Source organism: Papaver somniferum, chromosome 1, assembly GCF_003573695.1.
Source record: "Papaver somniferum cultivar HN1 chromosome 1, ASM357369v1, whole genome shotgun sequence".
NCBI classification, from domain to species: Eukaryota; Viridiplantae; Streptophyta; class Magnoliopsida; order Ranunculales; family Papaveraceae; genus Papaver; species Papaver somniferum.
This window is the reverse complement of record NC_039358.1, coordinates 239,185,038-239,256,506: the sequence shown is the minus strand read 5'-3', so window position 1 is coordinate 239,256,506 and position 71,469 is coordinate 239,185,038. Positions and strand designations below refer to the sequence as shown.

Genomic DNA, 71,469 nt, shown 5'->3' with positions numbered 1-71,469 from the left:
CCAGTGGAGATAGAAGATGGCCTGAAATTTTTGATACACCCGGTCCAAAGAAACCCCACCTAGGGTGTGATCTCGTGCCTAATAAGCCACATACGCTAAAATCATGAGGTTGCGACAACATTGATCGTTGTATCACTGGATGGGAGGAGCCCAACTGAAATGGTTAGGGGAAGGAGAAGATTCAGGGGAATATAAATGGACGACACCCTCAATTAAGGAGGTGATTCTGTCAAAGACGGCAATTTACTGGGGCTTTCTACTCATGGGAGTACCTAGGCCTGGTACATTGTCGCAGAAAAGCCTGAGGAGGTAAGAATACTAACACAGTTAAGGAGAGATCGATGGCCAATGACTCGCAAGAGTACATGGAACTGATATCTCGTCGCCCAACAGGTGGAAGACCCTACCCAAGGCGACCATAAGTCCTCTAAATCTCTATGTGGGGAAGGCAGTAAGACCTTCCTTAGGAGGCAGTTAAGACCTATCAAAATTCAAGAGAATATGAGGTATCACAGGAGCGCGAAGGGAGACTGAGGCATGAAGAAGAACCTACTTCGCACTCCCTCAAGCTAAGTATACCTCAATAAGAAATACTTAAAATAAAACTACATCAGCATGCTCTGTTAAATACCATATGATACAAAGAATAAGAACCCACTTTGCATAAATACCTATCTCACGACTAACCTTAGGAAGGAATATTACCAATATAGTTGGATTCACACACATAATGTTCGCATGAAAAACGTCCCAAGCATAGGAAAGTATGGGAATCCTAAAATTTACATGCTTCCCACCTCCTCGGTCAAAGCACTTGGAAATATGATAAAGATAGACCGAATTCAAATTACTTTTCCTAACCAAAAAATGCAGGAATAAAAGGAACATTCAAAGTCAAGCTTCGCCCCCCAAGCTTGGGAGCACCCAGAATTAAAATAAGCTAAGTACGATCAGAGAGACGAAATCTATGAAGGAACAACGTCAGAAGCAATCACAGGAGGGCATGCGACCTCAGGCACAAGAACACCTTGAACTGTAACATCGACACCACCAACAACTTGTGAATTCGGAACATCCTCCCTAGACTGAGAAGGATTCTCCCCTGTCCTCACCATCGCCATCATTCGCACCATCTTCATTTTTAATCGAAACCTCTTCTTCTTCGTCATCGCTAGCAGGAACTTGAGCATATATCTCGCGCGGCAGGTTATGCTTCTCGCAAACCCAATTGACTGCAATTTGAGTCTCGTCATTTACGCGACGTTGGGATGACTTAGAATACTTTCTCTCGGCCTCGTCTGCGAAAGATTGGTACTCCTGATCCGGAACCCAATAGGAATCTCGAGCTCTTCCTTAGCTCTCCTCAAGTCATCACGTTCCTGCGAGACTTCAGCTACCAAACGGGAAGATGCAGAAAATTGTCGAGACGCGGAGTCCCGTTCCTTAGAGCCTTAGTTAAGCTCCCTTTAGAAGATCTCAGTTTTTCTTTCAGCGAGACCACTTCTTCTGCGAGAAAGAGATGTTAAAACAAGCAGGACGTAAAGAGAAAGATAGGACCGAGACAATAATTATAGCATCCTTTGCGACTACATTTATCTCGTGAAACAACTACATGAAAATCATGTGAAATAATAGAATGACGATTAACACTTTGAGATGACTGAAGATCTTTTAAAGCTTGGTCTCTGCTCTGTCAGGCTTCATCTTTCTCCTTGAACGATTTTGCTAACTTCGATGCCAGATCATTTGATATCCCCTTTTAATACTGAAGAGAACTCTCTAATAAATTACGATCTCTAGAAAGCCTATAGTATGCATTATCAACAGAAAGCTTGTCATTCTTTAGATCACGATTGTCATCATATAAGGTACGATTCTCATCAACAAAAGCGCGATCCAACATATTAGACACCTCTAGAGCCTTATCAAATTGACCAGACAAAGAGCAATGATGATCCGAACGAGCACGCCAACTTGAATTATCTATATGAAGACTCACTACACGATCGCGTAGACCCAGACGATCACACTCCAATTGGGAAATTTGAGCTACAAGGGCGTCACATTCAGCACGAGCATCCTTCGCGGCGAATTCAAACTCATATCGCTCAGATGTGCGTTTTCGGCTTAGAGCTTAAGTGCGAAAGGCCTAAAATTAAAAGGGATGGTGCGAAAGCAGAACATACAGAGAATAACAACATCATAAAGATTCTCACCTCTAAGCTCCTCATTCCTTACACGAAGTCTGGTGACTTCGTTTGCTCTAGAAGACAGCTCGGATAACTGTTTCTTCAGATCTGCAATGGTCTCCTCGGCCTTGGAAAACTCTTCGATCTCAACCAAACGACGGTGAAATTCCTACAAGGCACCAAGAAAAGGGAAAGTCACTGCACGTAGAAAAAATCACACGGAAAAACTGGAGGAATGTTGGATAAAACCAATACGAGGAATCAACTAAGGAATTCTCGCATCATTCCACTTACAGAAGAATAACGCGAGAAAAGGCAAAATGTAGGGGCGAAATATCGCACAGAGCTAAAACATGACCTCGCCCTGACTAATACAACCATCAACACGAAGAAAAGAGAAATTAGGCGAAGAGTAATTATGCGATAAGGAGAAATAAGTACGAAGAACAACCATGCGACAGACATAGCACGATGTATATCAAGAAGAGCACGAAGCAGTAGCGCGAAAGACAACGACATCTCCCCAAAGCCTGACGGATAAGACAGAATGAACAGAGATCGGCTAGCATAGATTTTGCACGTGAATCCGTTTGTCTTCTACCAAAGTGTTTGTCTATATAAGGGTTCAAAGCGTAAAGAGAGAGGGGAGGTTGGGATAGAATTCAGTGAAGTATCAAAGCTAAAACCACTTTTAGAAGAGAGAAAAGAGACCATTAGAGTTTAATATTTTACTTGTATCTCCATTGTTATAAACTCGAATCTTCGTCATATTTGTAAGAACACCATATCCTTAATAAAAAGCTTGTGTGAAGATCATATTTAGTGTCAAGAGGTGTATAATTTCATTAATGTTTAAGTTTATCTCCATAGCTAAGACTTTGTGTTCTTATCATTGGGTGTAGTTGTGGGATTTTTCGCAACTACAGTAAGACTTGCTCAAGCTTAACGAATAAGAAGGTGCTCAAAGTTTATACAGAACTACTTTTGTGTTTCTAGAAAAAGACTTCTCATTTTCACACTAATGTACACATTTTATTAAGAAGGAAGAGAAAGTGCAGAAACAAAGGATGACCACAAAATATCCAAACACGTAAGACAGGGAATACATAATCCAAACACACACAACACCATCAATGATGCATCCAAATCAAGTCCAAACACACTATTAACAACCTTGATGCATCTGAAGACCCAATTGCTTTGAACTCATACCTTAATAGGTACAAGGTATAGAGGATCTTTCATATGGGCAGCAATAGTACCAGCCACTTCATCCATGTTTGCATCTTCGTTCTTCATCCCATTTGGCAACTCCCAATTAAAACAGTACAACAAATTTGCAAGTGCAAGTTCTATAGTTACGAGCCCCATGTTAACACCCGGACAACCTCGTCGACCTCCTCCAAAAGGTACGAGTTCGAAACTTTGTTGTCCTGTGAAGTCGAATGAGCTGTCTACGAACCTGTCTGGGTAAAATGCATCTGGTTTTTCCCAACATGCTGGGTCTCTCCCTATTCCCCATGCGTTTATAAGGACTCTTGTTTTTGGGTATACGTCGTACCCGCCAACCTTACTGTATGTCATACTTTCTCGGGGAAGCAAAAATGGAGCTGGAGGATGTAGCCGTAAGGTCTCCTTGACTACCATCTTTAGGTATGGGAATTGATCAAGATCTTTCTCTTCTACCTTGTCTTTGCTTTTACCCATATAGCTTCTAACTTCGTCTTGTACTTTTTTCATTGCTTTAGGATTTTTAATAAGTTCTGCCATTGCCCAATTTATGGTTACCGCTGATGTGTCTACTCCGGCAATAAACAAATTCTGGAAGAAATCAAACAAAACAAGAAAAAAATTAACAAATAATTATAAAAGATTCGTCAATATATATATGAGCCGCTTATTCTACCATATAGTTGATTATGAGAGAGTAATACTGGCATAGTTAATCAGAAGGGTCATTTGTTAATAACAGTCATAGTTGATTAAGTGTGGTACATGATTTTTGTCCAATAACAGTCTTTAGTCTAACATTGGTCCAGTTTGGAGTTTATTACCAACAATTAAGCTTTAAGGCGTCCTCGAATATAGTCAAAAATTCATGTATGGATCATGTGCATGCCCAGGACATTTACATCGAAAAAATTAAAGATGAGTTGATAAGAAAAACTTACAGTAAGAATTGCCTTGATATGATCGTGAGAGAAATGAACTGTACTAGATGGATTGTCCTTCTCGAGTTTGAGCAGAACATCAATGATATCATCGTGCTCGGCTTTTTGTCTTGCTGGATCGAGATGTTCGTCGATGACTTGTTGAAAGAATTTATCAAAATCATGGAAACTTTTTTCAGTTTCCCAATATGCACCAGAGAGTCTGTCAAGAATCCAACCTACTTCAGGGAAAAAATTAGACGCGCGCATATAACCCAACGCGGCCATGGCTTCGTATATAATTTCTTTTAGTCTACCATTTTCATATTTCTCTCCCTTTTGAGCCCTCTTACCAAAGGCTATCCTAGAAATAATTTTGTCAGATAAACTTAAGGATTTTTCAAAAAGATCAATAGGAGCAGAAGCAGATGAAGTAGCAGAGATAGATTTAATCATATCTGCGACTTCTTCTTCTCGAACTGCAGAGAAGGATTGCACCCTCGTCATACTCAGCAATTCATGAACACTTACTTTTCGAACCTCTTTCCAGTACTCACCGTAAGGTGCAAAAGCAATATCTAAGTTATTATACGTAAGACGTTTTGGACGAACCAAATCAGGTCTAGTACAAAACTCAAGATCATGTGTTTTCAAGATTTGTTTGGCAGCTTCAGCTGAGTTGATTATGAGCGTGGGTATACGGCCAAGCTGTAGAAGCATAACCGGACCGTATTTTTGAGATAGGTTATGAAGTGAACGATGAGGGTGTGAGCCAAGTTGATGGAAGTTACCAAGGATAGGTATCTTTGGAGGACTAGGAGGAAAGTTGGGTTTTTCTGCATTAACATTTTTCTTGGCTTTAGATGCAATGAAAAAGTATAGAGCAGGAAGGAGAATAAGAGGAAGCAGTAGCAAAAGAGAGTGATAAGGAAGAAACTCCATATTGAAGTAAGGTAGAGACATTCGTTGGTGTTGTGATCAATGGTGTATGGTGTTAGTATCCTTATATAGAGAGGGGTGAGAGATTTAGAGTGAGTGAGGTACTGAGAGCATCCACAGTGGGCGAGTATAACCAAAAATTTGGGATGAGATCGTAACGCAGTGGGACGGAGTAAAGATTAAATCCCAGCCAAAGATCAAATCCCAGATCATATTTGGTCGCGACCAAATACCAAATCCTAATATAGTCGGGCGTAAATTTAAAGTACGCTTGTTGCTGGGCGGACACCCAACCATCCGCCCGTTCACTTACTCATCAGGCGGGCACCAAACCATCCGCCCCATTCAAAATGAAATTCATCAGGCGGACACCCAATCATCCGTCCGTTCACATTTCGTCAGGCGGACACCAAACCATCCGCCCCATTCAAAATGAAATTCATCAGGCGGACACCCAACCATCCGCCCGTTCACTTACTCATCAGACGGACACCAAACCATCCGCCCCATTCAAATTTCGGGCGTAAACCAATTTTACGCCCCATTCAAGCGTACACCAAATTTACGCCCGTTTTCGTGCGGTGATTAATTTTACGCGCGACCAAATTTGGTCTTCTCCCCATAACGTCACAGTGCAGATTAAACTCATATTTGGTCTTTTTTTTTGGTCTTTGATCTTTGAGTTTAGTCGTACCATTGCAGTCGCTCTGAGAGAGTTGAGAATCTTTATATTATTAAATTTTACTTTTGATAATATGTGAATGTGGTCTAATTTCCTTATAATGTAAATGTATATGTATGATGATTATATATGTTGTTTATAAATTAAGAAAAGGTGTGTCGGTTGGATGAGAGTGCATAATTACATTCTTAATAATTGAGTGGTTATCGAGTGTAAAAATGGACATGCTGTTTTTTTTCTCCCAACCCAAATCACTAGTTTAAATCTACCTCATGTGATCAAATTAGGGCAATTCCTATGACAATCAATAAATAAAATTTTTTTGTTGAGCCACGTAGATGAACAAACACGTTTTTGCCCTATGGTAAATAAGAGCAAAATCAATAAATCTGATTTTTAGGGTCCCACTACTATTTCTTTTTAATATAAAATCTTTGATAGGATTTGGGTGAGATAAAATAGGATAAAGTGAGATAAAATATGATAAGGTGATATAAAGATTAGTAAACTAACACTTGGGAAACAAAATTTCAAGTGAGTGGTTCTTCAGTAAACGCTGGCGGGAAACAAATCCTTGTGCGGATTTTCATTGAACGCGCGGATTTTATAGGCCCGCGCGGCTCTTCATCAAGCGCGCGTTTGTTCTACTGCCTCACTCAACAAACCCTCAAATTTATTGGTTTTCCCATCTGTTTTTCACGTTTGTTAAGTCCATAGTGGGAGCAAAATGAACAAACTACAAGTTTGTTGAGTCCATAAAACTGCTATTACATATGAGCAACCACAGTCATGAGCGGGACTAAAGACCAAATATCATACTAAAAGCTAAAAATAATTGGCTTTTTTTGAGGTGAACTGCAGTGGAAAACGACTAAAATTTAGTCTGGCGGACCTTATAACTACGCTTAAAGTTGGACCACGTATTATGGGCGCTTGACGATGAGGCGTATGTATTGTATCTGTGTGAATGGAACGCAGGTATTGTGGGCGCTTAATGTGAGGCGTATTTATTACCCACGCCAGACGCGAAACGGAGATAGAAAAAAAGTCAGTTGATGGGGCGGACTTATTAGCTTCATATAATGGGGTGTAATTTACACCAGGTGAACATTAAAACATCGCCCCACGCCAGGTGAACATTATATCCACGCTTCATAACGTATTATATATGTTTTCCCGGACGGATTTTATAAGTGCGCCTCATTCAGACGCTCATTTCATCCCCGCTCAACTCTCGTACGTTAATTATACTCACGCCCAGAATGAAACAGTTATTATACTCTCGTCTAAACTCACACGCACTTAATACTTACGCCCCACTATATGTTGATTTGGTCTGGGTTGACGACTACATTTAGTCTCAAATTCTAGTTTTCCAGACTAAATATACCTATGATCCGTCCCACTGTTCTACGATTTCGGACCAAATTTGGATATAATCTCCAAATTTGGTCGTGACCTCCAAATTTGGTCGTGACTATGGGTATAGTCCAAATTTGGGGACTATGATTTTTTTCATTTTTGACTCAAAAATTATTATATATATAGTAGTAACATTATAGATTTTTTTTTCGAGCCCAGTCGAATATATACTCAACAAGTCATATAAATTATACTTCTGCATTAGATGCATGGGCCGAATAAAACCTCGAATCTTACACCGAAAAATTAAAAATAAACTATATGTAGGTCAGAGATATTGCTCCAGAGCACGTACAATTCGACAGAGCTTTGAGCTTCGCAATAATGACTAATGAGGTATGGCCGTCTCAAAGTAATATTAGCGCAACTAGCTTAAATTTGAATTTAGTCTAATAAAATTTAACCTTTCCTAAATGAGCTTGAATTAATATTAGCGCAACTGTGCAAGCCTTCACCAAAGGCTTCTCTTAAATGTAGTCCATGTTTTTATTAATTATAGTCCAAAAAATTTAAGTAAAAACGAAAAGCCAAAGTTACCAAACGAGTTTTAATTTTTTAAACTAATAATCCCACTTCTTCCCCAAAATTAAAATACGAACCGTATTTTTTTTGATCCAAACTAAATTATCTTTCAATTTATTTCTAATCGTTCTCTCATTATTCTTACAAATCACCCTATTATAAAGCTTAATTTTTTAATTTTCCTCCAAATAAACTAAACCCAACTTTTCATCTTTTCTATAAAACGACGTTATTTTTCCAAATCATAATTGTCAATTAAGGTTCTATATTCTAACTATTCCTTTAAAAATTCTCCAAAAATCAACTATGGTTTTGATTCTTTTCCTAAAATCAATTTTCTAAAACTCTATAAGCATTATTATTCTATAAAAAAATTCTAAGATGATTTTCTGATTAATGACTTATTTTATGTGGGTTATAGTTAATATAAGTATGGGCTATATTTAAGAGAGACCTTATCAAATTAGCTTACTTAATTATTATTATGGCCAATAGCTAGAATTTGAATTTAATCAATAAAATTATAACTATTTTTTTTGATACCTTAAGTTAGTGGTCCCTAGACTGCATCAAAACTCCTTAAATTGGAGTGGATTATGGCATTTATAGCCTGAATGGGAGGGAGCATGCCAACCACCAGACCACTTGATGATTGGTTATAAAATTATAATCTTAACCTTTACCAAATTAGCTTAATGAATATTTGCACTACTGGATGTCACAAGGGTTAGGTATTTGGCTGACATAAGGGTTAGGTATGTTGAGCACCCCGAGAAACAATTACAGAAATATATAAGGAATAAAACAAAACGAATCGCACTGAAAATCTGTCATATTTAAACTCTTAAAATGGCAACTTGGTGACAATTTCTTTTTAAAACTGCAACTTGATGAGTGGTGACATAATGTCACTGACATTGATTTACTCATTACACAGGGGTTATAAACTTATAATAAGCACCTGAAAATGTGGCATTAATCACTCAAGCTAATATCTCTGTGTAATGTATTGGGGGTGGGTACAGAAAATATAGTCACCACGCATGCATTTGGGGTCGGTTTGGATGGATAATACGGAGATGTTAACTTTTTTTGAAGCAGTTTTTAATTAATTAGGTGAATCCTGATGAGGTATGTTCACAATTAAATATGTTAGAGGTTCTTCTGGATACCACATAAAATAGCTTGGAAAAGCCAAAAGGTAGTTTTAGAGCTAAATTTCAGAATATGACTTACATAAATAATATATGCTTCTGATTTCTGAAGATTATAGTGATCAACAATCTCTTAGTACATCACCCTTGCTCGTAAGAAGAATCTCATCTTATTCTCTAGTTTTGACTTGAATGATATTCTGGGAGAAAGTATAAGAGTAAATACCTTTTTTTTATTTTTCTTTTTCTTGATCTTGTCAATAGGAAAAAATTCATAGAAAAAGAGGTGTTTAAGGGGTATCTCAACCCAATAAATACATGCGACGCAAAAAAAAGAAAAGGAGACCGAGTTTGGAGTCGGTCACCCAAAAAAAAGAACAAAGAACAAATAGCCAAGTGAGAATAATAAAAAAATAAATAAACACCAAATGTCTCATATCCAATTCAAAGTGACAGATATAAATACGAATCCCGTAAAGCTATCAACATGTTAGCCGTCAAACCCAACATTTTAGTGTTTGACTCCGTTAAGACTAAATACTGATACGCAAACGCAATCGACTCGCTGAAAAGGATAAAGGAGAAAGCACAGGATGATTGGTGCAAAATAGAGCAGGCGCAGGGGACTACATGGAATGGGCACTGAGCCCAGTTAACAAAGACCTTCATTTTCTCTTGTTACAATTGTTTTTGGCCCATTCCGAATGAATTTATGTCGCACATTGATATTTTCAGTACTACGGCTGCTGCTCCGAACCGTTGATTCAGCTTCTTCAACGCCAATCTTGGCAACGTATTGTCCTCCAGCCATCTTCAAAATCATGTTACATACAAAACCTGCAAGTGTGTTCAGCGATTAATAAAACCGTATTTCATCCTCAAGTATCTGTGAAGTATGCTAGAAAATGATCTCTTTGATATCTACTAAAACCGCCAATGCCCGTGTTTTGGGTTCTCTGTTGCCGAGGACTTATATTTTTGACCAGAATTGGCTTTGAACTCGAATGCAACAGATGGAAATTGGAGTACCCAAAACCTAATAAAGCTAAAATCATACTAAAACTCGTTGACATCAAAAAATTTATTAATCAAAAATAATAAAATCACACCATCCATATATAATAAATATACACATTACACGATCGCAGGATATTAAATATACACATTACACAATCACAGGTAAGGCCGCAGAAGAACCGAACCGAAATCGATGAACCACACGAGAATCGAAAAAAGAACCGGTAGCGCACCGGAACCGGAACAACAAGTACAGGGAACGGGAATGGAGAAGGGAAACGGTGTATGACCGATACAGGTATTCGGTTCTTAATGATTCCGAGCCTGTAACGGACCATATGTCCCGGTATCAGTCGTTAGATTTTTGATTAACTTTTAATCGTGGTCGTCCACCCTAGGTCTTTGAGTGATACTTATCAATCGATTCCTCATTTTTCTTCTTCATTTTCTTTTTCTTGGTATGCTTGGGGTCAATCTAAAACCCTAACAGCAACAGCGGCAACGACAAACCTAATCTCAACTGAAACTCCTCCCTCTCTCTTTTTCATTTCAGGTGAGTTCTTCTCTTTAGTTCCTGTTTTGAGATCTTCAAAATTTTGATTTTTTTCTAGAATTTTCCATACATAGATTCGAACATTCATACTTGAATTTTTAGAATTTTAGTTTTTGTTTTTGGGGGTTCGTAGATCGATTGTTTTGCACACAAAGCTACGATCTTTATTCTTATTCTAAGTACAATGAAATTTTTTCAAAATATTTGATTTATGATGATGAATCAAAATGTTTTCTGCATGTTTAATTTGATTCATGATATATCAAAAAAAAATATGAAGAGAAACTTTGATGCATGCATTTGATTCTGTGGGGTTTTGATTATTGATTGATTGATAGTGTTTTTTTTGCAGAGGGACTGAATTGCTTGACATATGGAGATTTAGGGTTTGTAAAGGAAGAAAAGCTGGTTGTTTATGTCCATTGATTAATGGGTTGATGACGAATTGAAGATGAAGCTAAGAAATCAGAGAAGAAGAATTCAAGGGTCTGCCGAAGAGATGTATGTTGCTGTCGTAGAAGAATTGAAGCGCCATCACTATTTTTTCCTATTTGTGGGATTGGGGTTCTGAATGTCAATATATAAACCATAGTTGTTTTGTTTGATAGATGGTTGGCTGATTGAAGGGTTTCATTTGTGTTCTGATGCTGAATTTGAAGGTTGTAGTTCTTTGTATGCAATTAGAGGTGGATAATGGATAATGATCCTGTTATTTTTTTTTTTTTTTTTTGAGGGAATACAGTGAAGTTGTTAATCAATTTGTAAAATTGTGGGTAAAAATCCGGTAGCGGACTTGTACTGGACCGGTGTAACAGGGACTTGTACAGCTACCAGTGTGGACTTGTACAGGTACCGGTGTTCAAAATGAGGTATCAGTCAACACCAGCCGGTTCCAATAGAAAACCAGACTGAACCGGTACTCGTGCAGCCTTAATCACACCCATGCTACATCATGCATATAAATTTAGCACACCATCACACATGCAATTTATCACACGATTTTATTTTCTCTTAATAAGATTTAATTCTTAAACACATGCTTGATGGGTTACAAGCTCAAATGGGTCATATCTACTCCCTAATGACTCGTCCATGTTTAGATCTTCCGTCTTCAATCCTTTTGGCAATTCCCAGTCGAAAGTGCACAATAAATTGGCGAGAACGAGCTCTGTTAACACAACTCCCATATTCAATCCAGGACAGATCCTTCGACCTCCTCCAAAAGGTATGTATTCCAAATTATGATTTTCGACAAAATCAATAGAGCTATTCTTAAACCTTTCTGGCAAGAATTCTTCTGGATTTTGCCAATACTTTGGATCTCTCCCCATCGCCCATGTATTTATTAAGACCCATGTCTTGGGGTATATGTCATAACCATAAATGTTGTTGTGCTTCATGGTTTGTCTTGCAATAAATGGATCTGTTGGATGCAACCTTAGAGTTTCTTTAACTACCATTTTTAAGTATTGGAAGTTTTCAAGGTCTGATTCTTCTACCTTTCCCTTCGATCCCACGTGACTTCTAATCTCTCCTTGAACTTTCTTCATTGCTTCTGGATTTTTAGCCAGTTCTGCCATTGCCCAAGTCATTACACCAGTTGTTGTGTCTACTCCACCAAGATATATATTCTGATAGTTTTGAAACAGAAAATCATAAATATGTACTCAGAAGCTTATGCTCAAAAATGTAGGAACCAAGAAAGAAAAAAGAAAGAACTGTGCAATGCTCAAGATGTTTATATGAATCATAACAAGACTACTAGTAACTAAACTAGCATAACTGGGTTGCTTAATTAATGGAGTTGGCCAATTCATACTTGATGTCATATGGTCAAATCCACAAGTTCGAGTTACCTATTATATACATATATGAATGTGAAATCTTACAGCTTAGAAGTGGATACTCGCTCATTGTGTTATTATGCACAAATGTATTCGAGTGTGTCACATCAGGAATGTTGATTTTCATTAAAAAAGCTTTTTTTTCTTCGTGCTCATTTGAGTAACAAAAAAAAAGAACGAATAAGAATTACCAGAATAATTGCTTTAATTAATATGGTCGTTAGTAAGACGAACTGTACTCATTTGAGCCTTCCTTAGTTTAGTTTAAGCAAAACGTCTATAATATCTTCGTGCTCCAGTTCCAGTCGTTCCGGGATGTCATGTTCATCTATGATTTGTTGCAAGAAATTGTCCAATTCATGAAAGCATTTTTCTGTTTTACCATGGATTCCAATGATCCTATCAATAATCCAACTTACCTCTGGAAAATAGTCGGATGGAGATAAACTAGTCAAAATGGCGACTTCCGAAGGATTTCTACAAGTCTTCCATCAAACTGTTTCCTAGTTTGACCAAAAGCAACTCTACAGATTGTTTCATGCGTGAAACTTACTAACTTTCCAAAAACGTTAACAGGAGTATTATTTGAAGAAGAAGATGATATGGAAATGGAATCAATTAAAGCATCAACCTCTTCTGACCTGATTACCTTAAAAGATTGCACTCTTTTCTTAGTAAAGAGGTTCAAGGGCACTTATTTTGGAATCCACATGTCCCACCAAAAATATGTTTCTTCTTTTGGACAGCAGCTCATAATAAGATCGCCATCCAAGACTCTCTTCAGCATCGGAACTTCAAGCTTGCAAGCAGATGTCCTCTTTGCCTTGTTGAATGTGAATCAACTGAACACCTTCTTCTGACCTATCCTTTCTCTCGCAGAGTATGGTCCTTAATCCTCCCAGGTACGCGGTGGTGGATTCCTCCTCTAACAGTTCTTCAACTAGCTCAAAATTGGTCATCTAAAGGTATTTTAGGTCCAGCGAAAGGAATATGGGACCTAGTACTAGCTGCCGTGATATGGGCTTTATGGAATGAACTCAATCGGAGAATTTTCGACGAGAAATCTCTTTCTCACTTCCAAGTCAACGTGGAGGTGAAAGCATCAATTCTAGCTTGGAGTTCCGCCTTCAATAGAAACTTCAACTTCAGGCTTGATTGGTGTGTTTTCTCTTGGGAGAGCATGTTCCACTAACATAATAACTACAGTTCTTCAACTAAATTCCCCCCCCCCCCCCCCCCCCCCCCCCCCCCCCTTTCTCGATCAAAAAAAAAAGTACTCTCCATAAGGTGCAAAAGCTATGTCTATGTAATTATACGACATACGTTTTCGACTAGCAAGTTGAAGTCTATTGCAAAAATCAATATCATGTGTTTTTAAGACTTGTTCGGCAGCTTCAGCAGAGGAGATTATGGCTGTTGGTATACGACCGTGTTGTATAAACATGAATGGACCATAAATTGATGTAAATTACCAATGATTGGAAACTTAGGAGGACCAGGTGGAAAGTTGGATTTGGTTCGACCGCTATAGTTTCTGTTTTTGATTGTAATGAGAAAATATAGAGGAATGAGAAGTAAGGAGAAAAGTAGAAGGAAGTTATAAGGAAGAATAATATGTGGAGAAAATGTAACAACAATAGTAATAATAGAGAAAAAAATACTTAGCTCAAAACCAACGCTTGACTGATGTTCATGGAGATGCACAGATAATTGTAGCAGGAACTAGTAGAGTCACGTATGAGATACGCTGACCTAAAGGCAATATCGTCTGCTACTCCTCTGAGATTCTATAGCAGTTGGCGAGTCACCTCCAGGATACAACTACTGATAGTACCCCTTGATATAGCATACAAAGAAGGTACTCTAAGAGCTTGGTAGAGATTTAAGAAGAAAATGAAATAGTTACAGAGAAACTAAAACAGTAGCAGAGAATAATAAGAGAGGAAGAAGCTACTTCTTCTCTGTTGTATGTTTTAAAACTGAGCTTAACAACTCCTTTTATAGTCAGTCAAAAATTCACCCATTACTAATAAAGAAAGATTCCCATGCGTATAAAAACATTTTCTGACTTCTGACTAAAGCTGAAAAGAAAAGCAACAGTCAAAAACATTTTCTGACTTCTGACAAAAGCTGAAAAGCAACAGACAAAACAGTATCTGACTTCTGACAAAAGCTGAAATGAAAAGCAGTGATAAGACTTATGTTTTTGCCAGCCAAAGCACGCGTGTCAGACAAAAAACAGAGTGAGATTCTTCATGTGTGGGACAAAACATGTACAAGCAAAAGGCTAAGATATTCTTCTACATGTGCAGAAAGCACGAATGCAAATTTCAGTAAAAAGATAGGATCTTATTGAACCCCCACCCCCACCCACACCCCCACCCGACCCGACCCGACCGACCAAGCGGACGGACGGCGGCGTGCGTGCTTCGGTGCGAAGCACCACGCTACGGGAAAGGCAACCTTTCCCTAGTCTAGGTATTCTCCCTCACAAAAAAGTGTGTTGACCCAAAGGGCCATGCTCTTTAGCCAATTCTATGGTATTTAAGTCTAAAACTCTTTAGATTTTAGTCTATGTGAGACTATTGTTTTATCTAATCACATGAAAAAACAAATATTGGGCAATAGGTCTAGGGATCAAATCATAGTCCATGCACATTTGGTTTTACAAAACAAAAACCCGTTTTTTCCAACAATCCCCCACATGAATGATAAAACATGTCGACAAAAATACGAGAAAGCAGAATACATCAAAAATAGGCTAAGGTGTCCCAGAAATTGAACCTTAACTTAGTGAGAGGTTACCGGAACTGCTTGTTGAAAAGGTGAACACAATGTCTTGAACCTCCAACAGTGAATGCAATTCAGAAATAACAACCACACCTGATGTCTCAAAGAAAATTTGCCAAGCTCTTGTCGTTGTGCCCTTTTTGGCCGTGGGCTAAATCCCGGACTTAATGAATGTCTCTAGAGAATCATCTCAAATTCTCATAGGAAGCGGCCCCACTTCCAACATCCACATAGGTGAGTCCATTATGAGTGTCCTGCTACACCCCGCTTTAAGCAAATCCATGGTACTCATTAAGATCTCAACGGATCATCCTAAATCATGCAGGTAGCACTATCACACAGTTACACCATAGGGAGGGACTAAGATAGTGTTGTCCCGACATCACCAAAAATTAGTTGTCTCATTGAACCTTGATATTGGATCTCCATTCACAAGGTTGAGTATCCTTCATGGAGATTTATTCTATGAGCTTAAGTCCCATCCCCCTCGATGTGGATCTAACTACCTCTCTAGATAATCCTTTCGTCAAAGGATCTGCAATATTCTCTTTAGACCTCACAAAGTCTATAGAGATGATACCAATAGAGATTAGTTGTTTCACTGTCTTGTGTATTATTTGTAGATGTATAGACTTTCCGTTGTATACACTATTCTTTCCGCAACCAATAACAGCTTGACTGTCACAGTGGATTGCGATCGAAGACACAGGCTTGGGCCAGAGTGGAATTCCTCCCAGGAAACATCGTATCCATTCAGCTTCCTCTCCATATTTCTCCAATGCTATAAACTCAGACTCCATGTTGGATCGAGCTATACATGTCTGTTTGGAAGACTTCCATGACACAGACGCACCTCCAAATGTGAAGATGTACCCACTAGTGGATTTGCACTCATCTGAGTATGATATCCAGTTAGCATCACAATACCCTTCTAGCACAACAGGATACTTCCCAAAACTTAAGCAATAGTTTGAAGTTCCTCTCAGGTACCGTAGAACTCTGTAGAGAGAATTTCAGTGATCCTTCCGAGGGTTGCAAGTGTACCTTCTCAATCTACTCACAATGTATGCAATGTCAGGTCTTGTGCAGTTCATCAAATAATAAGACTGCCAATAATGCGAGAATGCTCAAGTTGAGAAATTCCCTCACCCTTGTTATTTTTCAAGTTACAATTGGGATCATAAGGAGTAGATACAGGTTTAACATTTTCATGATTAAATCTAATAAGTACAGTTTCAGCATAATGAGATTGACTAAGACTATATCCATGAGACGTCTTTCTGATTTTCATCCCTAAGATTACATATGCGGGGCCTAAGTCTTTCATGTCAAAATTTTCGTTAAGCATGATTTTAGTGGTATTAATAATATCAAGCTTACTGCCTAATATGAGCATATCATCAACATACAGGCACACAATAACATGAGAATCATCCACAGAGTTAATGTAAACACATTTATCCGATTCATTAACCTTGAAGCCATTAAATATCATTACATGATCAAATTTTTCATGCCACTGTTTAGGTGCTTGTTTTAAACCATACAAATATTTGTTCAATTTGCATACTTTGTCTTCAAACCCTTTCACAACAAAACCTTCAGGTTGGTCCATATAAATTTCTTCATTCAATTCACCATATAAAAATGCAGTTTTAACATCCATCTGATGTATATGCAAGTCATAAATAGAAGCAATAGAAATCAGCATCCTAATAGAAGTGATTCTTGTGACCGGTGAATAGGAATCAAAGAAATCTAATCCTTCCTGTTGTCTATAGCCCTTAGCTACCAACCTAGCTTTGTGTTTTTCTATAGTTCCATCTGTTCTAAGCTTCCTTTTGAAGACCCACTTGCAACCTATGGTTTTACTACCAGGAGGTAAGTCTACAAGCTCCCAAGTTTCGTTTTGTTGAATGGAATCCCACTCATTAATCGAAGCTTCTTCCCAGAAGGGAGCTTCCGTAGAAGTCATAGCTTCCTTATAGGTTTGGGGTTCAGACTCTACAGTAAGAGTCACAAAATCTGGACCGGAACTTTTCTCGGTTCTAACCCTCTTACTTCTTCTAGGTTCGGTCTCATCATCTAGATACGAGGGCTGATTAGTTGAAGGAACATCTGAGAGGTCATCGTGGACCCTTTTGAGAGGTCCAGACCCTAAAGGAAAAATGTGTTCAAAAAACACTGCATCTCTAGATTCCATTATGGTGTTCTGACCAATGACCATGAACCTATAAGCACTAGTGTGCTCAGGATAACCTAGGAAAACACAATCCACAGTTTTAGGTCCTATTTTGGTTTTCTTGGAGCGAGGAATGGCCACCTTTGACAAACACCCCCACACTTTAAAGAATGCATAGGAAGGTTGTTTACCTCACCATAACTCATATGGAGTTTTGTCATATTTCGTAAATGGAACTCGGTTCAAGATATAGCAAGCAGAGAGAATTGCTTCCCCCCACAAGTTCGTAGGTATCCCTGAACTAGACAACATAGCGTTCACCATATCTATGAGTGTTCGGTTTTTCCTTTCAGCTACTCCATTCGACTCAGGTGAAGAAGGTGCAGTAGTTTCATGAATGATTCCATTAAGTTTGCAAAATTCTCCTATAGGTATCACATACTCACCGCCTCGGTCTGACCTAAGAGTTTTAATTGTGACACCTATTTGGTTTTCTACTTCAAGTTTATATAATTTGAAAGCGTCTAAGGCTTCATATTTACTTCTAAGAAGATAAACCTGACAATATCGTGAGTAATCATCGATAAAAGTGATATACCATTTTTTACCACCTCTAGTTGGTGTTGATTTCAAATCTCCTAAATCCGAGTGGATTAGTTCTAAGGGAGTTGTACTACGTTCAACCTTTTTGTTAAATGGTTTTCTTGCATATTTAGATTCAACACAAATTTCACATTTATGACCTCTGTCAATGTTTATTTTAGGAATGCAACTTAAATTAGCAAGTCTTTCAATGGATTTGAAATTAACATGTCCTAGTATATCATGCCATACATGTGAGGAGTCACAAACATAAGAAGAAGAAGATGCATTAACATTCAAGTTCAAAGAAAGTACACTAAGCATAATCATGTTTTCAGTGACATAACCTTTTCCTATGAAGTCGCCACCCTTAGAGATTACAACTTTGTTAGACTCAGCTACAAATTTAAAACCTTTACCAAGTAAGATGGTTTCTGAGATAAGATTCTTGCATATGTCCGGGACGTGATACACATCATTCAATGCGAGAGTTTCTCCTGAAGTGAGCTTCAATTCAACCTTTCCTTTTCCCACCACTTTCGCGGTGGAAGAGTTACCAATAAACAATTTCTCATCGTCTCCTACTTTGTCATAGGAGGAGAAAGCATTTCTGAACTTGCAGACATGTCTGGTGGCTCCAGAATCTAAACAGCAGTCTCTCACATTGGTCACATTTGAGACAAGGTTGACTTCAGACACCATGCCAGTAAAATTTCCAGAATCGTCTACTATGTTTGCCTTATTTTTTTGTTTAGGATCATTTTTGATTTTTTTAGGCGCCCTACAGTCTTTGGCCATATGACCGGTCTTACCACAGTTATAGCAGTCACCTTTGATGGTGTTTTTGGAGACGCCACCCTTTGGTTTAAGATGGTTACCTTTGGAGTTACGACGTTTGTTACCATTTTTGCTGGATGCGGATTTTCCATCATGCTCTTTCTTTGTTGCAGCATTATCATTTAGGACATGAGTTTTGTTGGACATTTCTTTGCTCAGCATTAGGCTCTTGTCCTTGCAGCATAATAGTTCTTCAACTTGGATCTTTTTCCCCAGCTCTATCATGGTGATTTCACGATTCTTCTGTCGCATCCTCCTCTTGTACTCGTTCCATGAGGGTGGAAGCTTTTCAATCACTGCAGATACTTGTAGAGCTTCATCAATATGCATGCCTTCAGCAAGAATTTCGTTGATGATTAGCTGAAGTTCGATGAATTATTCTACTATAGGCTTTTCATCAGTCATCTTATATTCCAGGAAGTTAGCAACCAAGAACTTCTTGCTTCCAGCAGCCTCAGCAAGATATTTTTCTTCCAGGGCTTCCCATAAATCAAAAGTAGTAAAATTTCTTTTGCATTATAAAAGTCGTACAAGGAGTCATCCTGACAGTTAAGAATATGGTTTTTGCACATGTAATTCTTCCTAGTCCACCTATCCAGTCTATCTTCATAACTACGGTCATGAAGCCTTCTCGAGGGTCTTTCTAAAGCAACTTCATCTAACCTTTGGTCTTTTAAGAAGAATAACATTTTGGACTGCCATCGTTTAAAGTATTTTCCACTAAACTTTGGGGGTTTGTCTACATTACTCTTTCCCATGTTGTTACAGCAAAAATATAGTAATGAAGGATATTTCCTTTAGATTGTTGGGGAAAATGTAACAACAATCGTAATAATAGAGAAAAAAATGCTTAGCTCAAAACCAACGCTTGACTCATGTTCATGGAGATGCACAGATAAATGTAGCAGGAACTAGTAGAGGCACGTATGAGATACGCTGGGCTAAAGGAAATATCGCCTGCTACTCCTGTTAGATGCTATAGCAGTTGGCGAGTCACCTCCAGGATACAACCACTGATAGTATCCCTCAATGTAGCATACAAAGAAGGTACTCTAAGAGCTTGGCAGAGATTTAAGAAGAAAATGAAATAGTTGCAGAGAAACTAAAACAGTAGCAGAGAATAATAAGAGAGGAATAATCTACTTCTTCTTTGCTGTATGTTTTAAAACTGAGCTTAACAACTCCTTTTATAGTCAGTCAAAAATTCACCCGTTACTAACAAAGAAAGATTCCCATACGTATAAAAACATTTTCTTACTTCTGACTAAAGCTGAAAAGAAAAGCAACAGTCAAAAACATTTTCTGACTTCTGACAAAAACTGAAAAGCAACAGACAAAACAGTATCTGACTTCTGACAAAAGATGAAATGAAAAACAGTGATAAGACTTATGCTTTTGTCAGTCAAAGCACGTGTGTCAGACAAAAAAAAGAGTGAGATTCTTCATGTGTGTGACAAAACACGTACAAACAAAAGGATATGAGATTCTTCTACATGTGCGGAAAGCACGAATGAAAATTTCAGTAAAAAGATAGGATCCTATTGAACCAACACCCGAACCGAACGGACGGTGGCGTGCGTTCGGTGCAAAGCACCGCGCGTACGCGAAAGACAACTTGCCCTAGTCTAGGTCTTCTCCCTCACACAAAAGTGTGTTGACCGAAAGGGCCATGCTCTTTAGCCAATTCTATGATATTTAAGTCTAAAACTCTTTAGATTTTAGTATATGTGGGACTATTGTGTTATCCATACACATGAATAAACAATTAGTGGGCAATAGGTCTAGGAATCAAATCATAGTCCATGCACATTTGGTTTTACAAAACACGAACGCGTTTTTTCCAACATAATCTCCATGCTAGCAGCCTAAAATCAGATGAGTAGGGATTATCTCCTTCGTCGCAAATGGTGGTGTTCTAGGAAGATACTAAAATGAGGTTCTTCTTATGGATGATCAAGAATGATGGTAAAGGTATTCATTTATAGTGATATACATCCTGAAGCCAATCCCAATCCTACCACTATTAAAATTTTATTCATCATCAAATGGGCACATTTTTTCGATTCTCATAAAAAAAAAAAATGTCACCAAGCTGCCATGTTTAAGAATCTGAATTTGTATGTTTCAGTGGGATGCACTTGGTTTTGTTGGTTTCTCGCATATTTGTATAATAGATTATTTTGGCTATGCTCAGCAGGTTTTTCAGCCCTTGCTTTTGATATTCTTTCAAGGGATTTCTACACCACGAGTGTTGGGTATTATGCGGAGAGCACTAAACAAAAAGGATTGTCCGCTATAATGTGAAACGCACGCGAGACCCATCTAATTTATAGATTAAAATGTTCTGCAAATGAGCCTTGATTATTAGGTCTTGCTGTTTCCGTCCACTGTGATGTAGAACGCATTTGAATATATTATGGGAGTTCATGCTGCACATATGCTTGTCCTTCGTGACAGAAAATTTGAGTTATTTCGAAATTACGCGGAGCGAATCTGGATATGATTTACTCTGACATGACTAAGACACAACTCAAGTTTTATTCCACAAAATTTCTGCATTAGCCCCCAAAATTGATTTTTCTAACTTTTCAAGAAAAATGCACATGTAACCTTAGTAATAGCAAATTTAAGGAATGGAATCCGATCCTCCTCATCCAACCATTTGTATGACCTGTAGAGGAAATTAAATGCGAAAATGAAGAAACTGGAGCTCAGTATACACAGGGGTATGGCAAGCCCAGGTACACAACTAATAACTGTGTATGTGCCTGTCACAAATGCAACTGCCATTGCTAAAATCGCAAAGAATGTACAAGCAAGTGTTGGCACAGCTACTGATATTAATTCATACTTGTTTACCATGGCGGTTTGGAACCTAGTCCAAAAATGAATGAAGAGGGCATATAGGGAAAGTAGCATCGCCAAACTGTTTGATACCATGAATGCAATAAAAGCAGATTTCTTAGCTAACGTTGCCATACCCTCTTCTGGTCCATCATTTCTGTAGCCTCCTGGTAACGTAAAACCAGCTGCAAATGCAACAGTTGCAATGAGTGTAACCACCACCATATGGTTTTGGCTCATATTCTCTAACTTTTCTCTTGTTCTTTCTTTTTTCCTTTGTAGTTTATCATCGTTGCTTTGTTTCTTGTTGTTTTCTATCTGTCAAAGAAGGAAAAAACAAATAAATAGGTAGCACTACTTAAAAAAACAGGTATCACGACATAAGAACAAAACAGAAGGGCTAATTGAATAAAAATTGGTTTATGAGCCATCCCAAGTCACATGAAAATTAGTTGTTCTATCACAGTATCTCTGCTAATTGAATAAAATCTGGAATTGAATATTAACCGTCGATGGGGTTAGACTCAAAATAAAGAGATTTGGAACTAAATTCAGAACGAAATAAGGTTAGACTCAAAATAAATATGAACCACAACAACAAGATGCTTTTATCATAAATTTTTTTAGCAAGGTATGAGAAAGTAAAACATACCGAAGTATTTTGGGACTGACTACAGTCATGAGTTGCAACCCGATCAACCATGAATCTATATTTGTAACCGACAACCTTGATCACTCTAGGGTCCTGTACGAAAATATTATAACACGCATCCTTGCGCCCAAGACTGACACCTCCTCTGGATTTGACAAACAGATCCCATGGTGTGTTTCCATGCTTATCCCTGCCACTTATAAGATTATTTGCCATGTAATTTGATTTCAGATCGAAAACATACTTGATAGCGCTGAATCGCCTATTCTTAGCAGCAACATGAAGAAAATTACCGCCTTCACTATCTAGCAGTTCCCAACAATCAGGACATCGTTGAATTACATTCTCAATAAATTTATCACTTCTGCGGTATAAAGTAGCATTATCATTCCCTCCTGCAGCATGATGAAGAACAGTCATGCCATCTTTGTCCTTTATATATCCAGCTGAAGGATCCACATCTAGCAGCTTTATAGCTAGTTCTGCATTTGAATCATATGCAGCATAGTGAAGTGCACTACGCCCATCCCTGTCAACTTCTCTTACTAGATGTCGCTTATTTTTCAATAACACGTTTACCATGTCCATTAAACCTGTCATATATTTTTAAGTATTAGAAAAATTTAAACCCATAAACGAAAGGATATGGTTACACTTGGTAACCACAGATCTGTTTCCTTTGTGCTTGCTATTTAATCAAATGTTTATTAACTGGGCAAACAAGATAAATAGATGTAGCAACTCATATGAGTACAATTTGGAATTTTCAAAAAATTAACAACATCAAAATTACCTGAATCAACGTGGTAAAGTATTGCGTTGTGCAATACAGTCCTTCCTCCAGGGGAACTACAAGTTGGGGTCGGCAAGTTGTTCAAGATAAAATTGACTTGAAAATACTCTCCATATTGGACAGCCAAGTGAAGTGGGGTTTCACCAGCATCATTAGCGCAATATTCAAAGCTTGGGTCTGCTTCTGCTAACATCTTCACCACTTCACCATAGGATGAGTTTCGCAGTGCCTCGTGAAGCGCCGTGTCTTTCTTACTATTTGTCAACCTCACTAGTTGCTGCAATTTTGTCATTGATATAGATGACGAATACCCTTCATTTACTTCAGCAACACTACTAATAAAATGTGTAGTGTCTTCTCCTAATAATTCCAGTCCTACTCCTTTTTCAACATCGTCTTCTTCATTCATTTGACGAGCGCAATTAAACAGAACTCTGAGCACATCAGATAACCCCAACCTTGCAGCAATATGAAGAGGAGTATCCCCCTCTAAGTTTTGTTGCAATAACAACGATGGACATCTTCTGCAAATCTCTTCCACACACACTTCTTTGTTAAATTGCACTGCAACATGAAGCAAGTTACTCTCTACATGGGTCTTCATTTGTAAAAGTAGAAGATAACTATCATGATCATCACCAGAATCAGCAACCAGATTTTTAACAAGATCAATATCCCCTGACCGTACAGCTTCATACAAACTATACTTCATCAACATTGGTCACTTGCAGAGGCTTGAAGACTCAATTTCAACACTTGACTTAACAAAAAAAACCGTCAAATGTCAATCCTATTCTTCCAAGTTACACAACTTCCAACCTACAATTCCTCACTGAACATCACTAGCAAAGGCTTAAATAAAAAGTCACCAAGTCTCTCAATTTCAACATTTTAGTTCTCAAAAAAGAATCACTTTTACAAAAGACATGAAGAGAAGTCGGCAAGTATTCCAAAGAAATTCTCCATATGGTCAAGTTGTTTGAAAACACCGGTAGACTCTTAATATAAAACCCCGTTTTTTATGGGAGCAGGTAGAAAAATGGACATAATGTGCATTATCCTATTGTTTTACTAACCTTACAATTATTATAGTCTCTCCATCATTTCACACTAGGTGTGAATGCATCTTGCACCAAAGACACAGTTGGAATTCCACTCCAGAGTCCAGATAAAAGATAATGAAGTAAATTCAGTAAACGCAATACAACAATTACTAAAAAAATATGGCAACCGAGCGAGCGAGCAATATGTAGGAAACTACTACGACACCAATATGGCAAACCTCTCCGATTAATTCCTTAGATTTAGACATTTAATTATAATCAAAATTCAACAATTACTAAAAAAAAAACACTTATTTCTGAGTTTCTCTAGGGGGAACACCTAAACCTCCCCTGATATTTGCACCCAATCTCTTGAAATCTTCAACCTGGGGTTCAATAACAACATAGATACAGTGAGGATAATGCCCTAATTCAATGGAGGCAGGATTTCAGGGGTAATTTCGTCATATGAAAAATAAGATCAAGCACAAAAGTAAGAGTAATGGTGTGTATTTACAGTACCTTGTGCATACCAGAGAGATTGAGTAATCCAGTAATAGCAGCAGCACCAGAACCAAGAAAGATTGAAGCAACACCAAAAGCTTTGAAAGGCATTAATGTTCCATCTCCGTTGTATCCTCTTCTGTATGATCTTATTCCTATTGCTAATTGAGCTGCACTTGCTAATCCCCACCACCAATATCCGCCAATTTCACCAATACCACCGCCGCCGCTACCGCCGTGATCGAGTTTTTTCTCCTCTTCCATGTCTTCTTTCTCCTCTTTTACTTCTTCTCACTCATTTCTCTCCCTGCGAGGAATATTTTTCTCTTTGTTATCATTTCTGGGCTTCGGTTGGGGTGTACTTTATTGGGCCTTTTTTACTGGTTAGTGTTTAGGTTGTGAAAACTACAGTCACACCCATTTTTCAGATTTCTCCCATTATCAAACCCACCGACAAAAAATTTCACGAGCGCATCCAATTTTTCCCCAAAAATTACTCGCTCGCCCATATTTTCTAAAATTATACTTTCGTTCATATTTCGTCTTCGTTTCCTTTGGAGGAGCTTTACGAACTAGGTTTTGTGGATTGTATGGAAGATTCGAGGTATGTTGGATGGCAGAGAAGATGAAGATCGAGAGATTGATGAGGTTCTCGATGATTATTGAAGTTGTTATCAGGTTGACAGAGAAGAACAAAGGTTGCTGCTGGTGATTTGAGAAACTACGAAGGAATAGAGGATGGGTCTGAGACGTATATTGGGGGTTTCTAGTTGTAAACTGCTGATGGAATTAAGGAATTGACGGAATTGAAATTAAAATGAAGATGGCTGAGTTATATGAAGAACAAGGCAGTAAGGGTTGTTCATAAAAATTTGAATCTGTTGCTGCTATCAACAGTGAGAACGAGAAAATTAAACAGTTATGGGTTTGAATCTGAGAGATGGGTTCGCCAGTCTAGGGTTCATTCAATACCAGATGTAATTGAAGTTGAGTGTTGCTTGAATTAGGTTAGGGTTCGTCTACAAATCAGAGAAGCATGAAATTGAAGAATTACGTTATGCAACCATGTTGAAATTGAATTTGAGATCGACAAAGAGGAGAAGAAGTAATGAAAGAAGCATGGTGTTGTTGAGATAGATTTATGGTTACAGTGACTTCGATATGGAACGGGTTTCTGAACTTAAATAGGAGAAATCATTGGATTTGAGAGATGTGATTGAAGTTGGTTTTGAGGTGCTGGTTGTTGTTAATGGAAGAAAATGAATGTCAACATATGGACTCGAGATTGTGTTGTTGATTTCAGGAAGAGTAGGAGATGGCTTGAATAATGGATGATCCAGTGGGTATTTTGGAATGGAAGAGACTTGTGTTGGTGATGGAATTGTGGGTGCAGCTACAGATGAGAGAAGATGATGATGTTGAAGTAATTAGAGCAGAAGGTGAGAGATTTGGTTGTGCAGGTTGAGATTGACTGGGGTTTTTGGTTATGCTGTTGAGGATATGAATATGAAATTGAAGGAATGGTGGCCGTAGTTCAACAGCAAGAGCGAAGCCACATATAATGATGCAAGCTGGTGATGTTGGTGGTTGAATCAAGAGTCTGAGAAGGATTACAGGGAAATAACAGTTAGAGAATGGTTCTGGTGGAGCTGTAAAGTGTGCAACTCTGGTGGTGAATGCATAACTTTGTTATGCAGGCGAGAAAATGGTTGCATAATTCGTTATGCGCCTGCAGAATGTGTTATGCATCTTTTTTGGTGGCTGCATACCATGTTATGCATTCGTGAAAATGGATGCATAACCTGTTATGCATCTACAAAATTTGTTGCATAACTTGTTATGCAGTCCAGAAAACCTGCATAACCTGTTATACGTCCGAAAATATGGCTACATAATGCATTATGCATCGGGAAAATAGATGCATAACCTGATATGCATCCGTAAATATGGATGCATACTGCATTATGCATCAATTTTTTATATGTACGGCTAAAATCAACCAAAAAAATGGTAATATAACTTATTATAGATGCATAATTTTGTTATCCAAATGCATAATTTGTTATGAAGTGGAGAAAATGGTTGCATAATTCGTTATGCGTCTGCAGAATGTGTTATGCATCGTTTTTGGTGACTGCATAATGGTTAAGTATCAAGTTTTCAAAAAATTTCCCTAAAATGGGGATCACCTCCGATTTTTTCGTTAAAAACAAAAATTTGATATTCTTGTTTGTACTCGTGGCGTAGCTCTTTTAAAAAGATTTTCAACGATATAGAATTTGTAAAATTCTAAGACGTGGATTTTTAGATATGTTATGTCCAAGTTGCGCTGCCAATTATACCCCTGAAAAATTAGGCTGCATAACGAGTTATGCCTTAAAAGATAGTATGCATAACGAGTTATGTATTGATTCATATAATAATTTCATATAATTATGGATGTCACGGTATACAAAATTAATTGTGGGCCTGGGAATGAGAATATTATTTTTTTTAGGTCTCCCCTTAATTTCCCCGTTTAGGTTTGCCAACTACTCGCAATTTTACTGGTTGGGGGCATATATTGAATAATGGGATCTACTACCACACTGTTTAAGGGAAGGGAAATTAGGTCGTGCTGTGACGGGTCATCCTCGTGACATATCGTAAGGGTGCACATTCTGACCCTTGGATATTATCTCATAGATGTGCACACATTCCGGGTAACATTTAGAAAATAAAAAATATTATTTAATTTTATTTTTAAATATATAATAGTACCACTACGGGCATTTTATCTCATAGATGTTCGCAATTTATTATTATTATTTTTTAAGTCCTTCAATAATAAAAAGAAGAATTAAAATTTTACAAGAAACTTGTTGGTAGCTTTGCAACAAGTAGCGCTCCAACCTCTTTTTGGATAGCTAAACGTAATTTAATAAAAAAAAATTGCGAACTTTTCATTATTTTTATTGTTTGCATTATCTTTTAAATCCCTATATTTAATTGTATTTACACTTGAATCCCTCTGCCAAATCAAAAGTTTTTATCCCGTGATACAAATTTTTATTTTTACTTTTTCTAAATTCTTAAACCTAGACCTGGGTTTTTATTTCATTTGGAATATGGATGAAGATGATTGTGATCGATAGGGATGTCTTTGAAGGGATGAATCATACGAAAAACACGATTTACTATTGGTATTAATATATCCTTACGCATTAGATATATAATTTCGATTTTCATTTCTATGAAGATCAGTGACCTAATAACATCTATATATTGCATCCTTGATTACGGTATAAACTTTTATTCGTAAATCACAGTTGAATAGATAACACCTTCAAGTTTCAACTACACTACTCTTCCCAGTTTGGAGCATAGTTATCTAAGTGATTATCGTGAAAATTAAAGTAGGACCAACGATTGATCCATATTCCATTTCAAGAGAAAGATAACTTCACCACTTTCAAAATCTAAGCCCAGAAAGTTCCGTCAGTTTACCTTCCTTTGTTTCGAAAACAGAGAAGACACTTGAGTTGTCCACATATATATGTAAAAATATGAGACATTCGAAAATCAATCATAAATTGATAAATATTAAGCTAATGATAATCAAGAAAGCAAGAAAGTAAAACAAAGATGAGAAAATCAAACAGATTTATTGTTATCTATAAAAGTTATTGTTCAGACAGAAACAATTCAAACACATTAAATAGTGTCTGTTTAAGAGCAAGTCAATGACCTTTGACTGAGAAGACTAAAGTCAAAAGACAAACATTACAAGCATTCCTATTAGCCCCCCTCAAACTGATAATTGATACAATAATCAGTTTGAAAAGAACCAACTGAGAAGACTAAAGTCAAAAGGCAAACATTACAAGCATTATCAAAAAATTAAAGAAGAGGAAGAAGTAGAAGAATTTCCAGATACATGCAACTGACAATTTTCTGTAGAATCAATATGTGAAGACTGACATGAAGCAGTAGAAGCACTGGTAGAAGAGCCAAGTAATTGTTGCAGAAGAGAAGTAAAAGCTGGAGCACGTAACCCTTTTGTAAACCAGTCTGCTAACTGTTGATCTGAGGCAATATGTTGAACATTCAAGAATCCACTAGTTACCAATTCTCAGACCACATGATAGTGTATCTTTATGTGTTTTGCCCTAGAATGAGACACATGGTTAGCAGTCAAGTAATTAGCACTTGAACTGTCACAATAGAGTGTAATAAGTAATTTTAGAGTAATGTGAAGCTCAGAAAATAATGATGAAATCCATTCTAGTTCAGCTGTTGCCACAGACAGACATTTATACTTTGCCTCTGTTGTAGATCTTGACACAGTAGGTTTCTTTTTACTTGACCAGGAAATTAATGAACTACCAAGAAAAACTTTTTACCCACAAGTAGATCTAGATGTCTCAGGATTTCCCCAGTCAGAATGTAAGTTGTTAGCTCATGAATATCACCTTTCCTCAAAGTAATTCTGAAACCAATAGTTTCCTTCAAATATCTAAGAATCCTTTTTACTAATAACAGATGAACATCTGTGGGAACATGCATAAACTGACTTACATAATTAACAACAAAGCATATATCAGGTGTTGTTAAACACAAATACTTCAACATACCAACTATAGTCCTATAAGCTGACATGTCTTGTAATAAAGTACCATCATTTATAGATACTCTAGGGCCTTTCGTCACTAGAGTACTACATGGACTACCTTCTATCATATGAGCCTTTTGGGGCAACTCAAGAGTATATTTATTCTGTGTCAATAGAATATCATTAGCAGTCCTGTGATCTATTATACCCAAAAAATAATTCACATCACCCAATTGTTTCATTGAAAATTTAGAACTTAAAAATTGAACTAGATGATCAAGCAAAGCATCTAAAGTACCAGTCAAAAGAATATCATCAACATACATAAGCAGCACCATCATTTGAGAACCACCAACATATACAAACATTGAAAAGTCAAAAACTGTTCTCACAAAGCCATAAGATAGTAGTGAAGAACTAAATTTTTGAAACCATGCCCTTGGTGCCTGTTTTGAACCATATAAACTATTTTTGAAATGACACACTTTATTAGGAAATTCTTTACTAATTAATCCTAGTGGTTGCCTCATATAAACATTCTCAGTCAAGTCCCCATGCAAAAAAAGCATTGGACATATCCAATTGTCTGATTGAAGACCTCTTGTAACATCAATACACAAAACTATTCTAATTGTGGTGGACTTCACAATAGGACTAAAAGTCTCTCTATAGTAAATTCCATCTTGTTGATTATATCCTTGATCTACCAATCTATACATACACCTATCACTATACCATCTGATTTTAATTTAACTCTGTAAACTATTTACACCCAAAGACATTCATATGAGGTTCAGGATCCACCAACTCCCATGTACCATTTCTCTTCAAAGCATCATTTTCATCTTTCATTGAAATTTGTCATTCTGGAATTTGAGTTTCCTCCTCAAAACCTTTTGGTTCAGAAGGAGTATTGAGCAAAGAAGCAAAAGCAGATGGGAGAGGATATTTGACAGATGCATAAGATACATGATCAAGAAAAAATTTAGGGTTTGTAATGCCTTTTTGAGGTCTTGTTACAATTGTGGAAGAAGGAATTGGAACTGATGTCAAGATATTCCCTTGAACATGAGAATCAGAAGATGAAAAAAGTTGGTTGGCATCAGCTAAATAATTAGAATCAGAAGTGGAAAACTAAAACTCAATTTCAGAGAAAACAACATGTCTTGATATGTATGATCTTAGAAATGGGATTATAACACTTATAACCCTTATGCAAAATACTATATCCAATAAAAATGCACTTTACAGATTTAGGAGATAATTTATCATCTCTAGAATGTCCTAAGAAAGGATAACAAACACAACCAGACACTCTTAGAAAAGAATAATCTGGAACCTCATTATGTAAAACTTGAAATGGAGATTTATCATGAAGAATAGGCACTAGTACAAACCTTCACATAGGCCACGTTTTTTGGTTTATAGCCTAGCCACGTTTTGGGTTATTTGCGTGGCTACTGGTCATCAACATAACTATAGCCACGTTTTGTGTTACCTTGTAGCCATAGTGCACCATTTCGTCATGGGTTTAATCATAAACCCATCAACTGTATCCATAGGGAATTATTTGGCCATAGTTTTCAGTCTTATCCCATCACATGTAGCCGTAGATGAGAATATAGCCACATTTAAGAATTATATATGTGTCAAATGTGTAGGATGGCAATAGACACAATTATCGACCCGTGACGAAAATATATTTATTTAGCCACTTTTTATTTATGTGTCCGTAGTACATGTTTTTTTTTAAATTTACATGTTAGACACGGACACATTTTTAAAAAAAACATGACAAAGGATTAACATATCGTTCCTTTGACATCTGACTTAGGTTGCAACTCCGGTTTTAACCCCAAACGCACCAAATCCAATATGGCCTTTAATCCATCTTTTGTATTCCCATTGTGCAGCAACGTTCCAAAAAGACTTTGGCCCACATTCTTTTCAACGTGCATGAAGTCAATACAATGTTGGACATCATTATAACGCCAATATCTAAGTAGTCGATGTCATATATTGTACCTGTTCCAGTAAGTGGTTTCCCTACCTTCCTCTTCCTCAACTGAAAAGTCGACTTCCTTTGATATTTTTCTGATGCGCTTCATCTTTCCACCTTTTCCAGGTGTAGCCTGCACGTCTTCCAATTGAATATTCTTCCCCTTATTTCCCCATGGATTCTTTTCCAGGGTTTGTTTGAGGTTTTGGAGAATATTCCATGATATCTTACCTATGAATGGTTAGATCCATCGTTCTAACGAAGTTTCCGAGTTATAGTAATCAACTCCCAGCCAGGTTTCAAGCTCGGAGCCACTTTCTCGAAGTCGACAGAAAAGGGTTTGTTCGAGGTTTCAAAGAATATTTCATGAAATCTTACCTATGAATGGTTAGATTCATCGTTCTAACGAAGTTTTCGTGTTATAGTAGTCAACTTCCAGCCAGGTTTCGAGATCGGAGCCACTTTCTTTCCTGAAGTTGTCTGAAAATGGTTTGTTTAAGGTTTCGGAGAATATTCCGATAGAATCGATACTGATCTTCTTGGTTTATAATTTATATGCCGTTATACCACATTTGAAGTTCGAACCGACACTAAGCTTAAAATTTATTGATTTTGATTATGTATCCTGTTAAGTTCGAAGTCTGACCCCTCCAGGAGCTTATTTGTTCATTCTTTGTATGCCATTATAGCACATTTGAAGTTCGAATCGACACTGAGCTTCATAGTTATCGATTTCAATGATGTATCCTTCTAAGTTTGAAGTCTGAACCCGCTCGGAGCTTCTTCGTTCATAGTTTGTATGTCGTTATACCACATTTAAAGTTCGAATCAGCACTGAGCTTCACATGTATCGATTTCGACGATGTATCCTGCTAAGTTTGAAGTCCGAACCCTCCCAGAGCTTCTTGGTTCATAGTTTGTATGTTGTCATACCACATTTGAAGTTCGAATCAACATAAGCTTCATATTTATCGATTTCGATGATGTATCATGCTAAGTTTGACGTCAGAACCCTCCCGGAGCTTCGTGGTTCATAGTTTTTATGCTTTTTGAGTCTACCAGTGTGAACCAAAGCAACTTCATGACCTTCATGACTAGTCGAAATTACTTCATAACCTATGGACTAGTCGAAATTCAAAACGGAAGCACAAAGAGAAAGCACAAAAACACAAAGTGAAAGCACAGAGAGAACACATTTTTCTTGATCCGTATGATAGTTTTAAATCAAATCTTTACCGTCCAAGTATTTCCACAATCCGTATGACCATACCTAATCACAATCTTTACAGTCCAAAGACTTTTTTATAAATATTTTTTCTCTTTCTCACTTCACTTCCCTTTCCTCGTCTTCTCATTTGATCTAGTAATCTTCAGCCTCCATCCGGAAAAAAAAAACTAACCTAACCACCACCATTGAGTACCTTCTCAATCTCATTCTCTCAGTGAAAAACTTATTGATGTCGCAGATCAATAGAACTCTCTGTACAAAAACTTTAAATGATGTTTTTGAATCTCAAAGCATCTGTTGATTTTGTAGATATAGGGTTTCATATTTCTTATTTTCCCCATCAAATATCTTCAGGTCAATCTTCATCACCACGAACCGGAGAAATAAAGATGAACCCAGCCCTCAAAAGTTCATCTGAAACCAAAACACCACCACCACATCATCTCAACCTTCATTCCCTCGAGAAACCACAAGCTTCTTCTTCTTCTTCTCCCTTCTTCTTCTTCTTCACAGTCATAAGTTGTGATTCACCAGCAACGACGTAAAATTGATGGTTTATTTTATCATTTTTTCCATCTCTTTACTTGTAGTTTTAATTTAAATGGTTTGATTCTGATTTTATTTTGGTATTTTTTTGTGATTTAGGGATTTTCTGATGATGATGATGATGTAAGAGTTATTAGAAGTTCAATTTGTTTATCTTAAATGTTTTTTTACTTATTTTTGATCAATTATATTTTAAGGTTTTTGATATTGTGATGTATATGTCTTGCAGATAGAAGTTCTAACATGAAAAAGTGAAATTCGAGAAGATCCATTTCAGATTGATTGAATATAAGATGAGTTCAACTCATCCGTGTGGGATTGAAGATAAAATGGGTTTGATTGTTCCGGTGAAGGTGACAGATGTGATGTGGAAAATCTGAAGAACTAGGGTTTGAATTAAAAAATTATGATGATCCTAGTGGTGTTTTAGTCTGCAATGGTGTATGCTCTAAAACTTGTATGGACTGAATCATAGTATATGTAGATGATGGCTGAGCAGATACAAGCAGTTCAAGTTGGTGTTAGTGGTACTACAATGTCTTCGTATGTTTCTTCTGTGTTTGTGAAGTGCACTGCTACTGGAAACCTTTATTTGATGAGGTTGTAGTTAAAGAATATCATGTTTACATGTCTCAGTGAATGTGTTTGTTTAAATTCTCTTATATGCAAGAGAAAGAATGAGTAGCTTTATGTGGTAATCAAGTATGGTAGATCGATATTCTCTTGGTGAAATCTAACATTTAAATAGTCTAGCTTTAGCTTTTGTTTAGAAAAGTCACGAATTAGATTTTGTTTATAAATGTACCCATGCTTTTGTTTAAATAGTCTTTCTTGCATTTTCCAGTAGTAAACTATGGTAAGATTCATTCGTTATGTAACTATTCTTTTTTAGCAATTAGAAGGGGTACATATTTCCTTCATTCTCAGGGTATATAGGCATGGTTATTGTTTTAGTCCACCACATAATAATCTACTAAAGTTTTCCGAGTGTATCGAGTCACTAGATTAAGATTTTACTTGTCCGCTTGTCTCTTCTTGTATCTCTGCTCTATTTAGTTTAAGTCGAGTTATAATTGAATTCCAAAAGAAAGTGCTAATGCAGGTGAAAGTGAGTCGCAGGAATATGATACATATTTGGATGGGCAGCAAGAATCCGATGAAACTGGAACAAATTCAAGCCCACCTTCAACTCAAGATGAGAAAATGGATCCAGATGATTAAGAGTGGTATACATGTACAAAAATTACCAAATTTTCTTTCCACCAGGTTTTGTTTTCCTGAGATGGAAATCAAAAGTTATTTAGGCTGCAACAACCTCTTCGTCAGATGAAATTAGTTGCTGGATTGTGACTACCGTCTCAAAGTTTTTATTTGAGGGTGAGATACATTTCTTTCTCTTGTAGATATACATGCAGCTCTATAAATAAGGTATGTGTTCTCCTCTCAGTTGATGGATGAGTTCGTTCGTACCATAGAACGATTCCCTCGCTTGCAAGAACTTTGTTAAGCTATAGAAGCTTCACTGCAGGTATTGTTAATCTTTCGTTGCATTGTTTCTTCCTTTTGTGTTTCATAGATATGGATACAAAGTGTGCGAATGTCAATGATCTAAGTCCCTTGGGAGGCTAAGTTGGGCTGATTAATTAGGAGGCTTCTTGTGTAACCTTGTTATTTTGTTTTATGATATAGATTCTTGGTTCTCCTACTCTGAGAGAGCCTCTAGCAAGGAAGTGGTCGCAAACCTTCCAACAATCATTGTGACAGAGGAAACCTTAACGAGGTTGGGCCTTGGTATAGAATGTGCTGTTTGCAGCGAGAACTTGGTTATAAATGACAAAATGCAGGAATCGCCTTGCAAGCACTTGTGTCACCCTCTCTGTTTGATGCCATGGATGGTAATTAGTCCTCTTTGATCACATTATAAACTTTAATTGATCCTCTTGTAAATTTTTTACTTAGGTGGTTTACCAGAATCTAAAATTTACTTTTATGTAATGGCAACAGGAAAAACATAACACATGCCCAGTTTGCAGACATGAACTTCCTACAGATAATCAAGCGTATGAGAGCTGGAAGGAGAGTGAGAAAGAGGCTGAAAAGCGTAAAGGGATGCCGCAAATTATGTATGTTGAGACTCAATTAACTTTAGATAATAAACAAACTTGGGTCTTTGTATAGCAGTTTACCGAATTTTTAAAAGCAATTATAATAGATGTAGCAGAACCAATAATGGTGTTACTATCAGAGTTTGCTCTTGTTTATATAAAATCTTAAGATTCGATAACTGTTGAGATCTTAGACTGGTTCAAGTGTTTGAATGTTGTCACATATTGAGACGTTTATCATATTGTGAATAAAAATTATTTTGGTTCAATTCTAATTTTAGTCTTGATTATTTTTTTATGGATGGTTATTTAGGTGAGTTTTGCTACAAATAATAAAAGAGGGGGCCAATAGGTCCCTGAAGATAAATTGAGCGATAAAAATTGCAATTTTTTCGAGTGACTAAAAGCTAATATTTGCCACGTTGAATACGTTTTGTGTCATTTTATAAAGGTTATCGCCATGGTTTGTGGTATCCTATGTGTCCAAAAGGTGAACAATAGCTACATTCAAAACACTTGATGTGTCTTTGGAAAAAATTTAGCCACGGTGCTACAAATTTTTAGTAGCCATAACTTACTAATTGGCCATGTAAAATGTTTATCATGTGTCCAAAAATATGGATGGCCATGGTACCATAGATTAAACGTGACTACAAATCATGTATTAGACATGTTAAATTATCTTTCGTGTGTCCAAATGATAGAGATGGCCATGGTTGAGAAAAATTAGTGTGACTGCAACTCATGAATTGGCCATGATAAAATGAATTTCGCGTGTCCAATTGATGACAAAGGCCACGACTATAATAAAATTCACGTGACTTTAAGGTAAACTTTAGCCACATATAACTAAATTGTGTGTCTATAAAGATCCTATGGCCATGGTGATAGTGAAAATGCTTAACTACAAAAAAAATATTGAGTACCATATAAACACGGTTTTAGAGTTATGGCCATGGTAAATCGTATTTTATAGCCACTCAAAGTTTATGTATCCATAAGGATACCTTTTTGTCTCGGCACCTGATGCCACATTTTTGGAGTGAAAAAAATCCATGACCAAAAGCCTATGGACACGGTGATTAAGTGTGGCCAATGTAAAGATTTGTACTAGTGAGGAGTTGGAGTTCTATTTATAAGTTAGATAGCTGCCAAAAATGCATCATACCAGTGTTCTTTTGGACAAGAAGCATTGAAAAGTAAAGTGTTACCCATTTCATTAATGTGTCTATGCTTCCTTTCAGCAAGACCATTTTATTATGGTGTCTTTGGACAAGAAATTCTCAATTGAATACCACAAGAATCTAGAAAACCTTTAAATGTACCTTTGACCAACTCACTAGTACCATCAGTTTGAAAGCTAAAATTTTTGTTTTAAAAAGATTTTCAGTTAAACTCTTGAAGTGTTGAAAACATTGTAAAACTTCATTTTTAAGTTGCATTGGATATATCCAATGAAATATGCTAAAATCATCAATAAAATAAATATAATATCTATATCCAGCTAATGAAGCAACAGGAGGAGGACCCCACTCATCACAGTGAAATAGTGTGAGTGGAGATGAAGCATGAAAAGGAGATAATGAAAAATGAAGTCTTTTACTTTTTCCTAATTGAAAGGTATGACAAATACTCTGAGAATTAGAAGATTTAACAAGTATATTTTTATGATGATGAATTTGTTGAATTATCTTGGAAGAAGGATGACCTAATCTGCTATGCCATACTTGAGAAGGAAGAACAAGAGATGAAAAAACATATTGCATCATAGGAGATGTGATTGGATACAAATTATTAATCATCTTACCCTGTGTTAATAAGGCATGACTATGCAAATTCCTTATCTCATAACCTAAAGGATCAAAAGTAATATAACATGCATTGTCCTTTGTAAAGTTAGCAACTGACAAAAATTATGTTTCATGTATGGCACATGTAAAACATCATCTAATCTAAAACTGGGTTTTGGGGTGTGAAGTTGAGCATTACCAACAAGAGAGATAGACGGTGTCTTATCATTTCCATTCATAACAACATCATTGCCTTTGTAGTTGGAAGTATGCTGCAACAAAGTTCTGTCTCCATCCATATGTGTAGAAGCACCACTATCAGAAACCTATATTGTATTTGAAGATGACGGATCATTATGAACATTGAAACTGGTGTAGGCATGCTGAGTAGTACCAGAAAAAGCATCTGGATCAATGGAGCAGTTAACTTGAGTATCAGAAGTAACATAATTTTCCCGCCCTCTATATCCAGATGTAGTACCAGCATTTGAGTTTCTAGTTGGAGGTGGATGATACCTAAAAAAGCACCGTGTAGCAATATGGCCATCTTCTTACAAATCTGACAATACATTTTTGAATAATCCACATAAGGTCTCCTATCACCATTTGAGGTTGACCCATTAGAAGAATTTGAAGTAGATCCATGTTGTTATTGACTATTCTTATAATTCCCATTGTCAGACTTATTATTATTACCACCATTCCTTCTGTTATTATTATTGTTAACAGTAGAACCGTTTCTTGCATACAAGGTAGTTGAACTTTGCTCATCATAGACATTTGTAGTTTGATGTTGTCTCTCAACCAACAATTGCTCATGAGAAAGTAATTTTTTTTTCAATTCACCAAAAGTATATGGTATTTCTCTATTCCGTGAAGAGATGACAAAAATATCATAATCACTGCCCAATCCGTTCAATACAAATATCATTAAACCTCCATCATTAACCTTTTCTCTAATTATAGCCAGAGAATCATCTATTGTCTTGATCTTTTGAAGATAAACTACAATAGATTGATTACCTTTCCTTATTCCATGTAATTGAGTTCTAAGCATATTTTTCCTAGCAAGAAATTGAGTTCTAAAGCTTGTAGCAAGATAATCCCAAATATCCTTGGCTGTTGCAAGACCAAGTACATCACCACTCACAGTTTCAGTAAAATTATCCTTAAGACATGTACACACAAATCGATCTAACTTTCTCCAAGAAACCCATTCTGGGTTTACAATCTCAACTTCATCAACACTTATTTTCTGTGGTGGTTCTACCAACTCACCATTGATATCAAAAAGATCAGTAGAGATCAAAACACCCTCAAATTGATCATGTCATAACAATTACTTTGACCCATCCAATTTCATAGAAACAAAATTCGTTATATTCGTAAAAGGAAGTGAAGAAGAAGTATAAGATCCAGCGGAAGTCGACATTGTTGTATGTGAAAAAATATTATGCAGAATAACTTGAGTTTCAGTATGATTAACAGTGCTGATATTGTTGGTGTTGCCTTTGTTGTTGTTGTTGTTGCGTTGATTTCTTTTGTTGTTTCGATTTCTTTTGTAAGTACTTTTTCTAGTAGTGACCATAAAAAGATCAAGATGAACCCTAAAATTGAATTGGAAAAAATTGCTGAATCTATATTACCTAGAAGCTAACAAATTTTGAGAAAATTATTAAGCTTTAATGATGAATGAAAGCAGGATCGTTACTTAATTTGATACCATGAGAAATATTAAACTCATGATAATCAAGAAAGAAAGAAAGTAAAACAAAGATGAGAGAAGAAAACAATTTTATTATTATCTGTAAAAGTTATTGTTCAGACAGAGAGAATTCCACACATTAAATGCTGTCAGTTTAAGAGCAAGTCAGTGACTTTTGACCGAAAAGGCTAAAGTCAAAAGACAAACATTACAATCATTCCTATTACAAATCATATATCGATCCTTTTAAAGACCATCAATCATTTAGGTTTAGAAATACGATTAAGCATGAGGACTTAAAAATAAAAACAATAATATTTATTTTTTAAATGTTGCCTAGGGATATGTGTACATCTAGAGATAGTATCCAAAGGTTTAAAGGTGCACCCTTACGATAGCTGTCACGAAAATGACCTCGTCACAGCAGGACTCTAAAACCGAAACAAAATGAGCAAGACAACCCTTTTAAACTAGAAACAACATTGAGCGTGCAAGCCCTTCGAGCAACTATACTTCAATCTAAGAAAATTTGGGCGTGTTAGTTAGACCCCTCAATAGGAAGTCTGGCCTACCCTGAAAAAAAAATACAAAAACCCCCTTTTCAAAATTTTGCAGCATATTCGACATAGTATATGCTGAAAAGTTTTGGGTCCAAGAGCATAACTCAGTGGTATCCCATCAACTCCAGTAAGGAGGAAGTCAGGAGTTCAATCCCCGCCGCCGTAAAGGTTTGTAATAGATTAGTTACTTAGTCGGTTAAGCGGTGTTTGGTCTGGCGGTGGGTCCAGTCCAACTGGCTGAGTTCGGGTAGGGACCTGAGTCCGCTTTCGCCTATCACACAAAAAAAAAAATTAAAAATCTGATGAAAAGTTACTTTCTCGGGACACATGCCTAAAAGAAATATCAGCATGCATAGTCTTCAGTCTTCTCCATCTTCCACTTACGGCCATGGTAGCTTACCACTCATAAAAGCGCTAACAGAACTCTTAGACTCAGACGCTACTACTATGCTGTCATTCAACCAACAGCCCATTCTAGAGCCCACTCCAATCCAGTGACAATAGCCTCAATTTCAAAATCATAGTTTGTAGCATTGCCAAGACCTACTGCGAAAGCTCCAAGTCAATCACATTGTGCATCAGGAAGAATACAGCCAGCACCAATACCAAGAGGTGTTCACTGTGCCTGTTTTAGGTGGATGTAGAGCTACATACTAACTAAATTCTTAAATAACCCGTCACTTTAACTTCGAAGGACTTAATTCCCATGGTCCAGAATGGTGAGGAAAAGTCTTATATTCAACCACATCCTTACGATAGAATCATCAACCTGATGAATATCTCTCCAGATTTCCACATGGAAAAGTATCAATCAATCAGTACAAAAATATCCCTAGACTTCAAGTCTTCAAGGCGTGGGTCTGGTCACATTTTCTTCTTAATGGTCAGTTTGGTTGGAAGTTGGAACGTTGTAAGAAATGTCTGAACCAAAATAAAGAGGAGGGGTCTTCTAGTGATAGCCTTTTTTTTTTGCAACGACCGAACTTTAAAGTCTTGACGGTAACCACGGCCTAGCATCATCTGTCCAGTGTATGGTGTTGCGTATACTGGCAAACTACAATCAAATATTAACATGCATGGTAGTACAAATTCAGGCATTTGCCTCACGGAACTGGCAAGTGATGCTATTCGATAAAGTAATAATAATAATGTCGCCGGACTTGTGTGCATTATTGCTACGTAGTATATATGGTTGGTATTGGGACCGCATCTAATTAAAGACTACAGAGCATTATTTCTATATATTGATTGATCGATAGTATCAAATATACCGAGAGTGCAGATGACGACTACTCAATCTGTCACAACTGTTTTTATCATCCTATCTACACTACTTTTTTCTTCATATTCTGACGCATTATCTTCAACGTTTGATGACGAAAAAACCGAAACATACATCATTCACGTCTCTAAACTAGAAAAACCGACCGTTTTCCCTTCTCACCATGATTGGTATACCTCAACTCTTCAATCTCTTCCTGCACATCTTTCTCCGTCTCATCCACAAGGAAATATTATTTACACATATAAAAATGTTTTTCATGGTTTTGCTGCACTACTCACTCCATCCCAAGCGTCCCATCTTCATCTTCAACCAGGATTCCTGGCAGTCCTCCCTCAAGATGTTCACCAACTCCATACTACTCGTACTCCTCATTTTCTTGGTCTGAGTGATAACTCTGGTCTCTGGCCTGACTCAGAATATGGTGATGACATCATTATTGGTGTTTTTGATACCGGAATCTGGCCGGAAAGTCAGAGTTTCAATGACACAAGTTTAAGTAATCCTATACCAGAGAGATGGAAAGGTACCTGTGAATCTGGCCCTGATTTCTCCAACACGTCGTGCAATAACAAGATAATTGGTGCTCGCTTTTATTACAAAGGAATTGAAGCCAAAGATGGACGTAAGCTAAACGAGACCAAAGATTCGAAATCACCAAGAGATACTGATGGACACGGTACACACACGGCATCAACTGCAGCCGGATCCGTTGTTAAGAATGCTGGATTATATGAATATGGTGTTGGAGTAGCGAAAGGAATGGCTACCAAGGCAAGAATTGCTTCTTACAAAATATGCTGGAGTAATGGATGTGCTAGTGCAGATATTCTTGCTGCAATAGATCAAGCTGTGGAAGACGGAGTTGATGTGATTTCTTTGTCTGTTGGAAGCCTTATTCAACTTCCGTATGATCGAGATTCAACTTCCATTGGTACATTTGGTGCTGCGATGAAAGGAGTTCTCGTTACTGCCTCTGCAGGAAATTCAGGACCAAGTCCTCTCAGAGTAACTAATGCTGCTCCATGGATATTTACCGTTGGAGCATCTACTATCGACAGAGAATTTCCCTGTGATGTGATTTTAGGCGATGGGAGAGTTTTTAGTGGTGTATCATTATATTCTGGGAAGCCACTCGAGAAATCCAACACTGAATTAGTTTTTGCTGCTGATATTGGCAGCATATTTTGCAAAGAAGGAGAGTTGAATTCCACTGCAGCCGCGGGAAAGATTGTTGTTTGTGATGGTGGTGGTGTAGTTGGCACAGCTGAAAAAGGAAACGCAGTCAAAATCGCTGGTGGTGTTGGAATAATTATAACAAATTCATTGGTCTACGGAGAAGAATTGTCTGCTGTTTCACATCTAATTCCAGGAGCAACAGTGACTTTCAAGGACGCAAATGAGATTGTAAAGTATATTGATACACAACAAAAGCCTACAGCATCTTTCGATTTCAAGGGAACAATTGTTGGATCCTCTCCTTCAGCTCCCAAAGTTGCTGCATTTTCTAGCCGTGGCCCTACCTTTATATCACCTGAGATTCTTAAACCGGACATTATCGCACCTGGTGTTAACATCTTGGCTGCTTGGACCGGTGCTGTTGGTCCAACAGATCTTGAGATCGATAAAAGGCGCGTGGAGTTCAACATAATATCCGGTACTTCTATGTCATGCCCTCATGTGAGCGGGTTGGCTGCGATGCTTCGAAAGGCTTATCCTAACTGGTCACCAGCTGCAATTAAGTCTGCTCTCATGACTACTGCCTATAATTTAGACAATGCAGGTAAAAACTTTACTGATCTGTCAACAGGAAGAGATTCAACACCGTTCCAACATGGTGCTGGACATGTCGACCCCAACAAAGCCTTAAACCCTGGTTTGGTATACGACATCCAGCCAAGTGATTATGAGGCATTTCTTTGCTCCATTGGGTACAACAAAACGCAAATTTCGCTTTTCATCAAGGACAAAACAGTCGATTGTTCGTCACATACGTCGGTTGCTAGTCCCGGGGATCTTAACTACCCATCATTCTCTGTGATTTTTGAACCACCAAATGATTCAGTTGTCAAGCACAAGAGAGTGGTTACAAATGTTGGAAAACCAGGAGATGCGATTTACCGAGTAAAGGTTAACAGTCCAACATCGGCTGAGATCAGTGTCTCCCCGAGTATACTAACGTTCACAGCGACTAACCAAAGTTTGTCTTATGAAATGACATTCACAAGCTTGAGTAAGGCTGAGAACATTTCCAAATTTGAGTTTGGGTCAATCGAATGGACAGACAGTGTACACGTCGTGAGGAGTCCCATTGCTTTAACCTGGCTACCTAGCTTGTAATAATGCTTGTACAATTATTTGTCCACTGGAATAAATTTGGGTCCAGGAATTTTCTAAAAATTGAATTCTGTCATATCTTTCTAGCTACTAAGGTGAAGTCTAGAGAAGTCCTTACAATATTTGTTCAGATCTCCACATGGGGTAGTATCTATCAATTAAATAGATAAAGGTCCCAAGACTTCAAGGCGTGGGTCTGGTCTCATTGTTGTCTTAATGTTATTCGAGTGACAACCTTAGGTAAAATGACAGGAGGTTCAGAGGCTTGACACTAACCATGACTAAAGGTCATCACTATGGTGTACCCGCCGGGGTAAAATACTGCATAATGGCTGTGAGCCGGTGACTATTCAAAATTATAGAGTTGCTGTTAACAAGATATTCAGGCATTTTCCTCACGGGTGTACTGGCATGTGGCTTTATTCGATAAAGTAGTAATGTCACGGTAGATATAACATAAGCGCAGGTTCAAGATTGTACTGAAGTCATGAGTTGGGATCTTGAAAGCAATATATATGGTTGAAATGCATTAAAGACTTACGTGCATTGTTGCTGTGCACTGAATATATGGTTGAGCATTGCTTCTATATATTAATAGATAGACAGATATGATCAAATTTATGACAGTGGAGAATTAGCAATGTCGATGAAATCTATTCCATTTTTCAGATTTGTATTTATCATCCTATCTATACTACTTTCGACCCAATGTTCTGACACACTATCATCTACATTTGATGGCGAAGTAACAGAAACATTCATTGTTCATGTTTCTAAACTAGAAAAGCCGTCCGTTTTTCCGTCTCACCATGATTGGTATACCTCAACTCTTCAATCTATTCCTGCACATCTTTCTCCGTCTGATCCAAGCGAAATTATAATTTACACATACAAAAATGCTTTTCAGGGTTTTGCTGCTAGACTCACTCCATCTCAAGCATCACATCTTCGTCTTCAATCAGGATTCCTTGCAATCCTCCCTCAAGAAATTCACCAACTCCATACTACTCTTACTCCTCAGTTTCTTGGTCTCAATGATAATTCTGGTCTTTGGCCTAATTCAGAATATGCTGATGACGTCATTATTGGAGTTCTTGATACCGGAATCTGGCCGGAAAGTCAGAGTTTCAACGACACAAGTATACAAAATCCTGTACCGAAGAGATGGAAAGGTATTTGTGAGCCTGGCCGTGATTTTCTTAGTACATCGTGTAGCAAAAAGATAATCGGTGCTCGAGTTTATTACAAGGGAATTGAAGAAAAGCTTAGACGTAAGCTTAACGAGACCAAAGACTCGAAATCACCAAGAGATACAAATGGACATGGTACACATACGGCATCAACCGCAGCTGGATCAGTCGTTAAGAATGCCGGATTGTTTGAATATGGTGTTGGAGAAGCAAAAGGAATGGCTACCAAGGCAAGAATTGCTTCTTACAAGATATGCTGGACCGAAGGCGGATGTGCTGCTGCAGATATTCTTGCCGCAATAGATCAGGCTGTGGAAGATGGAGTTGATATTATTTCTTTGTCTGTCGGTCCCCGTAGGGCGCGTCCGTATGACAAACATTCAACTGCCATTGGGGCATTCGGTGCTATGATGAAAGGAGTTCTAGTTATTGCCTCTGCAGGAAATTCAGGGCTATCTGGTCCTTCCACAGTTGCTAATTCTGCGCCATGGATTTTTACCGTTGGAGCATCTACCATTGACAGAGAATTTCCATGTAATGTGATTTTAGGAGACGGGAGAATTGTCAATGGTGTATCATTATATTCTGGCAAGCCACTGGAGAAACCCAATATAGATCTAGTTTATGCTAGTAGTATTGGTAGCATATTTTGCAAGGAAGGGGAGCTCAATTCCACTGCGGCCGCGGGAAAGATTGTTCTTTGCGATGGTGGTGGTGGAATTGGAATAGCTGAGAAAGGAAATGCAGTCAAAATGGCCGGTGGTGTGGGTGTAATTATTGCAAATTCATTGGCTCACGGAGAAGAACTGTCTGCTGATGCACATCTGATTCCGGGAACAACAGTGACTTTCAGGAGTGGTGTTGTGATTCTAAGGTACATTGTAACGCAGAAAAACCCAACAGCGACGTTGGAATTCAAAGGAACAATTATTGGATCCTCTCCTTCAGCTCCTAAAATTGCCGCATTTTCTAGCCGTGGCCCTAACGCTATTACTCTCGAGATTCTCAAACCCGACGTGATTGCACCCGGTGTTAATATCTTGGCCGCATGGACTGGTGCTGTCGGTCCGACAGATCTTGAAGTTGATAAAAGACGCGTGGAGTTCAACATAATATCCGGTACTTCCATGTCATGCCCACATGTGAGCGGACTGGCCGCGATGCTTCGAAAGGCTTATCCTAACTGGTCACCAGCTGCAATTAAGTCTGCTCTTATGACTACTAGCTATAATTTAGACAATGCAGGAAAAATATTTACTGATCTGTCAACAGGAAGAGATTCAACACCGTTCCAACATGGTGCTGGACATGTTGACCCCAACAAATCCTTAAACCCCGGTTTGGTATACGACATCCAGCCAAGTGATTACGAGGCATTCCTTTGCTCTATTGGGTACAACCAGACACAAATTTCGCTCTTTATCCATGATAAGATAGTTGACTGCAGGTCACATACGTTAGTTACTGGTCCCGGGGATCTGAATTACCCGTCATTCTCTGTTGTTTTTAAACCACCAAATTCAGTTGTCAAGCACAAGAGAGTGGTTACAAATGTTGGAAAACCAGGAGATGCAACTTACAGAGTAAAGGTTAAGAGTCCATTATCGGCTGAAATCAGTGTTTCCCCGAGCGTGCTAATGTTCACCATGAGTAACCAAAGTTTGTCTTATGAAATTACATTCACAAGCTTGAGTAATCCGGAGAAAAACTCTAACATTACTAAAAACGAGTTTGGGTCAATTGAATGGACAGACAGTGTACACGTCGTGAGGAGTCCCATTGCTTTAATCTGGCTACCCAGCTTGTAATAATTCTTGTACTACTTTTTTTTTTTGAAGCATGCTCGTACTACTATTTGTCCCTTAGAATAAATTGGGTCGTAGAGTTTTCTGAGAATTGAAATCTGTCATCTCTTTCTATTTAGCATGAAAGGTTTTGTGTCATGGAATGTGTACATATTGTTGTATATATTCAAATGTTGTAGGAGTGAAATATCCCATATTACACATCTGTGCGGAATAAAGGTCATCTAATGTAAGCGACGACCATCGCACATACTAAAATTAGGATGATGTATTTAATGATGTCAGCATAGTCACGAGTAAGGCGTGATGATTTGTAGGAAAGTGTAAGGTGTGCGAATGTATATGAGCGATTGTAACGCACAGTGATTCCGAAAATAGGGGATCTATTAGCTGTCATCCACTATGTATTACCCTATACAAAGGGAAAGAAACTGTGTATTGAGGGATCTTTGGAGGGCGAGTGTTATAAAAGAAATTAGGAGAGAAAAAGTTTATTTGGGGAGCAAGTAAAGTCTTTGTAATATTTTGTATTCAATCTTAAGATCTTGAGGAATAAACAAACGAAAATGCTATATAACCAGCTGAATAACAGCTGAGTAACAACGTTTTTTCACGTTGATACTTACGTGGTTGAAAGATATTATTTTAAAATTTTCCACGTCACAAAAATAAACGAAAATATTTACTCCTTAGATTTTTCTCTTTCTTCTCAATGTTAGTCATTGTTTTTAGATCTAATTAGAAAAATAGCAGTTGTTGATCAGTGAATGGAAATTCTTCAAATAGTTCGTACGGAGAGATAAATCAAGTTTAACATCACGGGAAACCAAGATTTCTTTCATCTATTGATCTGTTTCTCTTCTGCTAAAAGTATCTTCCACCACCATTACTGGCCAACCACATGAACTCATTCATCTTCATCTTCATCGATTGATGTAGTATTATGTATAAAAATCAAATCAAAATCCATACGAAAAACTCCATTAATTTAGCCTACATTAAAATCCCAATCGGAACGACAACTGTTTTAAAGATTTGATTGATTAAGAGAAGTGGGATTGTCAATTTGAGTCAAACAATCCTTTTTTTTTTTCATTTTCTAATCTTTCTTCGTAGATTGTTCATCTGTTTGCGATATTGCTTGATAATTATTGTGGCTCCGAAAGATTAGTCTAGGGTTTGAATTCCTAATCATGTTGTGAAGAAGAAGAACAAAAGAAGACGAGGTATATTTCCAGAGAATCTATACTCTACTTTTTGTTGTTCATTATAACTATTCGGTAAATTCTAATCATGTTGTGAAGAAGAAGAACAAAAGAAGACTTGATTAATTTTTTTCTTTTGAGAAAGTGACGTGTTAACAACAGCATATGTCTCTCTCCGACGCACACACTGCCACATCCACATCGCGGTCAAGCAGCTGTTATTCAGCTGTTCATGTAGCACGATTGATAAACAAATGATTTTCACCATAATTTCTTAGAGAGTTACTTAATCTTGAATGTATGTGGTTGTAGGATTTCCTTCAACCACATTTTGGCGCTAGAAACATCTTGGAGTGATATATCCTGTTGGTGAATCCCTTTAGAAATCAAGTTTCCAGAATTAAAGACCTAGCACTTTTCTTCAAACATTTGAGATTTTCATCATCACATCTTTTCAATCATTTTCAAAATAGCTTTTCTTTTGTTAATACAAGAAAGTGGAAATGGTGAGAATCAGATCTACTGTTAAGCAAGCGGAAGCAGCTAGAAGAAGTAAAAGAATTGCGGAACGAAGAAAAGGTGAAATTCATGAACAATTAGAGGAAGGAGAAAGAGAAAATCAAAGAAATGATCTTCCGAATGGACTACAACGTACACAAGAGCAGAATAATGATATTGATTATGATAGATTGAGCATTCATACTGCACATACGAATTCTACCGAAGAAGAGACACAGAGAACTGGAGATGAAGGAAGGATTGAAGGAAATGAAGAAAATATGACACTTGAAGAACTTAGACAAAGAGTGATTGCAGAACGACGAACAGAGGATGAAGAGCGTGCGAATTTGATACGTCAGAATGATGGTTTAAGAGAATAGAATCTTAGATTGCAAGAACAGAGATCAAGAAGCGCTACGCGATCAATATCAAAGACCAGCAGAAGTTCGTCAAGACAAAGTCAATATAATCGAAGAGATGCTAGGCGAGAGCAAATATTAGGTAATATTGATGAGAACTTACAAGTAGATGATAATCTATAAGATCAATGCGACGAGAGACGCACAATATATGATCGATACGAGCAACCGCGTGAGCGCCGTCGCCGACAAGAAGATCAAAGGAACAATAGATTTCAAGATGCAGCCGAACGTCATGGTACTCACCATGAATCATATAATGATGAAGAAGATGATCCGGAACAAGGGAGAATTCTATTACATGGTAGACAAATATCGAGGGATCATTATGCACGCGAACAAGAGGAAGAGAGAAACAATGTTGTTCGTGAACGTGCGAGATATGAAAGAGAAAGGCGTAGAAGAAGCAGAGAAGAAGCTGAAGAACGAGAGATTGAAGAGGAATTGCGTCAGAATAATCATGAGAATAGATTAAGGCAAGCCAGTTTAAAAAGACCTATGCGACAGGATTTAGACCAAACTATGAGCGAAGAAATTCTCAGAGAGATGGCAGAATTGAGAGAAATGATGACTACACGAAAAAATGGTGGAAGGAGACAGTTAGAGGAAGCAGTAGAGGAAGCTGGAAAAACACCTTTTGCAAGGAAAATTCAAATTGCAATAATACCACCAAAATGCAATTTACCTGTATTCACTAGTATATTTGATGGTAGTACGTGTGCAGTACAACACATAAAAGCTTATAGCCGAGCTCTATTGCAGTGGGAAGAAAATGATGTGGTGTTGTGTAAATACTTTCCTACGAGATTCACAGAAGAAGCCTTGCAGTGGTTTGAAGGATTGCCAGTAGGAACTAATAAATCATTTCGTCATCTACAGAACGTCTTCTTAGAACAATATATCAGCAATAATATGTCGCGACCAAGAATTGAGACGACTTTTGGACTTCGTAGAAGGGTCAATGAAAGTTTGCGTCATCAAACAACACGTTGGAGAACCATGTGTAGTGAAATGGCAAGACGAGTCAATGAAAAATATCTTATACTAGCCTTTATAAATGCTTTTTTTCCTACGGATTTATTATATACACAGATTTTCAGGATAAAAGACACCATCACAATGTCGGAGTTGCGTGAATTTCAAGAGGAATATATAGCGCTTGAGGAGAAGCAGAGAGAAATGGAATCTTATCCAGTTTTAATGCCTAATGCGAACAATGGGAATGCAAGTTTACTCCCAAGAATGACAAATGCTATTGCGAGTACATCGCAGGGAAGTCGAGAAAAGAAAATTACAGAGATGGAACAAAAATTGGTAGCCATGGGTAGTGCAGATCAGAAGGAGATCGAAAGAGAATACAAAGAAAGACAATCCCAAACTCGAGGAAGAAATAATAAGATTCAAAGAATTGATAACCCACCAGAAGGTTATGGAGGTCAACAACCATATTATAATAGAAGACAAGGGACTGTAAAGGTGGTCTGGGAACAAATAAACTAATTGAATACTACAATACACAAAGTTTGGGAAGCTGTTATACTAATGGAAGAAATTCCTGAACCACATAATGTTGGAGATGATCCACCACCGTGCAGAAGAAGCAAAAAATTTTGTGTATATCATCGTTTTCATGGTCACACAACAAGTAATTGCAGAAATGTAAGAAAAATCATGTTGAGAATGATTGAGCAAGGAAAACTAGACCACTTCTTAGTTCAGCATCCACCAAATCTACCACCACCACCACCAGGAGGAAATACATATGGTGCGGAGAAAGGAAAAAATACATTTGTAATTGAAGTAGATACGAAGGAAAAGAACTTATATTGCAATTCGATTATACATTCTTTCAAAAATATAGAAGATTTTCATGACAACATCTTAAGTCGTGTATATGCGAGAGATAATGGCGGAAGAGAAATCTTAAACCTTGTGAAGATATCACCATTAAAGGATTGGCAAAAACAGACCATTTCGTTCAGTGCAGAAGAAACACCAGGAGCAGGAGAACCACACGAGTTTCCATTAGTGGTGAAGTTAGGAATTAATCCGAAACCGAAAAAATATGATGATGATGATGATGACGAAGAAGATGAAGCGAATACTTGGGCTAAAAATAGGATACTCATAGATCCTGATAGTTCTGTTGATATTCTCTTCTATCATACATACAAGACTGTGGGTTAATTCCTTCAACTTATAAAATTTATGGCTTCAATGGCGCATCGAACAAGCCAAAAGGAGAAGTGGCAATGCGAATTCCTCTGCGAAGTTTTCCAAAAAAAAAATTGTATTTTGTGTTGTTGATGTTGAATCACCTATTAATGCTCTGATTGGGAGACCATGGTTGTATTGTATCTTGGGAGTTCTTAGACATTTCATCAATGCATAAAATTTCCTTTACCTCAAGGTCTTGGCATAATAAGAGGAGATACAAATGAAGGTATAAATTGTCAAGAAATTGATATCGACAAGTGCGAAAAGCGAGAATGCAAACGAAGAAACTGGAAGCAGCATGCTAAGGATAGTCAAAGAGGTGAAAGATTAATGGTGGATGTAGTGTCTAAATATGGGAAGATAGACAAGAAGGATATTAAAGCAAAATCTTATGCGAATAATAACACCAAGCGAATGCAGAGGCAAAAGTTGTGTTCTAAGGGAAAAAAGTAATTTGTGCGATGATTCTCACACAAAGGAGATTGAAGATATCATGTGAAATAATGTTCTGAGAAGCATCAGCGAACTTAAAGACATATAAAACATGACAGGAGCAAGCGAGTAATATGAATATTTTTCTTCATGCATGAGAAATTAGTAAGAATTCTATGTACTAGAGTTATATAACTCAAGAATAAGAATGAAATGAAAAACTTCTATTTTCATAAGATGATATCATGTCAAGAAAAAAGGCAAATATAAGACCTTGAAGTAAGATCTTAATAGAAGGCAATAGAAATAAAAACTCTAATTAGGGAGGCTAGGTATCCGAATGTGGCGTGCACCCTAGTTCGCATAAATGCAAGAGGCAAAAAGTAAGACCTATCGCACGTCACATTTGAGGAAAACCTGGTAAGCATGACTCAAAGGAAAGGTACATCAATCCTGGAACTTGAGTCATGGAGATTTGGGGTGAGAAAAAACGAAAATTCCCATCCAGGAGAGACACCTAAATCGAAAGATTGGGGTAATAAGATCCATCCTAAGGAGTGCAGAAACTCGATAAGGGCTCCAAGGTACACGGTTGAGTCAAGAGCGGGGCGTCTTGACAAGTCCTTACTATGATGCACTCGGTCTGAAGATACCCCACTTAGGATGCGGTCTCGTAACCATAAACCTTGTCGGTGGAGGGATAAGAGGCTGCGAAATCAACTGGTTGTTGTATTACCGGATGGGAGGAGCCAACATTAATCCGGTAGAGGTAAGCTTCCTTGAAGGGGCAACAAGGCGGAATATAAGGACGACACCCTCCATTAGGGAGCTAAATTGTGTCAAAAAACGTAAATGTCATGAGGGTTTTTACTCACGAGAGTATTAAGGCTTGTCATATTTATGCACAAGAAAAACCTGAAGAGGTAATAATACAAGAAAAAGATAAGGCGAGATCAATGGGTCGATACACTACAGTGTAAAGACTTCCTGCGATTTCGTCGCATAAGATCAAAGAAAATTTTGGGCAAAATAATACCTTTAATTAGGAAGGCAAAATAAGACCTCATGAGAAAAATAAGATGTCAGCTAATTTTGTTTTGCAGGAGTTGACAGAAAAATAAGGTAGGGAGCGACACTATGTTCATTATCCTATCAATCTGTGACAACTAGCATAGGCAAGAATGGGAATGCAAACATAAAAAGAATGCTATTTGCCCCATTTGATAGTCTTATACACATGCGAAAAAGGATGAAACACTACTATTTGCGAATGCAAATTTAAATTAAAGGGAATTTATGTTTAAGGAGCGAAAATTAACATTTGAAAGGTATATATTGAAGAAGAAATTCTAGAAGACACGAAGATATACAAGAGGCAAAAACAGAATTTACAGCAAGCGAAAAATAATTAATCTTTGTCTAAAGTATCTTCATCATTATGTTCAGCCTCAGAATCACTTACTTCTTCTTCTTCATATTCTTCATACTCCTCTTCACTATCAATAATATCAGGAACAACTTCGTTGGGAGGAACGTCTGCAAATTTATACTTTGAGAGAGGAATGTCATTATCAACATAGACTTTCTTAAATGATGCATCACGAGCACATATGGAATTCTTATTATTATTTGAAACAGTGAGGATGTAGTTTTTTTTTAACTGCTGATACTTGGAGTTGCGAGCAGATAACTCCATTGATAACTTTTCGGCTTCCTCAAGACGTTTCTTCTCTTCAGCAACAAGTTGTGACTTTAACTCTTCAATTCTCTCCAGATAGTTCTTTTCTTTCTCTTCGAAATGTAAACAAACTGGTTAGAGTTAAAAAAGATATCATCCTCAAGAAATGACAAATATGAAAGAAAAACAAATGACCTTCGTGATTGGAAATAAAGTCTTTAACCAGCGCAGAATGTTCAGATTGAAGGATCACATTTATGGATAAATTCTCCCTAGCATCATTCCGAACTCTAGTAGACCAATTAAATTCAGCTTCACTTTCTATGAGAAGTCGAGAACGGATTAAATTTCTTTCCTCAATGAGTGCGCTCTTTTCTCTCAAAGCTAAATCACGTTCATCTTGAACCTTAAGGATATCTTCTTGGAATTTTTCTAGTGCTTTCGCACCCTTGAGAGCGACCTCATCTTTTTCACTAATGAGTTTGTTCTTCTTTAATTCCAAAATTTGAATTGTCTCCTTATTTTCATGAAGACGACGTTTGAAGTTATTAACTGTAGTTAATAAGGGCCTGTGATCCATTCTAAGAGCAGTATACTTCAATCTTAATTCCTTCAGGTTAAGGTTCTCAAATCCTTTGATTGGATAATTGTTTAAAGAAGAATTAAGATGTTCTAAAAGAGTTTCCTCGTCATGAAAGTTAGATGCCTCATCAGAAAGGTTATAAATGTCTGCGAGTATAAAGAAATGAGGAATACGAATTGTCACATAAAATAAGGAGAATGAAAAGGCTAAATATTGCATACCAATAATTTCATCATTCCTCTCTCTTGCCGTGCGATAATTCAGTGTTGGTAGAATTTTCAGTCTTAAGTTTGGTATTCTCTTTCCTCAAACTGTGAAGTTTCCTTTGATAATCCGAAGAAACCGTCTAGGATAAGCGAGATACCTGCGAAAATATAAGAAATATATTATGTGTCGGAAAGAAAGATTAGAAAGAATATAAAAGCAAATATGAATATATATGAATACTACCAAAGAGCCAATTGCATATTGGAAACTTGGATTTACTGCAGAAGCAGCTCCGCAAAGAGATGGATCATCCAAAATAAGAGCATCGCAGACTTTCGAGACCATTCCAAAAGTGCATTGTAGATCACCATCATTAAGAGACGACATTGGATCAGAGAAAAGGTTGGATAATTCTTTTATTGAAGAGGAGATTGATGGATCTTCAGAAACAAAAATATCGTCATCACTGGATTCAGAACTTGAAGAAGGGTAGAATTCTTTATGCTTCTTGGAAAGATCATAGGAAGAGATTTTGGACCCAGATTTAGATGCAAGTTTCTTGGGTTGTTTATTTGTTTTCCCAATATTCTTAATACATGAAGCTTCAACCTACACGAATAATCAAGATAAGAAACAGAGACAACAATATTGTTTAAGTTAAGAGAAAGAATGTTTCTTACTTCATTATTCTGCGAAGATGACGCATTGTGTGACGTCTTGGCCTGCTTAGCAACCTGAAATCAGAGGAGTAGGAAAATAAAAAATAGAGAAAACAAGGTTATGCGAAATTAGGAATATCTATTCGAAGATTTCAGATCATCTTCTTATTCTCATTATCAAATAAGACAAATTTCCAAGGTTGATAAACAAACAGTTTCGTAGGAAGGGGAAGATCAAAACCATTAGCAGATTTTCCAGACACATAAGGACCTTCTAAAATGACATGAGAGTTAAGCCAGCATGAATCATTAGACCTGTGAGCAGTACTATTAGATTTGTCATTCCAAACAACATCTCGCATAATTTTCTGGTCTTCAGAAATACCATCTTTTCTTCTTAAGCGAATGGCCCATTTAGTTGATTCGTTTTTCGTGATCGCAACATAGTAGTTTTTGAAGAAATTATCAAGAGTGTACCCCGCAGGGTTGATGGTTTTATCACGGTATGATACATTTCGCACTTCATAAGAATAAGAGGTTCCTAATCCTACTGCACGACGAGAGTATTCACAAGTTATTCTAATAGAATCTCCACTCAATTGAAATATACCTCTTGCGAATCGATCATCACATAAAATTTCATAGAATAAAGGAATTTCTGGATTATACAATGGGATTGGAAGATTATTCAAAAGTTGTCCTAGTGAAAGGATGATCTTTTGATTAGACCACTGTTCATAATTTATTAACTCGAGATTGAGTTTGGATGAATAATCAGAATGGGAAGGAAGAGAAAGTGAATAACCTATTGCGTCAAATTCTTTCTTGAATTTGGTGAACTCTGTTTCCATCTTTTTACCAGCTGGGGACATTATAAGAATGGGAATGACGGATATATAAGTAAAAAAAAATGTATCTTAATCAGATCAATGAAATCACAGTTAAAGTGCAGAAGCGGAGGAAAAGAAAGAAGAAGGTAAAAAGAAGAAAGAAGAAGATGAAAGAAGATATATGAGAAAAATTTACCCTCATTTTTCGAGATTTTATCTTATTAATGCGAAGAACGAATAGATAGAAATAGACGGTTATAAGGATATGTCAGATAACGAGTGGATAAAAAGACACACGTAAGTTAGGAAAGCTCAAATTCTGGAAATGTGTCGGCAAAAAAGAATATGAAAAGTTGAGCATGTGCGATATTATTGGGTGGAGATTTCTCATATCGCTCACTTTATAGAGAGAACGAAATGAGAAGAGGCAAAATGTAGGAGTGAAATATCGCACACATACTAAAATTAGGATGATGTATTTAATGATGTCAGCATAGTCACGAGTAAGGTGTGATGATCTGTACGAAAGTGTAAGGTGTGCGAAGTTGAGCGAATGTATATGAGCGATTGTAACGCACAGTGATTCCGAAAATAGAGGATCTATTAGCTGTCATCCGCTATGTATTACCCTATATAAAGGGAAAGAAACCGTGTATTGAGGGATCTCTGGAGGGTGAGTGTTATACAAGAAACTAGGAGAGAGAAAGTTTATTTGGGGAGCAAGTAAAGTCTTTGTAATATTTTGTATTCAATCTTAAGATCTTGAGGAATAAAAAAATGATTTTCACCATGATTTTATAGAGAGTTACTTAATCTTGAATGGATGTGGTTGTAAGATTTCCTGCCACTACAAATGTTTTAGAAAAAACCTTGTTTTTTACTTTTTAACAAGGTTTTAAAAAAGATCCTTGGAAAAAGCCTGCCAGCCTCAATTCTTGTTAGTGAAAACTACAGGGAGACCCATTTTTTAGATTTTGTCCACTGTGAAACCCACCGTCCCAAAAGTTCAGGAGCGCACCCATTTTCTCGGTGAAAATTTCTTCCACACCCAAATTTTCTAAAATTATTTCTTCGCTTATTCTTCCTCGTTTTTTCTTTCATGGCAATCTTGCAAACACAATTTCATGGAAGGAATCAGAAACCATCGACATACATGAATTCATATTGAATCCAATCAACACAATTGGAAACAAAAGGTATTTCTCATCATTCTCCGCATCCATTTTTAACCTAATTTTCCTAAATTCGCTCTTTTTGTTTTCTGTCAGTTCCCTTCAATTTTGTTAATTTTGTTTGTAAAATCAATAAATTAATAATGGGTTTCTGTTCAATTTTCATTTACAGCTTAGAGAGAAATGTCTAAAAAGAATTCATGAAGATAGAAATCACTTGCTTTGGAAAATGAGATTACCTTCTTCTTCAGAAACACCTCCATCACTTAATCAAAAGATATTTAATTCTTTAAAATTGGTTTGTGGGTTTAATTGAGATTGCAGTAGTTGCCACTATGAGCTACTTGCGCCACTGTATAGTGAGCATGCGTTTAGAAAATTTTGTGTAGAGATGTTAGATTAGGCCAATTATGTAAGTGTTATTGTATATGGATTGAACCGATTCAATATGAGAACCCTGTGTATGGTTTTATGCAAATAAGATAGATGGAAAAATTGAAGCATAGGAGTTGAATACTGTGAAAAAATGGGGAAAGATTTGTTTTGCATGTATAGGTTATTTAACATGTTGAAATTTACATGAGATAGAGTTGATGACTATTTTACGGTTCTGTGAAAGTATTTTGTTAAGGATCGAGCAAGAGAGAGGAGAGCATAAACGCGGAAGCATTAAACGTCTACATTGATAATAATTCGGTATATCTTTCTCATTAGATATTCAATATATTTATACAATAACAAGACTTGGTTCTCAAGGCACAAGACTTGGCTCTCAAGATAATTCCTAATATAACTCAAACTAACCTAAATTATATCTTCTAATTATAGTCTCCTATATTATTTCCTAATACCCTCCCTCAAGATGGAGCATGTAGATCACGAATGCCCATCTTGGACCAAAGAAATTTAACTTCGGTTTTCTTCTTTCTTCTTCTTTTTTCAACGCTTTTGCGAAAAAAAAAAATCTTCAGACCATAGTTTAAGGACGTTTTCGGTCCCCTTCATAGTTTAAGGACATTTCGGTCCTCTTCGTAGTTTAGGGACATTTCGGTCCTCTTTGGAAGTTTAAGGACATTTCGGTCCCATCTTCGTAGTTTAAGGACATTTCGGTCCTCTTTTAAGGACATTTCGGTCCCCTCTTCGGAAGTTTAAGGACATTACGGTCCCATCTTTGTAGTTTTAGGACATTTCGGTCCCATCTTCTGAAGAATACTTCTTGTACTCTTGTTTTCTTGGTTTCTTCGATAGAATACTTTTTGTATTCTCTCGACAACTCATAGGATTTTAACCTATTATTGTTGTTCTTTTTTTTTTTCTCATCACGTCTTGGTGATTTTTTTTTTTTTTTTTACAACATGAATGTTGTTTCTTCTTCTCTTGTTCCAGTCACGCTATTGTTGCGAAACCTTCACACTTCTTTGTTTTTCAAGATTTTCTCACAATCTTTCTCTTGTTACGCTTCTGCCACAAGCAATAACTAACAAAAAGTATGCCACACTTTGTAAGACTTCCAAGTTTCTGCCACAAACTCTTCAACCACACTTCAATCTTCCAACTGTTATAACTCTTTTGTCACGCTCACTGTAACACTTTCTTCTGTAACTATTCTTCAACACTTAACTGTGACATTCTTTTGTCACACTTCTGTTCACCTGTAACAGTTCTTTTGCAACTGGTAAAATCTGTAACAATCCTCCAATAACACTTTCTTTTTTTTTTTTTTTTTTTTTTTTTTTTTTTTTTTTTTTTTTTTTTTTTTTTTTTTTTTTCTTTTTTTTTTTACGTGAAACCCTAACTGCTTGTTCCACACAAGCAAACCTTAGCCTCAACTCTCCACACGAACCTTCTCTACCAGTCATCGTTCAATAAAGCTTCATCAAATCCATGGCAGCAGCTGCACCTACAGAAACCCATGTATTCTCTGCACCACCATCACCGTTGTGATCATCAGGAAATCACCGTAGCACAATATCACTTGTTCCCTGGCAACCATTATTTCCTTTAACTATCCATCAACCCATCTTCGGGCTGCAGTAACCTCCATCATATTTAATAACAGCATCCAACGTCTTCTTCTTTCTCGGTATTCTTAGATTATCAATCTAAGAACGATATAACTCACAGCCTCGGCATCAAGATTTCCTTGTTTATCTTAGCTTCTAAATAACTGCCACACGATGACTCACAACTTAATGGCAAAGATGTCACACACCATTGGCAACAGCCTCCGTTAGCTGTTTTCACGGTCATAACCTCCTCCCAATTCACACGTCTTCCATATGTTTTCTTCAATCCTGGCTACGGAACATGGCAGCGACGACTTTTTTTTTTTTTTTTTTTTTTTTTTTTTTTTTTATTTTTCGTCCTGTGAACTCTTAAGTCTTCTCTGTACCTCTTCCAAGTTCTCCTTGATCTCAGAGTTGTTGTAACAACGACAGCTAAAATCACAATAGTACATCATCATCTCTTCCTTTGTTTGTCGTTCTCAGCTTAAGAACACTCACAGCATCAAAACTTTCTATTGCCTTCAATTACCACCGCAAGCTAGCTTTTTTAGTTTCTTAATTCTGATCCATCTTTGACCTTTTCTCACTAAACTTTTATCGTTTTGTCTTTGCGCAACTTTTTTTTTTTTTTTTTTTTTAATGGAACTCCAAAAGCACCGTGAATATTATGAGTTTTTCTAACTCTCTTTCTCTCCTCTCTCCCTCTCACCTTGCTCTGATACCATGTTAAGGATCGAGCAAGAGAGAGGAGAGCATAAACGCGGAAGCATTAAACGTCTACATTGATAATAATTCGGTATATCTTTCTCATTAGATATTCAATATATTTATACAATAACAAGACTTGGTTCTCAAGGCACAAGACTTGGCTCTCAAGATAATTCCTAATATAACTCAAACTAACCTAAATTATATCTTCTAATTATAGTCTCCTATATTATTTCCTAATATATTTCTATCTTGGAACTGGAATGGTCACACATTGACAGTATGCTTATAAGCTGCAATACGGTCTTCCATTGGGAAGAAGTGTATTAAACATTATGAATCTTAGAATTCATGTGTCGGTCCATATTTGAATATGTTTCATATAAAGCTAATGTAAATCCTATTGACCTTGTTTATTAACCTTTGGGAAAGAACAATTTTATGTTGCATGACATGTCACGCAGTCGAGAAAATGACTGCATAACATGTTATGCAGTTGTAAAAATGGAGGCATAACCTATTATGCATCTACAAAATTTGTTGCATTACTTGTTATGTAGTCCAAAAAACGGTAGCATAACACGTTATGCAACAACTTTTTTGTCACTATTGAAACCAACAAAAAAAAGACTGTATAACTTGTTATGCACCTATAACAATATATGCATAACATGTTATGCAATCGTGTCCGAAAGTATGGCTGCATAATGCATTATGCATCGAGAAAATTGTTGCACAATCTTTTATGCATCGAGAAAACAGATGCATAACCTGATATGCAACCGTAAATATGGATGCATAATGCATTTATGAATCAATTTTTTATGTACGCACTAAAATCAACCAAAACAATGGCTACATAACTTGTTATAGATGCATAACTTTGTTATGCGGATGCATAATTTATTATGCAGTCGAGAAAATGGTTGCATAATTCTTTACGCATCTGCAGAATGTGTTATGCATCTTTTTTGGTAGATGCATAATGGTTATGTATCAAATTTTCGAAAATTTTGCCTAAAATGATGATCACTTATGATTTTTTCGTGAAAAACAAAAATTTGATATTGTTGTTTGTACTCGTTGCGTGGCTCTCTTTAAAAGATTTCCAACAATATAAATTTGTAAAATTCTAATGCGCGGTTTTTTAGATATGTTATGTCCAAGTTGCGTTGCCAATTATACCCCTGAAAAAATAATATACATAAAGAGTTATCCCTGAAGACATAGCATGCATAACTAGTTATGTATTGATTCTGAGTAATTTTGGATAATTTTGGGTGTCACAGTGCCTAAAATTAATTGTGGACTTGACAATGAGAATATTTTTTTTTTGGGCATGCGCCTAAGTTTCCCTTCTTGTTATGGATCTCAAGTTCAAACTTCGAGCCCATTTCCTCGTTTGTGCATTTCGGATACTTGGTTTAGTTTTGATTTCAATTATATCAACTCCGTTTCCTCGGAGTATATATAATTGAGAAGACTTCTTTCATGCCTGTTCGAGGAGACCAATGGACATCTCCAAGCGAACTAAGAAACATTATATCGCGGGTCAATAAACTGTTTGTACTCCCGAATTAAATTCGAAAGGCTCAAATCATTGTCTGAAAAAAAAATTTGTATTAGAACGTTGATGCCAGAAGTACAATAACTGTATCAGTGTTTCATCTTCCTTCCCGGAATTTTCAACACATATTCCTTATGTGCATTTCGAATGTATTCATTGTTTCAACAGATCGCCTCATCTCCTAAAATCCACTTTTGATGAGAATATTTTCTTCACAAAATTGGTTAAAAAGATCAAAATCAACAATTCCTTGGTGAAAAGAACATTTAGATTTTGATAATGTTTAAATGGACAAAAATGTAAAAATAACAAGAATGTAAACAGTTTCATCCTACCCATTTTCAAATATTTTTTTTTTAGTTTTTATTTACATCAGGATGCATCCAGTTTCATCTTTGTTATTTTTTAAGTTTAAGTCAGGATGAATCCAATTTCATCCTTGCTATTTTTTTGGTGTCCATTTCACCCATACTAATTTTTACTCGTCCATTTGAACCATGTTTTAAAAATATTTGGACAAATAACCAATTTTCCGTATTTTCTTCATTTTGGTGACCTTTTAAAATATAAATTAACTCCGAATCCTCTATGTGTTAGACAACGTAGATGAATGTTTTGTTTTACAAAATTCTATTCAACCCACGGCCAAACCCATTTTCCGATTTACAAATTACTTTTCTAACTATATGATGTTGATTGGATCCAAAACATAACGTACAAGGGGGGTGAATCCATATTTGTTCCACGTTAAAAAAATTATTCTTTTTGAAAAAGGCAAAGATAAATAAATAAGAAAGAGTGTCAGGATAGCACCTTCAAAAGATACAAGAAGAGATTAGCAAAGCACCCAGAGAGTTTACAACAAACTACTCTCTAAACAAGCTCGCCCAATCAAAAACGAAATCGTCAAACTTTACATTTCTAAAAGATTCAACATTAATGGACCAACTAAGAAGAAACACTTTGATGTCTACAATAAGAGAATTTAAAGGCTTTTTCACTTGTTTCTTAGTGATCAAAATGTCATTCCTTTCCAACCACACAACCAACCAAACAGCAAACGGCAAGCAATATCTTAAAAAAATAAGAGGCTTGATAAATATCTTCAATTTCCACTTTCATAAGAACTCGAGAACGGTAGTCGGATGAGCCCAAGCAAAGCCCAACTGCTGTAAAAAAAATTTCCCAAATCCGCCAAACGAAAGGACAATGGAGGAAATGGTGTTCCACTGAAACCTCACTGTTCTCGCAAAAAGGACACACATTCACCACTACCATGCCTCTTCTCAACAACATAGAAAGAGTTGGAACTGCTCTATTAATTGCTGCCCAAACTAGGAAACTAATTTTGGGAAGGACTGTTTTGTTCCAACTATAATCAGAAGGAAATTTTGTTGGAGGAGTTCGGCCTAAATCATGCATAAGCCAAAAATAACAAGAACTGACTGAAAACATACCTCGCGAATCGGATATCCATTCTCGTTTGTCATCTGCCACAATCATCCTTTGAGTATCTAAATTAAAAAATTATTCTTCTGGGAGTAAAGAAAGGCGGCTACATATTCACCCTTATCACACTCTACTCTATGCCACATAATATTCTTTTTTGTAGTGGATAATTGTATCGAAACCTTCCAGAGATAAATACAGTATAAACTTGAATTATTGCATTAATGGTTATGATTATGACACGAACAGTAGTGAAAAAGACTGATGAGTGATAAATACAGTGTCTTATTTGGAGCAAGGACAAATGACTAATGGCTTTCATGATATTGGTACACCCAATTTTCTTGATAAGATTACGATTGAAACCTACTTAAAGAAGGGTTTTGTGTGTGGAGATGGATGAATGGATGGAGAATTGACTAATGATTAATAGAGATAAGCATTAGTACTGTTTAAGTAAAGAATGGCAGCTATTGACTGATTGAATCAATGACTAGCTAACTAATAAAAATTGTTTAGTGGAGTTCTCTATTCAATCTTTATGGATATAAATACATGTACAAAACCTGCGTTTATGTACTCATTTTATTCAAATACACAAGAAGAGAGCAACTGAAAAGAAAAAAGTTGAAATAAGAAAATGGAAGCAGGCAAATGTGTGAGAGTCCCTCTGGGCGCTCTAGTTATGGGCGTACTCATATTGGGGCTGTTTCTAGTGCAGACTCCGGTAGAGGCTAAGAGCTGTTGTAAGAGCACCGTGGGAAGAAACTGCTATAACGCTTGCCGTTTAAGATTTGCCAGGCAAGTTTGTGCATCAACCTGTAGCTGCAAAATTGTTGGAGGAAACAGGTGCCCCCCTGGTTACCCTAAATTAAGCGGTTTTCTAAACTCGGGTATGTAAACACGACCTCATCAGCAATTGAATGTTTCCGGTAATTTGACTTATCTGTAACGTATATATATATGCAAGAGATTCTGTTTTAATCCAATTCTTTTTCGGTCACTAGAGGAGTTTGAAGACAAAGCCGTGGAGGAGGCAAATCTAATCAATGAGTACTGCAAGTTGGGGTGTGTAGCTTCCGAGTGTGATAACAAAATTACTACTCTCCAAAAGTCCGGTAATTAAAATGGTCCAACTTACTCTTCTTTTTTTTTTTACCAATTAATAGACTTTTTCAGATAATGGTGATTGTTTTCTTGAAATCAGAGGAAGAGGTGGAAAGATGTAACAATGCATGCTTGGAGCTCTGCAACAAGAATTCCAATATTGTAGCTGTTACGGCTTAAAGAGACACACATGAGAGCATGGAGTCATGGAGATACCATGTCCAAGTCAAAGAGAAGCTGGCCTAGCTAATTATATGTCTTAATTGTTGCCTTTCTATTTTGAATTATTGTCGTGTGAGAGTGTTGCACATATTTATGTTTCTCATAATTGTCGTATGTGGCTGAAGTGCCTTACAATTTAAGTTGTATTGCACCCTCTAATAGTTTGCTATAACAAATAAAATCGTCATGCATGTATGACGAAGAAAATAATTACACTACAGTGAGCAAGTATCAATATTACTATTAATAGTAGGAATTACCAATAGGTACTATTATGGTGGTCTTATTTAGTGACAGGTCTACCCATTAAGGGCCCAATAACCGGAGGTTCATAATTAAAAGAAAAAAGAAAAATGGACCAAAGTTTTTATCACTTGGTCCTGTACACGTGCGAAACTAGGAAGATATTTTTGGTAAATATTTGGATTACCCTTCATACATAATAACGATAAAACTAAATCAGTCACATGCATTTTCATTTTTATTTTCTCTTTCCACGACTCGAGCTCTGCGTTGAAGATCGAAGAAACTCCATTTGAAAGCATCACCGGCGAGTTTTATTGAATGAATCATCAATAAAATCCAACAAACAAGATAAGTTTCATATATTTTGATTGTTTAATTCGATCATAATCCTTGATTTATCAATTTGGATACGAATTTACAGAAAAATTTGTGGTTTCAAAAACCATAATAGTACTAAATTACTTTGAATTCCTAACTCGATTCACAACTTTGAATTCCTAACTCGATTCACAATTAGTTTTCAAATCTGTAATCTCATTTCCATTCTCGGTGATTTTAGCTAAAGATTGGTAGTATAGATCTGAGTTGTTGATGTTTGATTGTAGATCCGTGATTGCAGGATCCGGTAGTACATATATGTTGTATTGATGGTATTATAATTGTTGTATATGTTTAAGATGTGTAAAATCCATCTCTTTGTTTTGAATTTTTCTTGTTTATGAATCTGTTTTTGTAATTAATATTATTTTTATTGGGTGGATTGTCAATTTGAGATTATTTTACGTTTTTGGTAGATTTTTTTTTTGTTTCACTTAAAATCATACCTTTCTTGTTGTTTTAATTACATAATCAGGAGTACATATGTGATGTACTGAATACAATACGGTCGTTGTCTGTTTATAAAATGTGTAGCATTTTATGTATATGTGTGTGCTTTGTATAAAAAAATAAGCGTTAGTTTGATAATCTAATGAACCAACATTTCTATATGTCTTTCTTTTAATTTGGTGCAGGCCTTTGTTTTTGGATTCATGCTATGTTCTTATTCGGATAGACACTAACATATATAATTTCAGGTAGGTAGCTCTTAAGTTTTTTATTTTGATTATTCTTTTATAGTTGATTCTATTTTCAGTTGATTTTAAGTGTGATCCAGCAGTGCGTATATGATGTAATGTTTATATCAGTATGCCATATATGTACTTCTGGAAAAGAACCCAGCAGTGCATATATGGCGTACTGAAAAATAATTATTTTGATTTTGTTATATTCATTACTTGTTTTGATATGCAATTGAATTTTAGTTTTTGAATCCGTCTAGTGGATATAGGTCGAAGAAGATCGACCTTTTTGTTGGTAGTTTTGTTTGGGTTAGGCGTAGGAATGAATCGTGGTGGCCGAAGCGTATAATGGGATTGGATGAATTTCCTGATGGTTATGTCCTTTCTCTGAAGGATCAAACTCCGGTGAAGTTCTTGGATCGATATAAAGTGTTTAGATATTCTTGTTTATGTACTCTTGTTTAGTATGAAGTGTGTGCATAATGGATGTGCATAATGTATAAACTGCATTCTCATGCATTTTTAATGTGTTTTGATGAGAGTGTGTAATGCATTTTTAGTGTGTTTTATATTATCAGTAGCATATTGCAAGAGGATCCTATTATCATATTAAGGAGACTAATGGAATGGAAATATGTTAATGGTTTTTGAGCTTCACCTATGTATGGTTAGTGGAAATCATTTTCATTAGTATGTATATTTTTTTCTACACTGCGGTTTTAGATTGGGTTGCGAATTTGGGCTTTAGACAAGAAGATGGTTACATATAACAATGGTGTTCATTCATGCTAACACCAATGTTAATAATAGCATATACTTACATTTTGGATTTAATGAAGCTGATGATTCTCAGATAAGTATTGTAGATGGTTTTTACATCTTCATTTGGTATAATTTGGCAGTGCGTATATGCTGCACTGCTGAAAATTCACTGTGTATATAAACTACACTTACGAGAAATCAGTGTATAAATGTTGCACTCTGTAAAATCACAGTCTACACTTCATAGAACATCACAGTAGCTGTTGTTTTTTTGCTCCATAACTATTATTCTGCACTAAGCATAACCAAGTAATCCGCTTGCAGTTTTTATACATTTTCTGATCATCTCAGTTGGTCACACAGCAGGGGGATCGAACAGGACGTGCTTGTTGATATGGTTTCATAAAGTCATTCTTACAAGCAGAGATTGACGCACTTTATCAACACAACTCCGTAAGACTCTTTCTTAAGTTTCTTTTCTCGCATAGAGGAATACCAAAAAAAAACTTTTAAACATTTTATCTCCTTGCTATACCTTTTGCTCTTAGTATACTAGCACCATCGTCTGTCCGCTGGACAACCCATAACGATTTTATTTTCAATATTTAAGTATATTCACTCTATAATTACCCAAGTTGGACTAAGTGAAGTTTTGTTCATTATGGGAACATTGATAGGATCATGTACATATTTTTCTTATCATTAAATCCCTGTTATTATGCTTAAAATCCACTGAAAATATGAGTGCATCCAATATGTACTGACAATTGTGAAACGAAGACTTGCCTTTCTTAGCATTATACATAGGTTAGATGGAATAGTTGTGTTTTGTAATGCAATCCCTGTCATGGTGCTTAAAATCCGCTAAAAAAATGAGTGTAGCCAATATGTACTGACAGTTGAGAAAGGAAGAATTTTGTTTCTTAGCATTATGCATTGGTTATATGATCTGTTTGGTTTGGTAATGGATTTGGTTTAATAAATAGTTTATGTGTCGGTTCGAGAACGATTTTTTTTGGATTATACAGTGTGGATTGGGTTTATTCAAGGATGATTTTTGTAGATGTAAAACATGAACTGAGTGTAGGTATACTGTCAATAAATTGGGTGTAGAAGTACTGTCAATAAATAAACTGTCAAGAAATTGAGTACATCATTTATAGACTGGAAAACATTTTGCAGGATTATTACTCTTCGTTAGTTGGTATGGTTTGCTAAACGCCTACACGTATTAGGAGTTTTCATTGGTAATGGAAAGTCAAAGGCGGTACTTGTGGGATGATATTGAACGTTACATAGCATATATCACTAATTTCATGAGTAATGGCATCTGCTTGGTAGTTAATGGGATGTATGAATTCTCTAAACTAGTTTTCATTGTGGCTACTTATGATGCCAAAACTCAAATACGTATTATTCTGTCTAGTTTTGACCTATAGGTTCATTTCTAAATGTGGTATGTAAGGGGGTTAAACTCCGCGCCCTTATCCATGAACTCCTTAAGCTTCTCCTTAGGATTATGGCCCTTCTTATTGTAAAGAGCCATCCGGGGATGACACTAGGGCTTTGTCACCAAACGCTTGGAACCATCGTTTCGAGTGATTTCCTCTTGCAGAGAAAGGGACAAGGGATTCAGATGAGAAGGCCTATATTTGGGGAAGCGCTCCCAAGTCCACGCTTGAATGAAGTTGGAAGGAAGAAAAGTCTCAACCGTGGGAGACCCATCCACGCGATGAATATCACGAACCAGTAGGTCTAGATGACGATACAGACCACCCAAAAATATAGGGGCGAGCGGGAAAGACACACGACGATACATCAACACCACCATAAGAATCAACTCGTTCTCTATAGTGTCCCGGGGACTGTACTCAAAGACATCATGGCAGAGCCAGAAGAGCATAAAAGTAGCCAATTTTGCCCTGTCCGTCTCCCCTTCTCGAGGTGGAACACCCTTTGCCCGGGCCATATTTCAAAGGAGCCCAGTATTTGATCCAACATGAGAAGGAAGCCCGACGATGTCCGGGATTCTGCTTTTGGCCACCTTTCACCTCCTTCACATCATCATCCCCATCAGGGGGAGATGGATTTTTTCGAGCGCCTTTCATGGAAGATGCCATGATCTTTGAAGAAGGTGAAATGTTTGAGGGAGAGGCACGAAGGGATGACGCGGTAACCTTACCTTTTCCCTTATCCTCCGGGGTGCCTGCCTCGTCCGGAGTTTCAATCTTGAGCTCGTCAGGTAGTTGATAAGACATGGAGTTCGTTTTGGCCTTGATTAAGCGGTCCTGAAGAGCCCTATCCTTATCATCCATGGAGTTGTAGAGACATCAGCTTCCGTAAACTAAGGTGCCATGAACTGGCAAACCAGTAAGCGCCACTACATCCTCTAAACACATGAGTCACTTCCCCCCAAGAAAACAGAAGTGTGTGATTGTCAATACCCCAAAGCGCACATAACCGATTGATGATGTCATAATCTCTCCGGACATCCCTGAATTTGGAGGATTCCAAAGCCTCATCTATACCTAAAGAACGAATGACATCCGCGTTGTCTGATTCGAGCGGATGTAGTCAATCCATGGATCCCAAGAATCGTGCTACTCAACGGTTGAATAATGGTCAATTGTAGGGAAAATATAATCTCTCCACGTGAACTACTAAGCGAGGAGAATCTTCAAAGAAGGCACGGAAGGCGAGTCGTCCTGGGGGAGGATAAGCCATTCTGCAGACCCGGACGGAGGAAATTAATGAGGATTAAGCATACGCGCAACCCAAATATCGTCGGCTGGAAAGAGAAAAGCGCCATCATCTCCAGCGGGAGGTCGGATTTTATCATTAAGAGTCGGATTATATACAAATTCCTCTAACGTGTGTGACTCGAGCCTGAGAGGAGAGTCACGAGCAGGTGATTCATTAGACATGCTGAATAACGGAGGGTCAAGAGAGAGAAAAGGAAATGGTAAAAGATATGAATTCTGAGGCGAGATCCCCTCTATTTATAGGAGGGTAAAAGGAGGAGCAGTTACTGGATAGCTTAGAAACCGTCGTCTCCCAAAAGTCACAAACTTAAACTCTCCATAACTTCCTTTCGCAATCATAACTCACACGTGTGAATGTTGATATGGTCTGTGACCAGTCAAACAGTCAGGGGACTAATATTGATACATGAAAATAATTAACCCTAGAAAATGGTTGCCCCCAAATGGTTGCCCCTTCACCTATCAAGGCTTCTACACTAAGGAATAAAGAGACTTGGGAACTAGGCCTAACCCATTAAGATGGAAGTCCTAGTTCATACAAGAGCATACTAAGGAAGTTGGTCCTTGGGTGAAAGCCTTTAAGGGTATGGTGTTAACTTAAAGAGAGTGAAATGGCAGTTTAGTAATATATTAATCTTACGAGTGTTTATTCTTAAGAGGGATGTTATAAAAGGAAATGAAGGTACACTTCATGAGATCATCATTAATTCCCCATTACTTTTACCTATCTACCTTCTCCTTGGGAGTACTTTATGTGACTAGGGCTGGTTCCTCCTTCCCACATTCTACCTATCAACAACAACTCATTTCACTTGGCCTAATCGTCGCCAGGTTCTCGTGGAGGTGCTTTATACTTCTCCCAGACCATTTTCCATAAAGTTTTTTCCTTTCTTTCGCTGATAATTTTGGGAGTTTGTCGGGACAGTTGTCTCTTTTCTTGTTCGACAATTTACTGACTTCGCAGATTAACTTTCCAGCTAAGTAACCTTACTTCGCCTATCTGATTTCGTGGCTGGTGTCTTGTTGGGTACTCCAATTGATCCTTCGCATTTTAGATTCTTCTGGCGAGTTACTTCCCCTTAAGATACGGATAAATTTTTGATGTGGGCGTTCTTTGATGGGGGCATGAGGGACAAATCAGGAGTTGACATGTGTTTTTCATATTAATTGATTCCAACAAATTTTGTTTCCAAAAAAACAAGACAAGTTTATTTTTTGAGAAAATATTGGTTATCTTAATTGCTTATATTTCATCTTTGATATTTTTGGAAGCAAAATTAGTTGAATTAATTAATATGAAAAACACATGTCAACTCCTGATTTGTCCCTCATGCCCCCATCAAAGAACACCCACATCAAAAATTTATCCTTAAGATACTATTTCGCGCATGGATTGTCTTACTTCATTTTGCCGATCAGTTAATAATGACGACCCTGACTTTTGATTTGAAAAATCACTAACGAGGATTCTTGGGGGATGATACAAGATCTCTAGGTACCTACACCTAGTGCGACAATGCCAACATGACCAGAAAAATGAAAAATAAAAATATTAACACTTAACAATTAACAAAGCTCCAAATGAGGTTCAGAGATTCAGATATCTGTGATGCTTATATAGATATATAGCTGAAGAGAATGAACCAAGATATATGATGTACCTGTAAGCGAACAACTGAGATGTACACCGGAGCTGCAATGAATACATGAAATACGTGGAACAAACGTGGTGATATTGGAACCATACTACTGAATGACCACATAAGAAATTAGTACACACAGAAGGCAGAAAGAAATACAAAGAAGATTAGATCAAAAGAAAGCAGAAGAAAACAAAATCATACATATATGTGATTAAATCAAAAGAAAGCAGAAAGTCACAAGACATCAGAAGAAGAGACAAAAGTGAAAGGGACAAAGATTCGATTGAGCACTTCAAGAATTTAGATAAACGAGAATGGCAAAACCATTAATAAAAAATTAATACACCCTCAAAGAAAGTAAATTTCTTTATTATAAGAATTTAGTCGAAGGCTTAATTAAGTTTAATTTACACTGAGGAAGTACTGCAGGTGCCGGCCTGAAGCGTATATTAAGACATGAGGCTCTTGAGATGTCTATCTATGAGCTTACTGTTCGGGAAAGCCTTAAGCATCAAACCATCTTCCCACCACTGCATTATCCCATGAGCATCAGAAACACTTTTCTTTTCCTTTGAATGCACAAAAAGCTTTGCTGCTGGGGAATTACAACTACTTGTGCTCCTGTTTTGTATCACTTCAGTATCGGCTTCGGAACAAAGGAAATCACTCTTATTGACATAAAAATGAAGACCCCATTTCATAATTGTTGCACAAACTTTCTCATCTCCTGTGTCATCCTCACCACTAAATGCAAATATCGATTTGAGATTATTCCAAACACACTCAAGAGAAACTGATGGTAGGTTAAACAAATGCGTCTCAATAAAAACTTTTTGTTTCGCAAATGCTTTACCCACTTGAATTGCAAAACCAGTTCCTAACGAATGTCCTGCAATGCATACATTACAATCACCAAATCTATTCACAGACGACTTTAAAGCTTTCGTAGCTGCACTAAATCTTACAGATCCTTCCAAGTTTTCACATGCAAAAAGCCGAATATCATCTGTGAAATCTATTATCATTGTCAAGCCTTTTATTAAATTCCCTCTTAGTGCTAAAATAGCTTTCGGTGCACCACGAGGCCTTAATACTGCATAACCAGCCCACTCTAGTACTGCACCAAAAATGGATCCATCTCTTTCATCCACCAGGGTTTCTGAAAGCTTGTAATTAGAGGGTTCCAACCATTTTGGAGCAAGAGCAGTTTTTGGTGTCCTATTCCCTTGTCTGTCTAGTTCAAGTAAGTATACTGCTTGTACGAAGCACGCTAGTACTTTTCTCTTGTGATCTCCATCATACCTGGGTATCAACAAAAAAATGAAAAGAAAAACTGGGAGAATTGTGGGTTTTCCTTTAAACCAATAGGGATCGAGAAATTACCAGCTAGAACTGAAAATCTCGGTCACACCAGGAGTAGAAAGCTTTTTAGGTCCACAAACATCGTAAGCATAAGGATCACGAGAAGTCATTTTCGCAATGAATCCACCTAACCTTTATGCCGCCAACCCCTTTAAAGAAGCCACCACAGGGAAACAGAGGATAAAGAAGCTGAAAAATCCAAGGACCAGGCAACACAGACTAACAAATGCTTCAAAAAAAAAAAAAAAAAAACACAGACTAGTAAGGGACGTGTCAAAAAAAAAAACACAGACTAGTAAGGGACGTGTGAAAAACAAAAAAAAAAAAAAACAGGACTAACAGGACATTCACAAAACCAAAGCGGAACATCTTTCCATAAGAGCATGATGTTTTGGAAGGTGATTCCTATGAATTGAGGTTGCAGCCTTTTCCTAAGGCATTTAGTACGCTAGTGAAATATTTCGTTTACGAATGAGATGAAGTTTCTTCACAGGCTAACAGCTGCGGCTAAGATTTGGTCCTCTTCGGGCCGGATTCGAGAGAGATTTTCTTTCCCTTTTCTTGTTTTAAGTTTGATCTTGGTTCTTGTTCCATTACTTGTGTAGGGTCAAAATATCGCACAACATATCAAATGTGCATCATTATCAACATCAAGACCATGCGAGAACATAGCATGGCCGTACGAGAAGATCCAATATGACCGTGCGAGAACATCGCACGTTAGATCCGAAAATAGGGCAAATATTAGTTGTACCGCATTACATATTAGCTGTCATCCACTATATAAGCACTTATATAAAGAGAAAGGAAGGAAAGAGAAAGTATGATGACAAG

General features: G+C 37.0%; 8 protein-coding genes and 2 long non-coding RNA genes across 10 annotated transcripts; 4 read left to right on the top strand and 6 right to left on the bottom strand.

Moving 5' to 3' along the window:
- Nucleotides 1-3,178: 3,178 nt before the first annotated feature.
- LOC113321153 (cytochrome P450 71A1-like) lies at nt 3,179-5,336 on the bottom strand. Its single transcript, XM_026569043.1, has 2 exons — nt 4,361-5,336; nt 3,179-4,010 (listed from the first exon to the last, which is right to left on the bottom strand). Exons 1-2 carry the CDS (start codon nt 5,300-5,302, stop codon nt 3,396-3,398), a joined length of 1,557 nt encoding a protein of 518 aa, XP_026424828.1. The 5' UTR covers nt 5,303-5,336; the 3' UTR covers nt 3,179-3,395.
- Nucleotides 5,337-10,523: 5,187 nt separating this feature from the next.
- On the top strand, nt 10,524-11,415 carry LOC113339188. The gene is made up of 2 exons (XR_003354986.1): nt 10,524-10,628; nt 10,981-11,415. It is a non-coding gene; the product is annotated as an uncharacterized LOC113339188 (long non-coding RNA).
- Nucleotides 11,416-11,656: 241 nt separating this feature from the next.
- Nucleotides 11,657-12,220, bottom strand: LOC113274012 (cytochrome P450 71B20-like). The gene has a single exon (XM_026523568.1). It carries the CDS (start codon nt 12,218-12,220, stop codon nt 11,657-11,659), a length of 564 nt encoding a protein of 187 aa, XP_026379353.1.
- A 9,210-nt stretch (nt 12,221-21,430) lies between these two features.
- On the bottom strand, nt 21,431-24,169 carry LOC113321140 (protein ACCELERATED CELL DEATH 6-like). The gene is made up of 3 exons (XM_026569029.1): nt 23,153-24,169; nt 22,360-22,952; nt 21,431-22,025 (listed from the first exon to the last, which is right to left on the bottom strand). Exons 1-3 carry the CDS (start codon nt 23,868-23,870, stop codon nt 21,444-21,446), a joined length of 1,893 nt encoding a protein of 630 aa, XP_026424814.1. The 5' UTR covers nt 23,871-24,169; the 3' UTR covers nt 21,431-21,443.
- A 146-nt stretch (nt 24,170-24,315) lies between these two features.
- LOC113321147 lies at nt 24,316-25,018 on the bottom strand. The gene is made up of 2 exons (XM_026569037.1): nt 24,718-25,018; nt 24,316-24,581 (listed from the first exon to the last, which is right to left on the bottom strand). The coding sequence occupies exons 1-2, from the start codon at nt 24,961-24,963 to the stop codon at nt 24,507-24,509; spliced, it is 321 nt and encodes a 106-aa protein (XP_026424822.1). The 5' UTR covers nt 24,964-25,018; the 3' UTR covers nt 24,316-24,506.
- A 15,487-nt stretch (nt 25,019-40,505) lies between these two features.
- On the top strand, nt 40,506-42,904 carry LOC113321131 (subtilisin-like protease SBT1.4). Its single transcript, XM_026569018.1, has one exon. The coding sequence runs from the start codon at nt 40,506-40,508 to the stop codon at nt 42,843-42,845; it is 2,340 nt and encodes a 779-aa protein (XP_026424803.1). The 3' UTR covers nt 42,846-42,904.
- A 148-nt stretch (nt 42,905-43,052) lies between these two features.
- LOC113321122 (subtilisin-like protease SBT1.4) lies at nt 43,053-45,876 on the top strand. The gene has a single exon (XM_026569007.1). The coding sequence runs from the start codon at nt 43,483-43,485 to the stop codon at nt 45,838-45,840; it is 2,358 nt and encodes a 785-aa protein (XP_026424792.1). The 5' UTR covers nt 43,053-43,482; the 3' UTR covers nt 45,841-45,876.
- A 14,948-nt stretch (nt 45,877-60,824) lies between these two features.
- On the bottom strand, nt 60,825-61,620 carry LOC113339178. Its single transcript, XR_003354983.1, has 2 exons — nt 61,479-61,620; nt 60,825-61,393 (listed from the first exon to the last, which is right to left on the bottom strand). It is a non-coding gene; the product is annotated as an uncharacterized LOC113339178 (long non-coding RNA).
- Nucleotides 61,621-62,042: 422 nt separating this feature from the next.
- Nucleotides 62,043-63,058, top strand: LOC113321113 (alpha-hordothionin-like). Its single transcript, XM_026568999.1, has 3 exons — nt 62,043-62,363; nt 62,478-62,588; nt 62,678-63,058. Exons 1-3 carry the CDS (start codon nt 62,111-62,113, stop codon nt 62,755-62,757), a joined length of 444 nt encoding a protein of 147 aa, XP_026424784.1. The 5' UTR covers nt 62,043-62,110; the 3' UTR covers nt 62,758-63,058.
- A 6,664-nt stretch (nt 63,059-69,722) lies between these two features.
- LOC113274002 (GDSL esterase/lipase At4g10955-like) lies at nt 69,723-70,745 on the bottom strand. The gene is made up of 2 exons (XM_026523560.1): nt 70,657-70,745; nt 69,723-70,575 (listed from the first exon to the last, which is right to left on the bottom strand). Exons 1-2 carry the CDS (start codon nt 70,743-70,745, stop codon nt 69,723-69,725), a joined length of 942 nt encoding a protein of 313 aa, XP_026379345.1.
- Between the last annotated feature and the right edge of the window lie 724 nt (nt 70,746-71,469).

Coding starts and splice junctions, on each gene's coding strand:
- LOC113321153 (XM_026569043.1), bottom strand. CDS start 5,302: ATGTCTCTACCTTACTTCAATATGGAGTTTCTTCCTTATCACTCTCTT. Junction 4,011..4,360: donor ATATCAAGGCAATTCTTACT/GTAAGTTTTTCT, acceptor GATTTCTTCCAG/AATTTGTTTATTGCCGGAGT.
- LOC113274012 (XM_026523568.1), bottom strand. CDS start 12,220: ATGACTTGGGCAATGGCAGAACTGGCTAAAAATCCAGAAGCAATGAAG.
- LOC113321140 (XM_026569029.1), bottom strand. CDS start 23,870: ATGTTGATGAAGTATAGTTTGTATGAAGCTGTACGGTCAGGGGATATT. Junction 22,953..23,152: donor ACTTTACCACGTTGATTCAG/GTAATTTTGATG, acceptor AATATATGACAG/GTTTAATGGACATGGTAAAC. Junction 22,026..22,359: donor GTCAGTCCCAAAATACTTCG/GTATGTTTTACT, acceptor CTTCTTTGACAG/ATAGAAAACAACAAGAAACA.
- LOC113321147 (XM_026569037.1), bottom strand. CDS start 24,963: ATGGAAGAGGAGAAAAAACTCGATCACGGCGGTAGCGGCGGCGGTGGT. Junction 24,582..24,717: donor ATCTCTCTGGTATGCACAAG/GTACTGTAAATA, acceptor ATTGAACCCCAG/GTTGAAGATTTCAAGAGATT.
- LOC113321131 (XM_026569018.1), top strand. CDS start 40,506: ATGACGACTACTCAATCTGTCACAACTGTTTTTATCATCCTATCTACA.
- LOC113321122 (XM_026569007.1), top strand. CDS start 43,483: ATGTCGATGAAATCTATTCCATTTTTCAGATTTGTATTTATCATCCTA.
- LOC113321113 (XM_026568999.1), top strand. CDS start 62,111: ATGGAAGCAGGCAAATGTGTGAGAGTCCCTCTGGGCGCTCTAGTTATG. Junction 62,364..62,477: donor AAGCGGTTTTCTAAACTCGG/GTATGTAAACAC, acceptor TTCGGTCACTAG/AGGAGTTTGAAGACAAAGCC. Junction 62,589..62,677: donor TACTACTCTCCAAAAGTCCG/GTAATTAAAATG, acceptor TCTTGAAATCAG/AGGAAGAGGTGGAAAGATGT.
- LOC113274002 (XM_026523560.1), bottom strand. CDS start 70,745: ATGACTTCTCGTGATCCTTATGCTTACGATGTTTGTGGACCTAAAAAG. Junction 70,576..70,656: donor GAGATTTTCAGTTCTAGCTG/GTAATTTCTCGA, acceptor GTTGATACCCAG/GTATGATGGAGATCACAAGA.